The sequence below is a fragment of the Fundulus heteroclitus genome, unplaced genomic scaffold, assembly GCF_011125445.2.
Source record: "Fundulus heteroclitus isolate FHET01 unplaced genomic scaffold, MU-UCD_Fhet_4.1 scaffold_2.2, whole genome shotgun sequence".
NCBI lineage: Eukaryota > Metazoa > Chordata > Actinopteri > Cyprinodontiformes > Fundulidae > Fundulus > Fundulus heteroclitus.
In genome coordinates, this window is record NW_023396611.1 from 1 (window position 1) to 72089 (window position 72089).

At 41.6% G+C, this 72089-nt stretch overlaps 1 protein-coding gene across 1 annotated transcript; it reads left to right on the forward strand.

Moving 5' to 3' along the window:
- The first annotated feature begins 10196 nt into the window (after positions 1-10196).
- Positions 10197-57854, forward strand: ntn2 (netrin 2). Its single transcript, XM_036129675.1, has 6 exons — positions 10197-11432; positions 34225-34413; positions 42552-42701; positions 46657-46710; positions 52829-52903; positions 55424-57854. Exons 1-6 carry the CDS (start codon positions 10382-10384, stop codon positions 55807-55809), a joined length of 1905 nt encoding a protein of 634 aa, XP_035985568.1. The 5' UTR covers positions 10197-10381; the 3' UTR covers positions 55810-57854.
- Positions 57855-72089: the final 14235 nt, after the last annotated feature.

The window sequence follows — 72089 nt, forward strand, 5'->3', positions numbered from 1 at the left end:
TCTCGTGTTCGGTTCTGGATCAGGTTCTGTTGATCCAATAAGCTGCTGTCAGATTCAGGGCCAGCCGTTGGGTTTGGGCTTGGCCACGGAGGCCGGAGCATTCCTCAGCTGGGCGTTCAGTCTCTCCTCTTGTAGTGTCTCTGTTAGGTGGAAATGTAGAGATTATTTCACTTGGATGCATCGTGATTCCCTTTGGATCTGCTTGCTTTGACTCCGAACACGCAGGGTCTTTCCAGGTGGGTGATATATTCTTGGAAGCAGAGTTCAGGTATATTGCGGTGGGACTGAAACGTCGGGGAGCAGTCTGGGATCAGATTTTAGCCACGGTTAGGGTTAGCGCCAGGGCACCTTTCTCTACAAACCTCACACACCAACACTCACACACAGACACACACAGAACCTCTGAGCTGGCTTTAAAAATTTGTCAGTGATCCCCCGGCTAATGACGCCCTCAGCTGTGAGAGTTGACCCCCTCCTGCCCTCCAGCCTCCCTGCTCCCCCCCCCCCCACCTTCCCTCCTTCCCTAATGAATGCCAACTGAAGAGCTTAGAGTTTCCTAAACCTCCGAGTCCACCATCTTCTCCCTCCCCCCCCCCCCCCCCCCCGGTGGAGACAGACGTCTTAAGGTGGAATCTTTGCTGTTAAAACTAACTCCTTTATTCATGATACTTCAGGTCAGCAGCATGTTTTCCTGAGTGTAAGACTGAAGCAGTGGCTTCTTGTTTAACAGCAGGTTCCTAGTTTTAAGTCTTGCTCTGCATCACATATGGGCTTAAGACCGGACATTAAAAGAAGAATATACATTGATCTAGATTAATTTGATGTTGGTCCTTGTCTCTGGTTTTTGCCATCCTGTAATAGATTCAACAGGAACTGTTGGCTTTAAGGGCACATTAATGGACTCTGTACCACATCTGCACATATGCTTCAGAATGCTGGACTGCTGAAGCCACTAAATGGACACTGCACCACATTTGCATATTGCACATGTGCACATATGCCATCCGATTGTTGAAATGCTGAAGCCACAGATTGACTCTGTACCACGTATATTACACAGTTCTAATAATACTCTCCTGGATACCGTGAATAGCACACTGTCCATTTCCCCTACATTGTCTACATTAATACATTGTTTTACATTGTTTACATTTCAATTGTTTACATAATTCGCTGCTGCATCTTTATCCTGTAATTTACTGCAATTTACTGTGATTTTTCAAGCTGTATGCAAACAAAATTTTATTCTGTACGCACTTTGTGCATACAAAATGACAAATAAAGCTGTCTCAGTCTAAGTCACCAGTCTGGTCCCACATTTCGGTCATCCGAGCCAACCAGTCCAATATCTCGCAGTCCCAGACGCCATGCTCTTCCCTACTTCTTCCGTCGACCTGTGTTGAATCTCTGCGCTGTCGTGAGTGGAGGATTTGAGGTTTCACCGCGAGTGCGAGGTCTCTATCAGAGTCCTAAAGTTGGCTGCTGCAGTACGCGTTGCAAATTTACGGAGTCATGTACTGGAAGCGTACTCAGGGAAGACGCGACAAACTCAACACGGAAACATTTGGTTCGCTAACTTCGCTCACTCTGGTTGGCTGGATCCCTTCAGTGAAAGATTCGGAGGAATCTGAATCCCATGGTTCTGAGCAGGCACCCACATCTCCATCTTTTTAAGCATTGAGCGTGTTGGACGTGCCAAAGAGGAAGAGCAGCAGGGTAGAGTCTGAGAACTTGGTCATTTCTTTCAAGGAAATATGAGGATTGGATATAAACAGAGGGCATGCCTATAGCAAAATGTTACAAACACTTTACACTGCAAAAACGGATCTAAAAATAAGTAAAATGTTCTTAAAATTTGTGTTTTTGTCCTAGATTTGAGCAGGAAAATAAGATTATCTGCCAATGGAATGAGTATTTTGGCCCCTAAAATAAGATAATTAGACATCCTGCACTTGAAATAAGATGATGGAGATGAATTGTTCCTATTTTTTGTGGAAAGATCTTATTCTATTGGCAGATCATCTTATTTATCTGCTCAAATCAAGGAAAAATACACAAATTTTAAGAATATATTACTTATTTTTTGTTCTGTTTTTGCAGTGTAGCTGTGTTAGGAGGTGTTAGGAATGCACTTCTACCTCTGCTATCAATTGTTAATCAGAGAAAGATTTAAAATCCGTTGACATTTGTTGTTTAATATGAGTACTTTGCTTCAAGGAAAGGTAAAAACTACCCAGGTAAGCTGTTGGCTGGAGACATTTGTGGGGTGAAGGTATACCTTAAAACTGGGCGGTTTGGTCTTTGGCTCAGCTGCTTCAGCTCCTCTACACCACCCAAAGCTAAATAAAACCTCTCAGCGACTTCTGTTTTCCTAATCTGTGAACTCTGACAGAGACACCCTCGCTTGAAAGAAAGACATCTCAACATGAGATGATCTCCTGGTGACAGGGAGAAGCTGAAATAACGTTCCCTGGAATGTCTGCGTTGAGACCACCGGACCACCCTGCCATCTCCCAGCTTCCTTCACTCCGTCGCCCCGTCTTCATCTCACCGGGTCGCGTCGTAAACTCACCACACACTTCTAAGTCGGTCCCCATCCTTCGGCCTTTTGCCCACCTTTACTAATTGTTGAATTGAATCCTTTAATTCTGTTCCAAATAGTCCTCAATGGCGAAATGCCATATTATTATTTACCCCCCCCCCCCCTCCAAATACCAGTGAGCATTTTATTTGTCCCTTCATCAACATGGCCACTTGGGGGGTTTGCATGTTAGCGCAACATTTCCATTGCCATTAATCAACAGAGGAATGTTGTAGTGACAGAGAGGCGAATTGGTTTGTGTGTCACTGCACTCCCAGCAGGCATAGCATGTGGTAATGGTTTAAGTGCTGCAGCAGCTAGCTAGTTAGTAACCTGGGAGTTGTGGTCACTTCTGACTTTTACCTAAAACGGTTTGTGGGAATGGGGGGGGGGGGACCAGAGGTCACTGTTGTTTTCATTTCCCTATCCAGATCATATGACCTTTTTTTTCCTCTTTGGTTTTCCCTGCAACGGTTGTGTGGTGACTAACTGGTTCACAATTCAAACCGCAGTTTCCTCAATAAAGTTTCAAATGTTGAACAGCTGGTAAACGCGCCATTGTTTCTTTTACCGATGAGTCTGTTCAACTCATGCATCCTCTATTTATGGATTATGGATCCTCTGAAGGTTCCTTCTCAGTCGTGTCCAACCATGACAAAGTGATGAAAATCCAAACAACTGACACAGGCAAGTTAGATATAATTAATGAAAAATAAAACTAAGATAATAAGATAATACATAAGACAGTGGAGTGCAATTTGAATATTCAAGGCAAACCTGAGTTCAGTTGTTCTTGGTTCTGTTGGCACTGTGGTTCTGTGTGGTTCCGGATCCACAGCGCCTTTCAAAAGGATTCACACTCCTTGAAATTTACCACATTCTGCGATGTTAGAACCTCACATTTAATTCATGTGATTGGGAAGTGGAGGGAAAAGGAAAATAATCGTTCCTGTAAAAATCAGTGCGATATGGATTTGTATTCAGCTACTTTTACTCAGACAACCCTAAATTAGAGCCAATGCAACCAATTCCTTTCAAAAGCAGAGGCCTCTCTTCAGCAGGGCCAGTCAGAGCTGCTGGAAAGGTTGACTGAATGAACACAGGACAAATCCTAGAAAGAAATCTGTTAAAGGTTCCAGAGACTGGGGTGGAGCTTCACCTTCCAGTAAACCAACAACCCTAAACATGCAGACAGAGCTACAAGGAGATGGATTAGGTCACAGCAGATTCACGTGCTGAACGGCCAAGTCAAAGTTCAGACCTGGGCCCAGTTGATAGACGCTCTTCATGTCAAAATGTCGAAAACGGAATCCGTGTTTGTCTTGTGGAGACACACTGTGCGGTGAAATCCTCAATTGAAAGGCTATAATAATTCAATTTAGTGTTTTTCTCTTGGGCCATGTGAGGGCCAAGGACTCAACCTTACACCGGTGCTACAACCAGGTCATAAATCTTTAATTTATTTATGCCCATCCAACAGGTCTGCAGGGATTCTGGAGGTCTTTCAGAAAATAACAGCAGCTTGTTCATCTCGGCTACAGCAACCCTTGTTCCCCTGTAATAACATCATTAGGACGGTCTTTTCATTAAATAAAGAAGTTGGAAAAATCCAAAGCCAGGCCTGAAAACGCTTAACACAACATATAAACAGGACGAAATAACGTATGGAAGGTAGACCTGTGGCCATCACCTCACGGTGGTTTAAATAATGGGAACGATGTGTTGATGTGATTTATTAAAGAAAAACATACCACTGAAAATGGACAGGTACAACAGCTAAATGTGAGAGATAAAGCAGCCAATGTCCAAAAACAAAGACTGTTTGAGGCTACTTTAAAAGTTATCCAGGAAGTTTGTCTCACTGAGGCAAAAAAACAAAGGAGGGACATTTTGGAGAGTACTGTGAATCCATATCACTTACTTTATGATCCTGTAAAATCAGAACACACGACTGGAGAGTCTGACTAATTATTGTGGCACGTACCAGTTGATGTACTTCCCAAAATATCAAACTGTTGCTTTGCCATCAGCCAATAAATGTAGCGATCAATGTAGCTTTGGCTGCTTCAGCGTCACATAGTAGGAGACGGCTTCTTCCCGTCTCTTTCAGCGAAGCACAAAGAGATTCTTTGCATTTTAAAGCTCAGTTACACATCTCTGTTGACAACGATGCAGACTGTACAGACCTGTAAAGACTTCTGCCTCACGTTTAGCAGATTCTGCGGCTCTGAGGAGTAAGATCTAAGCTGGTAATACAGAACAGACTTGTTTTTGTGCTCGGATCATGTCAGAGTGCTCAGTTAATGGTGCTAGGCTCGTGTGTTGGAGGGAAGACTGATGGGTTTAAATAGACGTTCTCTCTCTGTTTAATCTACTGGCTGATCTGCTAGATGCATCCCATAGCACCAGACCCTGGAAGAGTCCTCCTATTAAAGCCAGAAGCACGTGGACTGCTCCATATTTAGGGATTCTAAGCTCCAACACTGACCAACGGCGTCCAGCTAAATCAATCCCTCTGCTGCTTCTCCATGCGTTGCTCAGTTTTTCTTTGTTTTATGTCCCTCCATATACCCCTATGTCACTTTCACTGTCATTTATCTGAATCTTTGCTCAGCTAATTCCTCCCGCAACCCCGTCATGCGATTCAATTTCTCCCACCTCTTTTCTATCCTCTTGTCTGCTATCATTTAAACTCTTCTCTTCACACGATGGGTTGGAAAAAATCAGTTTTGTCTCCGTGAACTTTCCAGTGGATCTCGAGTCCTTTTGACTTTACCGCCGTCAGTCTTTTTTATGGTGTGCTTTGACTGATAAACTCTCGCCTGCTTGACCACTTTAACCTCCTCATCCTCAAGCACCTCTCTTTGAGTAGCAGCGTTATCTGAGCGGAGAAGAGTTTTTGCTCTGGTCGTTTACAAGCAGGCGGTCCATTGTCAGTGTGGACCTGCGTGCTCGTGACTTTAAATGCTCTCAACAGTTGCCTCGTCTCTTGGAATGGATGAGGGATCCTGTTTGAAGAATGTGTATATAATATATAAACCAGCTCTGAGGCTCGAGTGTGTGCCGTAAGTGATGTAGTGATTGCAGGAAAAGCTGCACAAATATCATTTCTGGCCATAAACATGCAATGGATGGTTTTCGCTGAAGTGCAAATCCAGACAGATCCCTGGACTTAAGCCAAGGGTAGTAGTTAAGCTTTTTTGTTTTAAATTAGCAGAAAAGGCAAATAAAGGTTCAGCTTTTATGGTTTTCTATCCTGGTACAAAAAAAATATGTTTTACTTCTTATCTTTTCTCTTTCTCTATTGTATGTGTCATTTTAAATCTGTAAATACTTAATTTGCATTTGCTTGATTTGCTTCTAATAATCTCTATTGGCTGTTTTTGTTATAAAATTTCTTTCTGAGCACATTGGGTTCAGTATAGTGGTACGAAATGTGCTTTGTAAATAATGCTGGCTTGATTTACAATCCTCTTTAAGTTTGCTTTAACAGCTATTTGAGTGATTTAATGCTGAAAGAGTTCAGGTGAGAAGATTAGGCCCAAAAAAATAAAATAAGTATAACAGCTTCTGACATGGAAGCAGCTCGCCGTTCCCCTCCATCACCCGATCTGAGCCTGAGAACGGGCCAAATGGCTCTGCTTGTGTACTTGAGCACTGAAGAGTGGACCCATTTACCAGGCCACTTGCTTCTTTATTGGGGGTTGCTGGCTTTAGACCCCTTGCACAAGAAAAGACCCTCTGTTTTTCTTTTTCTATTTTGGACTTAAATCCCTTAAAGCCTTGCCTGAAGTTGATACAGAAGCAGCCTTTTGTTGTACCGTGATGAAAAGGGATGCTGTAGTAAAGGAGAAAGCGAGGGTACGAAGAGGTCGCTGGGATTTATTGTAATTTAATAAACACCTTCCAAAGCGCATTGGAGGACCTTCTCAACTCCTCAGCTGATTTTAGTGAAATGGGCTTCTTCCAGGGACAAAAAAAAGAGGGATTAGGGAAGGAAAAGCTTCAGGCGATACATACGTCTCTTTCTTTGCTCCAAGCCTTTTTCTGCACCGACCAGATCTGGCCTCTCTCCCAGCAGTGAGCTTTTCAATCCAGGTATCTATCTGGAGCCAGAGCCTTTAAGGCCTGAATGGAGAGTCAGCCTTAATTCCCCTAATATGAAGAATGGCCTTCAATAAATATCCGTTTTGAGGAATTTTCTGGTTCAGCGAATGAAGTTAATGCTCCTTAGGGGGGTAATCTGCTCAAAAACCGTGTTGCAAATGATGATTCCTGGTGAAATTAGATTTAGGAACTGAGTTTTTTTTTTTTTTTTTTTTTTTTTTATTTCTACATAGTATAAGTATATTCATTAGAAAAACAGCTGTTTCATTTTAACACTATAAACAGAATCTGAGTTTAATGTAGCAGGTGTTATTCTTTGGGCTGTAGCAAAGAGATAAAAATAAAGTGGACCAAAGGCTAAATAAAACAATCTGTGTTACATCGTACACTGCATCTTTATACAATAAATGTTTGAAAATAATAAATGTTTGAAATGGGTCTTAACTTAATGAATATAATGAAAAATTTAATCAATAACCCAAATAAATAAATGAAACGCCCTAAATGAAATGTAGGTACATCACTTCTTTTTAATGAGCATTGTGTCTCATTCCTTTTTTTTTACCCAGTTTTAACCAGACAACCTAAAAATTACTAAATAATGAATTTATTCCCCCAAAATAGATATTTATTGGAACATAAAAATAGAAAGCTATGTACATATTGTATATACATATATCAAATGTAAATGATTCTCATAGATCTCACACAACAACAAATTACAGCCAAGCAAGAAATTGCAAAATAACTATAAGACAGTATAGTTTTTGGGAGGTGGATGTCGTCGGTTTGCTGTTAGAGGAGACTTCAGAAACACTCTAAGGACACAGACTTAAGGGACCAGAGGAGGGTTTTATTTCAAATCAAGCCCTTGTCACAAAGTACAGATCTTGACCACAAAACCTGGAGGAATCTAAGCCGATCAGGAGGATTCTCAACTAACAATGCCCCTCTCATAGCTACGTTCACGCTGCAAGTCTAATGCTCAATTCTGATTTTTTTTTTTTGCTGAAATCAGTTTTTTTTTAGATGGCCGTTCTTCTGTCTGAACGGTCCTTGACTGCAAAGCGACTCGCATGCGCAGATACCAGAGAGAAAAGTCACAGAGCAGCGCACTGTTTACAGAAGTAACGGTGAATTGTTTCTAGAAGTGTTCAGCAAAGTTTTGTTTAAAAAAAAAACCTGTAAAGAAAAGAAAAAAATGCAGATGAGCAATGGGAGCCGACAATATAAAGACCACAATATAGCAAGAAGACGTAAGGTAAGAAGAAAGCAGTATAGCTATTAATAACGGGCTTTTATGGAGCGCTAACCACTTCTACTGTGACTGGACGTGTAGTGAGAGACAAAAAAGTGACTCTTTCTGCAAACCATGGATCTGGTCAGCTGGTCGCTCAATGCAATTAATCAAAATTTTCTCAACAAGATGACTGGTCAGAGGAGAACCCCAGGTGTCCAGAAGAGGCACATACAGCTGGACAGACTCTGGACTCCTGGGGCACATGAGCACAAGATTGTGTGTCTGTCTATTTTCTTCATCGACGATGTAGAAGATGCATACATAATTAGATTTATGATAAAAGGATTTCTGCTTATTGGAGATGGTGGTTACATGGTATATCAACAAATTCAGAAGATCTCGGTGGCTGTTCTGGCCATGGTGAGGTTGCTGGGAATGTGTGAAGGATTCAATAGAGATGTGAACACTCAGACTCAGATGCTTTGTTAGCAAAACCGCAAGCTGAATGCCATCCTGGCACAGCATCGCATGCCAGCTGTGGTATGAACTCAATGATGAAACGGAGTAGACCACGGGGAAGTTCTAAGCTCGATGTATGGCAGAAAGTCCACAAAATTCCTATGTTTGGGACTTGCCACTGAGACGCACCAGTAAAGACTTTGAAAGCAGATGGAAATTTATAGTCAGACTGACACAAAACAACTTCTTCCTGTCTGAATTGGTTGCCCGATGCTGGCCTTGGAGGCTGGTATCTCAAACTTTCCTGGATGTTATGTAAACAAGACACTCTGCATTTTCATACTGTCACCGCAAGGAGACATGGGGTGAACCGGTGACCTGTTATGGGGAATAAAAACATACCAATTCATCATTTCTGCAGGATGCAAACACCACAACAGTTCACACCCATTCACTATTTTTGATAAAAGAGAACCAAATCAACCCTACATGTTCTCTGTTGAAGCAGAATTGAACATGGTGCTGCAGACGTTCTATGCATTTGTGTACAAATCTTTGTAAAAACAGATATAAAAATATACAAACTTACTGGCCTTAAGTTTGATCATTTCTGTGTACTCAAGTCTGCAGGAACCCCTTACATGGTGGCGTATGCGCTTCCTGAGACGCCGTAAATAAGGAACTGGACACGGATTGGCTCAATGCTTTGATGGACATCCCACTCTACCAATTAAATACAAAGAAATGGAAAGACAGATTCTCAGGCTTGTGAAACCACCTGTGGAGGAGCTGGTGCAGAAAACCAAAAGACCTTCAGTTTTTAAACATTGGGTTCCGTGTTTTTCTATAACGTGTAATTACTACGATACATCCAGAAGAGTGAAGGAAAGGACATCCAAGTGTGAGTGTGTGTTGGGTGCATCCGGACAGAGCACAAATTAGATGAGTCACACTTCTATTTTAGTGATTTCTTGACTTATGAGGATGAATGCAACTTTGTCTTAGCTGAATGGCATTGTCCCTTGGGTTTTGAAGAGTGGCTTCTGCGTCATGTCAATATTGTACTCCACAGAAAGTTCCTAAACACTTTGGTTATCTTAAAACAGTCAAATACAAATTGCAAAAATAATTCAGTTTCATTTGTTTCATGAAAATTGCTTGGAGCTCAACTATGCGTGACTTGGGTAATTCCATTGAAAATCATTATTTCGCAGCAAGGGATATTTTCCCCCTTTGTGTAGACGCACTAAAATTAAAGGGAGGCCTTTTATGAAAATTCTTCAGTGTGAAATTATCACTATTCGTAGCTGTGGCAAGCACTCTTCTTCTCTTTTGTCGAGACTTTCCTTTTCAGCCGACATTTGAAGAGAGTCACACGCAGTTCACAGCTTTGCCGACCCACATGGGGATTATGGGGGTGACTTCTGCCGTGCTTTTCAAGCTTGACCAGAAGGTGGGGGCCGTTTTGACCTGAATAGCTGAACTGAATGAGCAAACGGCATTGAAATTCAAGATGCAGTCACTTGCAGCCTCTAATGTCTCTCTTTAAATGGTCACTTCCTTTCACTTGGGGCACTCATTTAACTGTCTGATCCTTTGACATGCTTGTGGTCAATGAAAACATTCACTTGGCATTGTCTGGTACTAAATATTCTGTATAGGTCTCTTTATAAGGGCAAGTTTAATTTGGTTTCGGGGACATAGCTTTGTTTTATGCTGTGGATCAGTGTCACTTTCTGTCTCATGTCCTGTTATGGTAAAATATGCCTGTGACACTGACCTTCCTGCCTGTTTCTCTCCCCTACAGGAAGGACTGGAGTGAAGGGTCACTGAGCTCAGACACGCTCCTTTCACAGACTGACAGTAGCACACACAAGGGAAGACACTTAGACACATCCCTCCAGCGCTGCACAAAAGATCAGCATTCCTCACAGTGTTGTGGACACACATCAAGCCCCAACTCTGCAGAAATCAACATAGGCCCTTCAAGCAGGATGAGGGGACCTCTGAGGTGCCTGCTAGGGCTGTTCCTCCTCCTAAGTTCAGCCTCCACCCACAGTGCCACAAATCCATTCGCAGGGCAGCAGAGCTCTTTGGACCCTTGCTATGACGAGACAGGAGCTGCCCGACGCTGTATCCCTGAATTCATAAACGCTGCCTTTGGCAAAGAGGTGACTGTGTCCAGTGTCTGTGGCCGGCCTCCGTCCCGCTCCTGCAGCGTTGTGGAGCGCAGCGACGAGCGGCCCTCTGTACGAGCGTGCCAGATTTGCGACGCGTCAGAGCCCCGGCGTGCCCACCCTGCCTCCTACCTTACCGACCTCAACTCGGCCCACAACCTCACCTGCTGGCAGTCCGAGAATCTCAACAAATCTCCACACAACGTGACCCTTACCCTCTCTTTGGGCAAAAAGTTTGAGATCACTTATGTCAGTCTGCAGTTCTGCTCTCCACGACCCGAGTCCCTGGTCATATACAAGAGCATGGACTATGGCAAGACCTGGATGCCCTATCAGTTTTACTCCTCGCAGTGCAGACGTATGTACAACAGGCCCAACAAAGCAACTATTACCAAACAGAACGAGCAGGAGGCCCTATGCACAGATGGCCACACTGAGATGTACCCCCTTTCTGGAGGACTTATTGCGTTCAGCACTCTGGATGGACGACCCTCTGGAAAAGACTTTGACAACAGCCCTGTCCTTCAGGACTGGGTCACCGTCACTGATATTCGTGTGGTGTTCAGCCGGCCACAGCTTCCCAGGGAGCTTGCACTGGGCTCTGGAAGCAACGTTGGAGTACGGGACGATGACCCAATGGCAGTAGCTGCAATTTTACCCACATATTTCTATGCAGTGGGGGACTTCCAGGTGGGAGGAAGATGTAAATGCAATGGCCATGCCTCGCGATGTCTAAAAGACAAGGAAGGGAAGCTGGTGTGTGACTGCAAACACAACACAGAAGGGCCTGAATGTGACCGATGCAAGCCCTTTCACTACGACCGGCCGTGGCAGAGGGCCAACGCTCGAGAGGCCAATGAGTGTCTGCGTGAGTCCCTCTCTTTTTCCACCGTTCCTATAGAAGTAGAGAATGTTTTCTGTGCTGCAGCCAGTAAATCATCTTGAATCTTACACTGTATGGAGAAACTACAATTTTTACAATTTTTGTTGCACATTTGTTTTCAATCTTTGATACCAACAATGTAGAACCAGGTTGACTGATGTAAAACAAATTTCATTGAGAAGGAAAACGGTTGCAGAGAATGTAGTTTTACAAGGAAAACTGTGTTTTAATGTAATGTGGGTATTTAATGGGGTCACAGGAGTATAACAGACCAGCTTGTGTTTAAAACTTGCATTTGGTAACAAAAATATTTGCTTTTTATGCAGTTTTTTTTTACTCAGTCTGGTAGAATATTGAAAAATATAACATTTTATTTAAATATTTCCTGGTCTGGACAAGTATGGAAAAAAGAAACAGGATTTAGAAAAATGTTGTGTTTACAGACACACAACATTTTCCTTTCCAATCGAATCCACCCATCCATCTTGCCCTCCGACGTTTGGCAGTTCATAGTCAACGCTGAATATAGAATCTTAACTTAAAACATGTAATAATCTTTTTCCATAGCTTGACGTGTTTCTTTCACAGTACATTTTTTAAGGGTTTATAACCTTACTAATTTGTTTTCTGGGGAGTGAAAAAGTCTTTACCGCAAGCAAGTCTAAACATCGGATGACAAGCTCGTGAGTCACTGACGCTGTGCAACAACTAGGCCATCCAAGAATGTTATTTGGCTTCCCTCTCTGCCAGTCTTTCTACAAAAGTTGACCAATTAAAACTCCCCGTAATCTGAGCAGAAAAGCCTGTCAGCTGATTATATTGCATTTGATTGGAGATGAAGCTATAGCGGGGTCAAATCAATGTTCTGGCTGTGCAAACCTTTTGGATGCGTTTCAGTCTCGTGTTTTATTCTGTTAGCATAAATAGACATAGATTGAGCTTAAAACCAGGCCAGTTTTGCTTTTTAAGAAATTTGTAGCCATAGGAAAGTAAAACCATATTAGAAACCACTGTCCCCGTTTTAACCTTTGCTCACTGAAATGAAATTACACCCAGAGAGAGGAAAAGAAACAGTGTATATTTTTCTAACATGTTGTAATTACCCAGTGAGCTGGCCTGAGGTCATATTTAGCACTGAACAGTGCCAGATTTGTTTAAGGGGACCAAGAGTGACACAGCCACAGAGGTAAGGCCATTTCAGACTTACAACAGCCAACAAATCCATCCTTTCCTCACCAGCTACTCTGAAATCTCCCATGCCAACCGTGCTTTGGCTTCAGATGTGTCTTTGAAACCCTCATTTACTCAGATGCAGATGGATGCAAACACACACGCACACCACAGCCCCTTCTTCAACAATATCCTGTCAATCCCTCTGTGAGCTCTCTCTCATACTTTTCCACACACCCTCTTTCAAATGTCCCATAGCTGTTTCTGAAGTGTTATACCTGCTTCCCGTAAATCTCTTTGCCGTGGGATTGATATGTTACTTCGATCCAGAAACTCTGGACAAAACAACCAGACTTTGCTGGCCAACTTCGATGACCTAATCCTTTTTGCTCAGGCAGGGCGGTTAAAGCCCGTTTGCTGGTTGCACGCTATACCTGCTCATGCATTCATACGTGCCAAAGAGCTATTCCCACTTGGCTGAGATTTTCAGTTCAGTGCAAAATTTCATTGGAGCTGTGCTGAGAACGTCCCTAAAGTAGCAGGTTGTCCTAAACATCACCTGTCTTTCTTTTTCAACTTTATGCTTTCCCGACACAGGAGGCTGGAAGTGTTGGCCCAGAAGTCTCACACTGTGCCACAGAGCTGTTAGCATCTAGACTGGAGATCTGTTGTAAAGCAGTAAATTACAGAAGTTAAGAGTTCCCTCCTGCCTTTTGGAGGAAGTTGGGCTGGATGTGGTGACAACCTTAAACTCACTAGTTTCTCCCTCATCACTGCATCAATCACTTGTTTTGAAAATTATGTGCTTGAAACATTTTCCAATTGCTTGTTCCCAGCTAGCTCCTGGTTGCTAAAACCTGCTTAAAGAGTAACTAAGCGCTAAATCGACCTCTTTTGTTGATAAACTGTATAAGCCGGGCCTTAACGATACTATCTTTATGTTACTGTGCAAATCTTGACATATTTGTGTGAACTTTAAAACGGCACAACCAGGCACGTGTCAACTTAGACAAACTTTATTGTCATTTTGTACACACAGAGTGCATACAAAACGAAATTTTGTTGTAATCAGATTGCAATTGAAATAAAATAACATTACATTATAAAATGCAGGAGTGATAAGAATGTAACAGTGCAGGAGAAAAACTGTTTGTTTTTTAAGCATGCAGAAGAATGTTCCACAATATTTATAGTGCAAAGATAATGGTGCAAAAAAAAAAGGCATTAGTTTGAAAAGTTCAATGTTGGCAGTGCAAAATAATTAATGGTACAAAATGCAGTAAGCGTCACAGCCCTGCGCTCGAGTATAAAACCCTCTCAGTCAGACATGCCCCCAAGTCAGGAGCTGGAATTTTGAGAATTGAGAGCGTTACCATTTGTTACAGATTTTAACGTTAGCCCGTGTTAGCAATGATGCTGCGAACATCACTTAAAACCGCTCAGAAACTGGACCCGTTCTTAGGCTCAGCGCCCCTAGCCAGCAGCTCGAACTGATAAATAAGGCTCAGGACCGCTGGGCTCCACAGCATCCCTCAACCCCTGGAGTTTTTCAACCTTTGTCATGCTTTTACATCGGGGTTAGTAACACTTTAAGAGTGTAACTGACAAGCTGTAAAATACACAACTTTCTGATGTGATCAACTTTATGCGCACAAAAAAAACACCTATAGTTGCGTCAGTGGTCTGGCTGTTGACTCCCTGCTTGGTCCGGCTGTTGCCTCCCTGGCCCATAAACAGGGTTGTGTCCTCTTCATTGGGGTTTCTGTTGTTTCTTCCCCTAAATCTTAGATTCCGGTTGTAAGCTATTCCTGGCACAAAAGAGGTTTCCAATGGAAAGACTGTTGTTGCCTCACTACTGTGTCCTGTGTAGACAATCTCCGTGGCTAAAATGCTCACTGCATGTTGTTTCTGTGCTTCCAAGAAGCAAGCACAAGTCCATTCAACATATGGGGCAAATGATAGCTCGCTCAAACAATCTGTTATTCTTGGGATTGCAATCCGTCTTTTGTTTACAGCCATTAGGAGAGATGAGCTTCAAGAAGGTGCCATTACAGATGGCATCATTATCCATGTATCAAACTGTTTTCTGTATTAGAAAGTGTGAATAAAAAAGCTCCCGTTGTATCAGACAACAATATAAAGCCTGATTGTTGTTTATTTAACTGTCCCACATTCAGAATTTTTAGGTTTTCAGGCTCTGCAATTTGATGATAATTACCTTTTAAGCTCACTAGTAGATGTAAGTAAAACAAGTTTGGAAAGACACCTGCTTTTTGCAAGTCCTCTCCTACATTTTTACTCACAAGAAAATAGCCGCTGACTGGCTTGTTAATCCACAGTTTTCCGAGATGTTTGACGTGTCCCGTGCCAGGACAACTGCTTGCTGTCCTGGCCGGCTTGCGTACTGTCTCCAGAAACAAGCCATGCGCGCACACGCCTATCTGCCGCCCACCTCGCCATGAGTCGTCCCTTAAGACACAGGTTTACAAATCCCTGCTGAAGCAGTCGAAGACGGCAGCCTCATAAATGACTGTGCGTGTTTGCATTGAGGGAGACGTGGTGGAAAAAGCTGTGATTTATCTCCCTGGAGCTTGGGCCGTGGGACGGAATGAGGAAACAGATGGATACGAGCAATTTAGCTGTGATGGAGCACTCTGTTGGAGTGGTTGAAGTTATAGTGTAAATACCTTGTGTTGATTTAAAAATTCGAAACACTATATCATGCCTTAATAGATTCTGCCAGCATTGCTATATAAGATGAAAAGGCCTCTTATGGAGTCAAGGACAATGTGAAATCGTGAACAGATGATCATTTATGGCGAAGCAGTAGCTGTATGCTGTGGACTGTGTCTGCACCTATCTTGACCCTTCTTGGCTGCGGCGCCAAGCTGTTCTGTTCTGCAGAGCTTCCTCTGCCTCATTTCTTACTCAAACCACAGGAAGTCCAGAAAACCGCTCTGGGATTCTACAAGCTCAAGGCCAGGCACCATCCATCCCTAATTGACCAGCTAAGCCAGGTCTGCTTGCAGAGCTGCACCAGACACACTGGTATGCATTCATGGCATAAAATAAAAAGGTAATGCAAAGGCTGTTAAATTCCCTTTTCAGCTGATGTGCCAGAAATGCAGGTGAGCCATGGCTGGCAGCAGAGCCGAGGCTTAGTGTGCCGCAGTGTTTGGGTGTGGTGCTGAATATCTTTAATAGAAAACTTGACATCTTAACTTAATTAGATGGTTTTCTGGTTTGCACATTCATTGCAGTTTCCTCAGAAATTAAATCAATCAATTAAATAACATACTGAATGTAATTCTACAGTGGAGAAAATCACTATTGAGCATGTCATTGTTTTTTTAATACATTTCTGATGCTTCTTAATCAGGCTAGATGTTAGGAAAAACTCAAATAACACAATAAGGCCAAATGTTATGCAGAATAATCTGGATTGGAGCAGGGAATAGCAATTAAAAATGATGACTGAAAAATATTTAATCTTTAGTAGAAAAGTTATTTTTGGTACGGCCCGATGCTCTGTTGCGATCTTAGTGCTCACATTGTTCAGAACTATTATTTAGTAGTTATCTAGTAGTCGCCATCTGGCTTTGTGATAGTTCTGCAGTGCTGCCTGTAGATGGCGCCACGTCTGTTTATATCTGCTCATCGTGCCCGTTGCTGGTTTCTATTTAGGCTCAAAAAGGGCCATGAAAACACCACCGGCATAGACGGTTGGTGTTCATAATCTTACAAACGGTTTTTGGTTATTTTTAATAATAAAATAAATATTGCTGGACTGAGCCTGACTCTCTGCAATCGCTCGCGGTAAAGCGGCAGCTTGCCGTGATCAAAGACCAACCGTTATTAATGAAATAAACCAATCTACAGCAACTTTAAGAACCTCATATCAGAAGATCGAAGAGTAAATTCCAGTTTGTAAACAGAAACAGGGACACCACATCAAGATAAGAACTAACCAATCAATCAGTCAATCGATTTAAAATGTTGTTTGTACTTAAGACTCTAAAGGCTAAAAATCACTATTATCACAGTATTAATAAAAACATTTACTCACGTCGGTCAACTCTGCATCACATCTGAGCCTCGGCAGGTTTAGCGTCCGGTATTCCCAGCGACATTACAGTTCAGCTCCGCCCATGTTTCTTCAGCAAGCACCACTTCTAAATACATCTCTTAGTACATTTGAAACAACAAGGTTGTGAAAGTGTTTCTCTTTGGGGTTTTTTTCTTATAATGACATGCTTGTGTGACACCTTGGTTGTAGGAAATCATTTTAAAGACCGCAAGTCAGGACTAAACCAGCTGATATTAACTTTCCCTGATGGGGAGAAGACAGATTGACATCTTTCCACTAGTTTCTTGGCTTTTTATACAGTTTTGTACCTCAATACATATTCCATGTGCCATTCCACTTCATGAATTGTAGAAAAAATATATATATTTTTGTTTTTGTGGATTACGTGAGTTGTTAGTGATATCCAATGTGAATTTCCTTTTAGTAGCCCGATTAGAAATATTTTATTAATAAACCCAGGGGTGCCTAATGTGTGACCTGGGGGCAATTTGCGGCTCTTGAAACGATTGTGTCAAGAAGTGTATAAATTTGGCCACCAAAATACAAAACAGCAGGCCGCTCCGAACTATTTCTTTCTCATAATAAAGCAAAAATGTGAGGCTCTGTTTTGTGTTTTGGAGCCATTATCATTTACTAAACCCTTCTTTGCAAAAAATTAGACTACTTTGTTTGGTCATGAAACATTTTTGTTAATTGTTGAGCAACTAAAAACATCATGAGAAAATATTTTTTGTGCTTTCAATTTCGTGAAAAAAAAAAAAAATAATAATAATAATTGTGACCCGAGTACTTTAAACTTGCGGATTTTGTCCCGCTTAACGAAAAATAGAGCACCAAAGTAAACAGGTGACACATTAGATTATTTTTCTCCAAGTCAACACCTGCAGGAAACAGCACACATTATTTCTAAGAATGATTTCCTGGTATATCGCAGATTTTGTGAGATCATGTCTGCAACACAAATAAAACAGTTATGTTTTAAACCAGAATAAGTACAAATGTATTACAAGTGTGCTTAAGCTTTTTTAGTTATTTTTTTTTTTTGTTGCTTTTGTGGGCTAAGGCCCTGTTTTCGATAGTATTATATAAAAGTAGAAATAGTGTGAGAGGGAAAATATTTTGATCCAGCAGCTGCACATGTGTATGTCACAAGAAAAAAGCCAGCCAGGAGCAGTCGCTCAGGAACACGGCTCAGATGAAGCCCCCTGATCTACATGACAGAGCTGGAAACAGAGAAAGAAACCACAAAAGTACAAACTCCCCTCTTTTTTTTTGTAAATCTCTCTTCAATAACCTCACTGACAGGCAGCAGATGGTTATTCCATGCTGATTAGACTTTCAAAATAGCCTTCCCCCACACCATCTCAAGGGCAAGCAGGGGTCAGGCCCACGTTCCCGTCAAACTGCAGATTAGCCTGCATGCCTTTTTACACCTGGAGATTCTTAAATTCCTGTTGTTTGGGTAATTTAAACATATCTGTTTAATTTGAATCATTGCATGAAGAGGAGCAGGATTTGGATGTCTTTGTCCCTTGGAGTAAAACAAAAGTAATCTCATACAGACTGGAAGCACCAGGACGATTTGGTTGTTTGGCAAACAGCATCAATATGTCTTATCTGGAAAGCATTGTGGCAGAAGGAGAAGCTTTAAAAAAGCCAGATGGGCTGTGTTTTTAAAACAATCTTTATTTTGGTGACTTAAAGGGATGGTTCTGTTTTTAATGAAGTGAGGATATGGTGAAAGATTACTTGCGGTAGGTCAATTTATTCATTTAATCCACATTGGTCTTGGAAGAGAAAGCTACTGGTTATCCTGGGAGCCAAAGATGGGGACTTGACTCTGTCACTCAGACTCGAGTTGCAAAATCCTTCCAACTTGACTAAAAATCTTTCTTCCAAGTTCATCTGTTTTGATCCAGTGCTTCTGCTGACTAAGCGTTTACAGTAAGCTGCAGCTTCAACGGAAATGTACATATTCTCCTGTACACTTATTTAGCAGAGAAGATGCGTTCAATCACTATTAGTGGTTCATAACAACCTGGTACAAGTTGTTTGAGCTCTTTTAATTTAAACTCATCTTCTCTCACTGTTAAAATAGCATCATTACAAAGCTTTCAGTTCTTCGAAATAACAGCTTTTCTCATCACCTTTAATCAGAAAATCACCTTTATTTTGTAATCTTTTACATACTTTGGAGCTTGTTGACTGTTAGGACTCAACTTAAAATGATGAAGTGGTGTAAGAACATAAATGCAGCTGTTCTTAATAATACTGTGATTATAGTGATAGCAATGTGCTTCTTAGCCTCTAAAGTCTTAAGTACAAACAACATTATATATCGATTGATTGGTTGGTTCTTATCTTGATGCTGTGTTCCTGTTTCTGTTTACGAATGGCTTTTCTTTCTCTTTGATCTTCTGATGTGAGGCTCTTAAAGTTGTTGAAGATTAGTTTATTTAATTAACGGTTGGTCTTCAATCACGTTGCAGAGGGTCAGGCTCAGTCCAGCATTATTTAGTAGTCGCCATCTGGCTTTCTGATAGTTCTGCAGTGCTGCCTGTAGATGGCGCCACGCCTATTTATATCTGCTCATCGCACCCATTGCTGGTTTCTGTTTAGGCTCAAAAAGGGCCATCAAAACACTATCGGGATGGACGCTTTGTGTATATAACCTTATTTTATCGTGATCAAATGGGTTTTTTTGGGGGTTTTTTAACCTATAATATAGCTCTGTACCTTTAAATAGGCTTATTAAATTAGCGATTAGCTGAATACAGCAAAAACAGGGGGAAAAACTAAAGGAAAATTCTAATAGTATCCTCCAGGACCTGGCTGCTGACTCTTGCCACATGAGACTGGGCGTTATCACACATCAGGAGGAACCCCGGACCCCATGCAACAGCAAAGGATCTAACGATGGCTTTTTATCCCCATACCTAATGGCAGTCAGGGTGCCGCCGTTTATCCTCTACAGGTCTTTGTGTGCTTCACTTCAACAACCCTGAACTATCCCTTTTAAGAGTGTTGCTCGTCGTCTCACAGAGTAAGATCTGTTACTCCAAGCAGGACTCAAATGATCCCTATGGAGAGGCTTTTGTGGACAAACATTGAACGGGGTTCCCGGGCAAAAAGCGGTGAGATCTTTTGTTTTCAAATCATTACAAAAACCACAGGATGATGTTTTAAGAATGCTTGTGCGGCAAATTAAGTTAGCATGGGGCAAAAAACACAACAACTCGATGAGGTCGGCAAACTCAGAAGGTGCATTAGCTTCGGTTTTAGTTGGAGGTTTGTCTGTGAAGAAGACTTCGATGTGATTGGTTTGTACAACGGCTTCGCTGCTCAGCTTTATTCTCTCTGTCAGGGTTTCAGGTTTGGTCCTTTGCCAACTCAAAGGGGATTCATGCAATTCTCTTTTGGAGAAACCACCCAGAAAGCTTTTGTCGCAGAAAAAAAGAAATGGAACACGGAGAAACGATTGTTAAAGACAGCAAAGTGTCAAATAACAGAATTAATGTGGTGTGTGTGTGTGTGTGTGTGTGTGAGCCACATGTAATCTGGTTGTGCCTTGCAGTGTTTCATTCTGATGCCAAAGCAAACTGGGGAAGCTGCAGACTGTGCCCACCCTGCATTCTCAGACCCACACTGGTTCTCGCTCACAGATGGTAATAATCACCTCCTGAGGTGCCCGTCACTGTTGGGGTTCTCCTCTTTTCCGTCCATGCGGGACCAACTGACTTTTGTCAAAGAGTAACTCTTTGATCAGATATGTTTCTCCTGGACTGCTACTTTTTTTTGTAACCTATTTTGCCTCTTTTCGTATTGCGTATTGAGTTCTTGGTGTTTTTGTAACATCGTTTATGTGCTGTTGTAACCCCCTCTGCTCTATTGCAGGAGAAAATGTGTTTTTTGGCTGCCTGGGAGTTTTTCTGGTTGCAGCCAGAATCGGAGACTATTAGGATAAAATACAGCATCTTTTAAAAGTATCCATAAACCGTGAACCTTTTTCACATTATGTCAAGTTACAGCCACACACTTTACCACATTTTTTCTGGAATATTATGTGATAGTACGACTGTACACAAAGTAGTGCATAGTTGTGAACTGGAAGACTTATTGCCCACAAAATCTGAAAAGTGATGCATTATATTCAATGTAATCAGCAGAAATGTATATTTCCTCGTCCATTTTGACCAATTTCTGGCCAGAAAAAAAGAATACGCTACTGCAGTCACAGGACGCCACCATTTCTGGTCATTGATTGTAAAAATGGCGGCGCCCTATGCCAACAGTAGGGTGCTTCTCACCAGAAATGGTGCTACAATACCACCATAGAGGAAGAATTCATAAGGGACGAGTTTCTGACATTTGTTTCCCTTAATAATTTTTCAAAGATATTATCACCTGAGCGGTGGCTCTCTGCAGCTCCTCCAGTGTTTCAATTGTCCTCCATCTGCTTGTCTGATTAATGCTTCCACCGCCATGTTTCATCATAAGGATGGTGTGTTCAGGGGGATCTGAAGTGTCGGTTTTTCATCACATGTTTTGCTTGTTGGCCAAAAGTTTGATTTTGGTCTCATGGAATCAAAGCTTCTTCTATATGGTGTGTTGAAACTGGAAATAGGACTTCTCATTACCATCTTCTTGGCATCTTTTCCATACGGCCCATATTTATGGAATGCATGGCCAATAGTGGTCATATTAACGATTTTCCCACCTGAGCTGTGGGTCTCTGCAGCTCCTCCAGAGCCACCATGGTCCTCCTGCTTCTCTGATCAATGCTCTCCTGGTCCAGCCTGTCAGTCCAGGTGGACGTCCATGTCCTGGTAGGTCTGCAGGAGGTCCATCCTCTCTCCAGGTCCAGATGATGGTCAGAGCTCTGAGAGGTTCTGTAGAACCTGATCCTGCTGTAAACTGGACCAGAACGTCCTCCCTGACCCGTCTGCTGGGTTCTTTGTCTCCATGATGCTGTTTGTCCAAAGAACCTGAGGCCAGAAACAGAACCGCTGCATTTAGATGTTAAATGAGAAAAATATGGACTCTGATTGCTAATTGTTCTTGCCTTTGGCTGACAGTCACTGCTGTGTCTGAAGCAGCTTCTCCCCTAATCTGTAAAATCAGATCTCAGAAGGGACAACAGGGTTTTCCTTCACTGCCAACTGCAGGTTACCTATATTTCAATTTATTTGCAATATTCAGAGATTTTTCCAGACTACCATTATAGGAAATACCGCTAAAGCAAATGTTCTGCCACCACTCTCTTGGTGAAGATGTGTTCACATTTTACCTAAACCAAACTAACCAGTTTTCTTTTGGTAATCGAAATTAAAGAAATGTGTCATTATCTTCTAAAAACCATAATGCCACTCACTGTTTCACTTGATGACAATTCAGACCCTATACATTGTTTACCTCTTCCGTGTTTCTCTCTATCAAACGAGTACTTAAGAGCTAGTTCTCCCCCATTTCTGTTATCTCTGAACAGATTTACACAGTATATTCCATCTGTACATCTTGTATATGTCACTCCTAAAGTCAGACAGAGAACTGCTCCAGTTTATTATCTCAGCTTACACTGATAGACTGTGAGAATTAGACTGTCCAAAACTCAGTTTCCTCTGCAGACTCCAGGACATAGCCATAGTGGAAAAAACTGGTAAGAAAGGCTGAAAATCAGGGCGGAGATAACAATGTTTAGATGTGAGGAAGCAAACTGCACCAGTGAAAGAGAACAGAGCTAAGGATACAACTCTCCACCGACACCAGACCCCCCCCCCCCCCCCCACCCAACCTGGCAACCCTCCAGACTAATCTTGTCATTCTTGTCCTGTTTGATGCCTCGCAAAAATAGAAGAAAACCAAGAAAAAGAAGTAGACAAAACCGTGGATGGTTAGTTGTAGGACAGTGCAATGAAATCTGGTGTCACGTGATAATAAAATGCAGGTATATTTCCATGTGTTTAACCTAATGGGTATTATTGTTTTTTTTCCCAACAATATTTAAAAAATTTCTTTCATGCCTCATCCTTCCTGTTGAGATCAGCGTTTTGGTAACCTGGCCATCCAGACTGACAACGTGGAGCGCTCTAGTTCTGCACATTATCAATCTGGGACTGCTCCTGTCGAATCCGTTTGGGGAAAGGAGCAGAACTCTCCAAGCTGATTGGGTAAAGCGATACACCTAGTGCCCACCTACCAATGGTTAGTTTTAGCCAATCACCGTATCAAATTAAAACGTAAGCAGCACCGTCATAATAAACCACAGGAAGCTAAACTAGTCAAGGCGCTTCTTGCTGTTCTTCTTTCAAAGATGAAGCCGGAGCGGTACAAGATGGATTCTCGTTTGTTTGTGAAACGCACAAATAGAATTCGTTTTGCAGGCATGGTTCTACTAGCTAAAGTGGTGCCACTTGTGTCTATTTCTGCCTCCGCGACTCGTTCAGACACCGTGGCAGTGATGCTATCTCAGCGCCAAGTTTTAGCAGGACAGGAGGAAGAAGTTGCCTCCATCATGAACGCTAACCTCCGGGGTTGCACTGAACGAGGAAGCGTTGATCTGGTTAATCTGCCTTGATCAAAATAAAACCACTGAAGTTTACCATCAGTAAAATGTTGTATTAGCACTGGAATAAATTCACATTATTTTAATTTTTCATCTGTCCGTTTTGATTTCAATTCAATCTAAATTTGTTAATATGGTGCCACTTCACAACACGTAATCTCAAAGTACTTTACAAAGTCAGTTCAGTTGAATCGTACAGAAATTTCCATCCAGTCATAGACTGGGTATGGGTATATATGCATCTATATGTAGGTTAATGCACAGCAGAGATGCAGATTTCCTCAATTTCAGCCTAAAACTTTGTATTTAAATCTGCTCATAAAAGTAGTGTAATTGTTTTAATAGTAGCAGTTTGAAGCACTGTGTGTAATCTTGTTAGCAGCACTTTAGGTCGGCACTGTAGCGACCATTATGCACATCGGCAAATTAGGCTAGTAATACCAGGGTATCTGCTTAAAACAATTCTGTTATAAGTCTGCACAGGTCTCCAGTCCATCACAGGGCAGAGAGAGACAAATAGGCCCAACAACCATGCACACTCTCACATATAGGGGCAATTTAGAGAGAATTAACAGTCGTGTTTTTGCGCTGTGGGATGAAGCCGGAGTACCCTGAGAGAACCCATGCATGCACAGGGAAGACGTGCAAACTCCACGCAGAAAGACTCCAGGGCCAGTGATCTGAATGCAGAATTTTCCCAACTGTGGACCAAACCAGTTCTTTTAAAAAGCCAGTTAAGAAATGCATTTAGAACCAGGCCTGGCACAGCTGGACCGGGTTTGGCAAAAAAATACATAAGTCATTTTCTTTTTTTCTTTCTTCTTTTTTAGAAACGCGGCAATTTGAGGTTCATGATCAAGTCTCCTGAAGTCCTCCACTATCTTTAGTTAAGCTCCAGGTGGTTCAGTCCACACCAGAGGACATTTTAAACTGGCTTTAGCATCTTGGTCCAAAATCAAGTACCCCAGACAGGTGAAAACCCTTAGAAATAAAAGAGAGCACATTTGATGTGCTCCGTTCGATCCTTTTATCGGCTGAAAGTTTTGCTCTCGCTCACTCTCTCACAGCCCGAATGAACAGCAAACATGTGAACACATTGTCTAAAATGACACGTGCTCCTTTTGACTTCATTCGAAACGTCTCAATGATACTAGAAAAGTCTTCTTCACTCCGTAACGTTGTTCTGGGCCTGATTGTGCTTTGTATGGTGTGTTCACTGTTTGGAAAAATATACGCTTTTTGAGTTTGACTGACTTTACCAGTCAAGGCTGATAAAGTTTAAAAAGGGCTTATTACGGGCAATTTCTCTGTTCATCTCTACAGTGTTTGACATGAGTGGAAAGAAGGAGGAGGAGGAGAGGAGAAGAGGAGGAAAGGGCTTTTGGGAGGAATGGAAGGGGAATTAGAGGGGCTAACCACAAAAAACTAGTAGAGAGAGCTGGGGGCTGAAAAGTGGTGTTAAAACTAGAAGTCAAAGACAGATTTAAGGGGAGGAGAGAGTGGATCCAGAGTGGTCTTGTTACAGAGGCAGGAGTTCTCGCGTAGACCAATCAGCAGGCCTGCACAGTTGTAGTTTCTTGTTGTCTGCAGCTAATTAGAGCTTGAAGCTCCGACATAGTTTCAGTTCATCCTTTCTGTGACTTCAATCACTTTGGTCCTGTCATTTCTGTGTGGTTACAACAACTCCCCCAATGTGTGCCTGAACGTGTCTGTGTGTCCATGAGTGTGTGTTAGCCTGCACCCGGGTCTGGCTTGGCTATAATGAGGAGCTAATTAACCGGGTGTTCCCCTCGGTGCTCCGAGCAGGTGGCTGGAGCAGCCAGGTGGAACCCGGCCCAAACGCGCACACAAAGGCACGCACCGCATGGCGGGAGCTCACATACTGTAGCGGAGTGTGTTTTGCCAGGCAGAGAGAGCACCCGAGGGGGGGGGGGGGGGGGGAGGGAGCCCGTCTGGACCGTTGCCCAGGCCAAGAGGGGAAAGGTGGCGGTATGAGCCCTCCAATTTTCAAGGACCAATTTTAGCCATGGGATTTGGGTTTTGCACAGGCATCCAAAATCAATTGGCTGTGCTTACCGGCTTGGCTTTGGCGCTCAAGCTGGACGAAAAACGAGTTTGGATTTATCCCTGACATATGGAGAGGGGAAAGAGAAGTGGCGCGCTCCGCAAATACACTTGCTGTTATTTGTCTAGAGCGGGCTTCAAGGGCCACTTGGTCATAACACGGGAGTCAGATGAGAGAGGGAGTTTTTTAGCTGTAAAAAAGGTGCATTTCTGTCCCTCTTTCTTGAAACAAAACATCCAGCAACAGATAAACTGGTGGAATGTCTGCAAAGACTAAATGGGGAGACGTTTTTCAAAAAAATGACACAGCAGGAAGTTTTCCCCGTTACAAGATTTGCATTTGGCAATGTCAGTTTAATGACAAGGTGGAGAAGCAGTATTCTTTAATATTTTCCAAAGGGCTTCTTCCTCCTCGATGCTCATCCCGTCCTTTAGTTTTGTCTCAGCATCCCCCCGTTTGCCAAAGCTGTAGCTTGTGTTTGTTGTTTGATTTCCACGACAACGTGAGAAATGAGCTTTGAGCTGGAGCTGGAGCCCTGAACCAGCTTCATTCCCTGAAAGATCAGAGCATTTCTGCGACATTTCCAGCAGCCACACATTTCCTCTACATCTTTAAGGGCGTGTTTGTCTCCTACAAACTGGAAATGTTGCACAATAACAAAACTAGATATTGTTTTGAGGTTATAAAGAGTGTAAATAATTCCACGTTGGTTCAGAGAGCTTGAAAAGGGATAGCAAACTATAGGATTATACTTTTACCTGTTCAGTTTTAAACATGGAAGAAGGAAATGTGAACATGTGACTTGTTAATATTGTCAGCATGTTTTAAATAAACTTAAATTAATATTAGAGATGCATTGATTAGAGATTTTGTCCAGCCTAGGACAATTTTAACTGAATTATAAAGAAATATTAAGTATAACAAAATGTTTTTTATAGTTTCTGCACAATTTTTTTTACTAGTCTTAAAAATATTGTGAAACAAAACAAAATAATAGCCAAAACTTACAGATCTTAACTCTTTTACAAATCCAGTAAAATCTTCAAGGTGTCATGTCGCAAAATTATTGTTTTTTTACAGTATTCCTTAAAGTTAATTATCCAACATAAAGCAGTCCATGTTTATATTTGTATAATCTGACCCAATCTGTATAATCTGATTGAATTTGACTGTGTAAAGTGCCTTGAGATGACATGTTTTATGAATTGGCGCTATATAAGTAGAATTTAATTGAATTGAAATTGAACTTACATTTACATGTTAAATTTGTTTAGGAATTAATTCATTTATTATAATTATTATAATTAATTTGACATAGGTGGCTGTGCACCCACTAGGAGGCGTCTATGTATGTATGTGTGTGTGTGTGGGGGGGGGGGGGGGGGGGGCATATTGGGGAATTGGAAGCCTATTGACCAGGTAACGTTGGCTTATGATGGGGAAAACCCTGAGTTGACGTTGTAACCCTGTCTTTTGCATCTTATATCAGCACTTCTGGCAATTCTTGCCGTTAGTGTTCTGTGTGAATACCTGTGTGAGTTTACCGTTTCCTCCAAACACCAGTCATCCATGGACAAGTGCTTCTGATTAGTTCAGTTTGACTAGTGCTGGTTTAAAATTAGCCTAAAATGACATGTTGAAAAGCTGTTTTGATATAATTTTCCATGAGTAACAACTTCCACACCGAAGGGCGTTATTGTTAGTTCAACATTTTAGCATTTAACCTCTTAATCCCTCATCCTCTGGAAGATTCAGAAGACTTCTTCAACCAAGAAGTTCGATTCTCAGAAATGAGGCAGGAATCTGTCCAAAGATAATACAAAAGTTTTAAAACAATAATTTATTTTGACCCTTGTAAAGTATTGAATGTAAAATATTTGTTGTTATTAGAATAATCAGGGCCTTCACAAAATTGCTAAGCAGCAATTTCTTTTTTCATGTTTGTACAGATACTTTTGTGACTTATATTTGGTAATTAGCTCCAAGTCTTTGAGGTTGGAGGGTCTCCTTGCCATTACCCTAATCTTTAACTCGCTCTATCAGATTTAAGTTGGTACTCTTGCTGAGCTACTTCAAGTCAGAAAAAAGGTTGCTAACATCAAAAGATGACTTTAAACCTGAATTTGACAGCAGTGTGAATACATTTGACCTAAGAAACCAAAGAATCAAAATTAATAGTTGCATTTAAAATGACAATAAAAGCTGGAATGCTGAGGGAATATGACAGTTATGCTTGATTCATGTCAAATGTTATTTTTTAAGTGTATACAGAAAATAAATCAGTTTTGGAGGACAGTTATCTCACTTCTTTACCTTTGTTTTGTTATTTCGATGCTTATTGCTGTTGATGGTTTTGTAATTTAAGTTATTTTCAAATGTATAGCTTTAGGTAAAGGAGGCAATTAACATGAGATTATTGTTCTTTCTGAGCCCTTTCAATCAGGAGCTTAGAATGTTTGCTTTTATGTTTAATTGTTTTTTTTGTTTTCACCTTAACTGTAGACATGGTGCTTTCAGTGGTCAGATAAATGTCGGCAGATTCAGGTTCCAACGCCGTTTAAGACTTATCCAGCGTAAAATCTGCTGATTCCTCGGGGTTCTCTGTGCATCTCTAATTTAAGGTGTTTCCTGATAATTGGCGAGGGTTTTTCAAACGTTGAGCAGTTGAACTTGTAACACTGTTTGGTTCTTCCTGTTGGATCTAACTTGGTTGAACGGGGCGTGCAGCAGGTTGGGGGGGCACAAACACTTCAACGCAAAGCCAAAAACATCCCAGGATCTTTGGGCAGCTGGAGCTCACATTAGAAGACGATGGAAACCACGCGCACGTTTTTTTCCCAACAACGCTTCTCCTCAGCTAACATAAAGCAATGTGTCCTCTGACCTTCTCTTTTCCTGTCTCGTTTCCAATCACTAAGCTGCTCTTTTATCCCAAACACAAATTCCCTCATTCTCCGTGTCACAGTGGTGTTAAAGCCATCACCGCTACACATGTTAAATCATTTAAAGGTTAATTTCAGAGAGATTTCATTACATTCCCCACTCTCGAACATATCCTCTCTTAGTCCGGGCTTTGTCGGCAGATCTAGTTGCACAGCGGTCCTTCAGCTGGTGGAGAAAAAGCAAACCCGACGCTTTCATGTTCCCCCCACCAGGTGTTAATGGACGCAACTGCTCACAGCTGTGTGTGCGTTTGAGACGCTTGATCGTGACCACAGTTCCCGACCTGCATAGCTTCGGTGATCCATCTGAGCCCGTGTGTTCTTTGTCAACTTTCCCTCAGAGGAAGTGGCGAAGGCCGATGAATGCTTCACAAGCATGCACACATACAGAAGTCTGCAGCGCTGTAACCTCACTCATTTGCAGTATGTTTGGATTTGCCAGTTAAAAAAGGGATCAGCCACAATATTTCAAAAATGCACATATCAGCAGTCAAAGGTTCCGAGCTTATTTTTCAAAGTTTTTCTCACATCCAGCGAGGAATCGCCGTCTTAGATCTGCCCACACATCTACTTTGTGCTTTTCTCCTGGATCAAGGGGTCAGTTCTGGTCACGGGGATCGTCAGTTCATCAAAGCGTAGCAACGAGACCAAAAGTGATGTCTCCACACAAACAGTGCCGCTTTGATATCAATTTATACATAAAACAGGGCTTCATTAAATAGCAGAATTCCATATAAATTGGGCCATGTAATAACCAGATGGAGTAGGGAAAACAGTCTGGGAATGTGCCCCTTACCCCGCACTTTTTCCCCCCTTTCCAGAGTCTGGATTTTGGGAAAAGTGGGCCTCTTTCAAACGTACCAGGGGCCCGGCCTTCTCTGACTGGGGATGTGGGTGCATATTGTTCAGCGCTTTCATTAGGCCTTAAAGCAAGACTTTGTTACTTTTTTATGTATTTCTTATTCAAAGGGGCCTTTTAAACTTGGCCCTAATTCCTGAAGGTAGTATAAAGAAAAGTACAGAAACCAACACTTTACAGAACAAAAAAACAACAAACAAGTAAGAGAGAGAAGAAGAAATGAAATCATCAAATTAAAACATTTGCCAAATGTTTTCAGTCCTTATTTGATTGAAAGATGCAACAACAATGTTCCGTTTTCGGTTTACTGGCACACGGCACCAAATAATTTGATGTTTATTTGGTATTTCTAAAGATTTTTCCAAAGTTATTCTTTTTAACAAGGCTCCCGGGATATTAGGAAGAGAAACAGGCCCACAGCATCACAGATCCTCCACCACACTTAACAGTGAGCTTGAGGTCGTTTTCCTCTTTTTGTTTCACACCAGACCCAGCTGTTACCGAAAGGCATAATCTTATTCTCATCTGAGCATCTTATATTAGTATACAGTCATATTTAATAACTTTGAACATTATTGAAAGGTTCATTTATTTCAGTAACTTAATTCACTTAGTTTTACACAGACTGAGGATGTTTTAAAGCCCATATTTCTGTTTTTTCACCTCCAGCTAATAAAAACACAGCATCCATTATTATAAAATTGCATCAGACTGACAAATAAAGCAAAATTTTTATTTAAAATTGGGGGCTTAAAGGAGCATCGGGTAAATTCTAGGATCTTTGCACATGTCTGCCCCCTCTGGCGACAAGTTGAAATTACACCAGTTTTGTGCTCGTGCATGGAAGAGGAAAAACGTCTGCCACTGCGACTGCACAGGTCTTTTGTTTAGGGGTGTAATGTCTTTTGAGGTAAGAAGGCTATTAATATTGAAGTTAACCCGTGTTCCCTTGCTAACTCATCGATTACAGAGGATTCAGCCTGAATCACTCTCTCATGAACTAACTAATCCAGCCTATAGAGGCAACTGCGGTAAATAAATGATAACTCATTTTAGACATCGGGCAATTTTAAGGTCATGTATGGGAGAGAAAATAAATAATTTTTCATTTCAAAACTTTCACTATGCACCTTTAATGAAAAGTACGCTGGATATCTGCTTAAAGATTGTTTTATCAAAAGGTACTGTTAATCTGATAAACAATTAGAAATCCATATTCTAATTTATTGAACATGACTGTATATATATTCTTGTTATATATGTTGCTCTATTTGAAGTATTAATTTTAAAAAGTGCGCTAGCCACATTTATTATAGAGGCATTGTTAGGACTGCTGTTAATTACATACATATGATTCAGTCAAAAACATCTTGTTCTTAAAATGGTATTTTCCACCTTCTCAAAACATTTACTAATAGACTGGATTTAAAAAAAAAGAAATTATGTTGTTACAATGGATCTGAATTTATTGGCAGTTTTTTTTCCACACCCTTACCAGGGATCCCAAATTTTGCACATAGCCATGATGTTTTACACTGATTGCTGCTTTACCCCAGATGATATCGCTGTGTTTTATGACTGATCTACGTTTTCACTGCTCAGAGGGTCCAGCTCCAAAATCTTCCATAGACAAGGAAATATATGACTCTGTGATGAGCATTTTATATGGTATAATTCTTATGCAGGATTTTTGTTGATTCCCTTGTGAATTAAAAGCTACTAAATTACTATAAAATGCACAAATATCAGAAAACTGCACAGGTGACCTTGGCTGCTGTAGACAAACTACACAGTTTGTCAAGTTTTAGCATGATGATGAGGGACAGGAAAAGCAACATTGAGCATTTTGGCACAGTTAAATGTTCCGATGGCAAAAACCAGTGTTTTGCGATTCACATAGATGGCATGTTAACAACCGTTTGGCAGCAGCACTCCCCCTTGGTATCACCTCCCCCCAGTAGGACAGTAGTGTGGAACTGCTTAGGAAGGGCTCAAAGAACATGACAAAGAGTTTGAGGTCTAAAGAGGTCTTAAGGGATCTCTGGGCAGCAAGCTTGATCCACAGAAACCCCTCTCTTAAGTTCACAGCACCCAAAGGCTCTATTGTTAGCGTCCCTGTACTGTAGAGGACACACTGGGACACATTCAGGGGTTCTTTGTTCCTGCCTGGATGGCCAGAGCTAAGACGGCAGCATGAGGAGGATCCGTGTGGGTACAATGTTTTGGCTGTTAGGTGTACAGTCAAATGGGAGCGTTATAATGTACAACATTTAGATTTGCTCTGCAAAACCTGCGCAGGTGATAAGCTTACAGTAAAGGAAATGACCTAAAAAGCTAATGTGTTGAGAATATTGAATATTAGTATCAAAATTATTATTGTATTATTTACATCCCAATTACACAAGTGCACATTGTCCTTGTTTCAGGGGTATGACGCAAACAAAGCTACTGCATCACATCTTTGTAAGAACGAGGATCCTGTAGCAAATCTAACTTGATCACCAGCTAAGCCAGAAATGTCCAAAAAAATTACACAAAGGTTGTATATAAATGTGACAGCGATGGGTCAAAGACAGCATTTTTTAACCTAAAGATATGCTATGCAGACACTCTGTATGCACTAATGAAGTTTCGCTCACTGCTTAGTTTTTTTATGTTTATTTTATGTCTCTGATTTTCTCCATTGTTTATCTTCTCTTAATGCAGCCATTTTAGTTAAGAGATTTATAAGGCTCAGACGCGTGTTTATTTTGTATTAGTATCTATTTGATTCCTTCAGTTTCTTTCTGTTCAGATCCTGCTCATGATTCTCCTCCCCTCAGTTCATCTGCCATCTTAGCATCAGCTGTTCCTCATCTCCACCTGATTGCTCTCACCTATTCCTGCCATACCTTTCTCCATGCTTCTCCTTGTACATAAGCTCCCTGGTTTTCACTTCTCATCGTTGCTTTCTCCCATTGTTGTGTTTCGTGGCTTGTATCCCTGGTCGGTTCCTCTTTTGAGCTAGCCTTGTAAGCTGTTTTGATTCCTTTATTAAAAAATCCTGCATTTATCAGTCTGTCTGCTTCTGCTTGCTTCACAAATGATCACACTCACCTCTGTATGAAATATGCTTGAAATAGCTCCAACTAGCATTAGACCAACCTACTTTCTGATTGATTAAGCCAAATATTATTTGGACTCTTGAGGAGAGCATTGAACTTCCATCCTTAAATATGTAAATGATAAATAAATGAAGCCGTAACTTCATTAACGTAACGTAACAAAAGTAACAGATGCCATCCAAACACAGTTCAACATGGAACATTTCACCTTTTATTACCAACACACACCCACTAAACATGAAAAGATGTGCATCAAAAGCAACACATGCAGTTTGAAGGCATAACAGCAATTGATGCGGAGCTTCGTTCCTTTATGTTTAGACCCATGTCTTTTGATTTGACCGCTCCGGTTGCACAAGGAAAGAGTTTAGAAGTAGATTTGGTTGAGTTATTCATGTGTAAAAGAAACATACAACATTTACATCATAAAAGCGAATAAAATGAATAAAAATAATCATATGCAACAGTGTTACTGAATGAATGTACAGCCTGGTGGTTTGTAAAGGGGCTGCTTAGTGGCATTGTGCATGGCTAAAAGGTTAATAGTTCCAATCTTGGGGTTGGTTTATCCAAGTTCAACATATTAAAATTACTTAGGAATAAGATCATGCATGGTAATTTCTCTTATGTGTCTCAGTGCACTCCCAGTATTGTCCCATTAACTGGCCCAAAGTGTACCCTTCTGAAATAGGCTTCAGAAACTGTATTTAATGCCCTGCTGCAGGACATAGGTACTGGTACATATTTGCCACTAAACTATTAGTTTCACTACTAATAATATGTTTCATGCAGAAAAGTTACCGGACTTCAGACATGGATAATTTATGGAATTGGCATGACAGAAATCTCTGGATTGTCTGTGCAGGTTGTTTAATAGAAAAAATCATATGTTTGTATTTATTCACATACATCTCACACTGCTGATGCTGTTTAGACTTTATTTATCTGAATAAGTGAATAAATATTTAATACTGTCTCCCAGCACAATCCGTTTTAGATTCATTCTCTGCCTATGACATGTGTAGTACTTCCTCCAGTCTGCCTTTACTTTTTCCCCTATTGTTGTGTCTTATTGAATTTTAAACATTCATTGTTATTGAAATCTGTTCCCTCCAACAGTCTCCATCCTGACTTAAGTTAACTAATACCAGCTTTATTTGTGATCACCTTGTTATCCTCCACTGCCTCACTGTTGACATTTTTTGTCCAAATGCCCTACCGTTGTTTATCCCTTTCTAATTTATCTGTGGGTAACTCTGAACCAGAGCTTAGCTCCACAAACGCCGACTTTGATGCTTTGGACGGGTTTCAGGTCCGGGGTCTGACTCTGATTTCAAGAGTGGAGAGTCTAAATCAAACTCTTTCACACAAATAGGAACGGTGGGTTTCACAATCGACTGCTCTAATGCAAACCCCACATGTAGAGACTGACAAGAGTTTATCAATAGTGTCACAGCTTGTGAATGCAGAGGAATCTGAGGGAAGAGTTTTAAGCCAAGGTGACATCAAGAAGCCTTTTGTGGGAGAGAATGTGAAGTCCCATTTCCCATTTATTCTGCTCGCTTCATTTAGAGGGCAGTTAGCCGGGAGCCAGCCTCCTTATCTGAACTGCTCCCAGTTTTAATAGATCTTTGAAGTCTTTTCTCATCACAGATTCATGAAATTAATGTCTCTCTTGATATCTAATGGGCTGGAAAAAGCTGAATTCATTAATTATGAAATGGGGAAAATGAGCTCTGCAAATAGAACTTTTGATGGATGAACCCTGGGACAGCAGCCGCACTCGGAGCCACGGCGTAGATTATAAACCACTCAGCATTATGCTGCTTTGCTGGAAAATGTCTCCCTGCTCTCTTGTGATACACATAGCAGTACATGTTTTTTCTTTTTTCAGGACCGCACATGTGGAAAAGTGTCACATGTAGTGGAAACTTTTATATTTCGCTTGCTCATCTGCGTGATTAAAATCTATCCTCCTGTCTTTGCAGCGTGCAACTGCAACCTCCATGCCCGCCGCTGCCGATTCAACATGGAGCTGTACAAGCTGTCGGGCAGGAAGAGCGGCGGTGTCTGCATGAACTGCCGTCACAACACAGCTGGACGCCACTGCCACTACTGCAAGGAGGGGTTTTACCGAGACATGGCTCGACCAATCACTCACAGACGAGCCTGCAAAGGTAACAGCACACAGAAAATACGCCTTTTATGTATTTTATTTGCAGACACACCTTTTATACTTTTTAGTAGCTTTAGTTGTAGTAACTTTGTAGTAATATTTTGTTGAGCTTCTGTTAAAAGTATATGATGCAAACACAGTACAGCTCATAAGTATTAAGGTGCCCCAAGACTTCTTAAAGGGACCACTGCGCTCCACACGACACATCATTAGTCCCCCAACTGTTTTTGACAGCTTATCAATGACATTTGAGTCCATTTATTTTAAGGCTTTTGGCACCGTCGCTATGCCCATGGTGCCTCAACATTGCTCCGGTTGAAACGAAATGGCATCAGACCAGCAACTAAGTTAAACATTCACCCCTTACATAAAAAAAAAGCAGAACTGCACCAACCTCAGGCTGTTTAAACGCAGACGTTGATAATGTCTGCAACACACACCTCCAAGTTGTGCACGTCCGCTGGGAAATAAGGTTAAGTATTTCGTTTTTTTCTGGTTGCAGTTTAACTGGAATATAATAAAGGAGGAGGAGGTGCAAGGAACAATGTGAGCAGAGCCTTGCTGTCAGTTCAGAGGGATCAGGAAAAACTACATATATTATATCGATTGCATGATTCCACCTGAATGCACTTGCCAAGACGAGAGCAGAGATCAATGCACCACGTATTTGTGGTCAACAGTGTGCAAAAGCCTCCTCATCTAAATTCTTTCTCTGGTGGCGTGAGCTAATCCACAGCAAGACTACGATGCGTATTGGAGATGCAGAACGATAAGAACAGCACCGAATGTGAGTGGTAATATAGTGTGAAGGGAGATGTTGAGAAACTGTCACCGTGTGTTTTATCCGTCGCCATTAAAGCAGTTATTTTGTTGTTGTGGCTCCCTGAAAAAGTTGCCTTCAAGCTCAGTTCGATATTTTGATGTGAGTGAAGTGGTGAAACAAAAATAGCCAAATGAGATGTCCTAACCCTGTTAATACTCGTAATAATCGTGTCGGCTCTGAGGAACTTTAAGAGGAGCAAGATGCTAAAGTGTAATGGAAAACACATGCAGCCATGGCAACTTTCAATAAAAAAATAACAGCATGTCTGATTTGGCATGCTGTTGCACTTAGAATTAAATTGATACTATGCCTAAAGCTTCCCTGGCTTTCCCATCAAATGTTCCCGCATACCCCACACACCACATAATAGTATCTTTTCACCGCTGCATCTCTCATGGAAAAAATGCATTTTACTAGTTCACTTTTGCAATGAATATATTTTTCAGCCAGATATTAGGCTGGAGACCATGCAAGAATAACACCAGTTTCCTGTACTTGTTGCTTCGGGAAAAAGTTTGAATAAATAGCAGAGACGACGTGTTTTTCACCCTGCTGGTCCTGCTGAACGTGAAGAAACTCTCCCAGAACAAAAGAAGACATCGTTAGCTGGAGCTGGCAACTATCATGAGTTCTAAATGTCTCAAAGTCTTACTGTGTCACCAACACACGCTGCAACCCAGCACTCAGAGGTTAAATGTAAAGATGTATGAGTTAAGACCAGTGAGATTTGGAGCTATAAAAGCTCTGGTGGCTAAGAGTTAGCAGCGACTTAGTGAAACACTGACATGTCATATGTGCCGTATTGAGTCTGTGAACCATGTAGAAATGTAGAGAAGTAACTGCCGTCATTTGTCTGCATGCACCATCCATAAAAAAGCACTGTGACCTGGTGGCAAATGATTAATCTTTTAAATGAAACTTTCTCATCGTGGCTTCAGATGTGAGAGAAATGTAAGTTATAACACCGGCGGCTCCCAGACTTCTGGCTCTTTTTTTTTTTTTTTTAGCCCTGACTCTCCGCTAACCGTTCACACCTTTTGTCTTCTCTCTCTCTCTGGATCCCTCCTTTCATTCGCTCACTCTCCCTCTTGTCCGTGCTTTGTGTCATGATTAAAGTTGGAGGCATGGCTGAAGTGTCAGACCTGGAAGAGGACAATAAAATGCAGGTGTTTCCTAAGGAAAAGAAAGGAGTGGCTTTGTGCTTCTGTTTCTGATTACAGAGAACTGAGAGGAGAGCACAACTTTCTTTCACTGCTGCGTTATCTGACACAAATAGTAATGATTATCCATTCAGTTTATTCAAAGATTCTGTATTTAAATAAATAAAAAATTGTATGCAAAAAAAAAAACACTCCCAGCCCCTCATCCACTTTAAAATGTTTTTAGCATAATGGTACCTTACCTTTAGCATAATGCTGCGCTGCCCAACCATCACAATCCAAGCTCAGCTAGTCGGGCTGAGAAAACCTTCACTGACTGAAAAGAAACTTGATTTTCCTGTTGCAAGAAAGGCTGCCATCAGTGTGCATGCAGTCGATCTCTAAGTTACAGCAATGCTGGTCAGTAAGATACGATGTGAAAATAACTGGCATGAATTTCCATTCAACCAATGATGATTAAGATGATTTGGAGTCCTAGCTTTGGTGCAGCCCATTGAAATAAATTAATGATAGACATGATAGTCTTTGAACACGAGTTTCCTTACAGATGAGTAAAGATACATATTTTGAATAAATGAAAGGTAAAACCTATCCACTTTTTGCCATTTTACTCTCTTTATGCAGCCAACTTACCAAAATTTAACAACCTTTCAGCATATTAGCTGTCTTCTTAAAGAAAGAAAGTTCTGGGTGCAAGGAGGACCGGGTTGGACAACGGGTGCACTCTGGATGCCTCACTGAATGTGTGTTGAGACCGTGCATCTCAGTGCACTGCAGTTAATTAGCTTTAAAGTGGACATATCCTGCTTTTCAAAGCCTTTTTTCACGTTTAAATCATTCAGTTTTGGTCTATATAAAGTGGAACAGCAGCGCTTTGGTCTGAATTCCTCGTTATTGTTGCCCCTCGTTTCCCGTGTTCTGAGGTGCGTCTGAGAGCAACTGGTTTTGGTGCCGTCTCTTTAAATCTAAAGGAGGCACTTCACACATACACCCCCCCCCCCCCTCCAGATGGCAGAGCTTTCCATCACTCTCCACCACTGTTTACCTGGTGGATAAACAGTGGTGGAGAGTGAGTGTTGAACCGAACGCACCATTAGTTCATGCTAACAAGAACAGTCTCTGCACATTTGGCATTCCCGTTGGGTAGGTGTCTGCTCGGCCGACCTCTGTTTAAACACCAGAAATGCAACGTTATCGGTTTGCTGCTCCAGCAAGTCTTTATGAGAGAAAGAGTGTTCTGTTCAGCAGGTTGAACAGAACTGAACGTTCCTTAAGCCCTTTATAAAAGTATTTCAATCTGAAAAACTCACAGAGAAAGAAATGGCAATTAGAAGGATTTCATTGACACAATATTTTAAGTCTTTGGCGCTCAGACCTCGGCAGGAACATTAATGCTGAATTATACTTTAATATGCATAAGTAGATGTATGAGAACAGGGATGTTCCCCCCCAGGTCTGAAACTGGTGGTGGAGTGGAGATAGAAGAAGTTTGTTCAGTCCATATGATGATCTGTTTAAGATAGATGTCCAACTTGATAAACACAGGTTTGCATGAACTGTCCATGATGAGCAAGCTTGAAGCGACTGTGGAGAGGAAAAACTCCCCTTTAGGAAGAAACCTCTGGCAGAACCGGGCCCAACATGGTGGTCTTCTGCCGGACCAATAACGAGGTGATAGGGAGAAAACCCTCTGATGGGTTGAGGATGGAGGAACGTCTTGGAAGCTAGATGAACTCAGCTACGATGGTGGAGAAGGGGTTGGGGGTGGGTGGAATCGGACATCTGATTTGAAATCCGACATGCAATCTGTTTGCGCTTGCTGGTTAGCAGGCTGAGACGTGGATTTGAAGTTGCTTTTAAGATGAGCGTGGGATGCTGATTGGCTTCATGGAGGTGCGGTTCGTAGCTGATTGGCTCACATCAGAGGCGGATCGGATTCTGATTGGAGGCAGGCGATGAGTTTCTTCAACTGAACTTGCGCTTCAGCTTCATTTTATTTGCATAAATGTTTGCTCTGATGTTCTATTTTTTCATGGTGCTTCACCTTTTAGGTTTGTTTTTTTCTCTTTTGACTGTCACTAACAATGAAACTTGTTAAAAATTCTTATCAAGCAAATTTTTCTGAGTTATGTTGCCTTAGGGAACCTTGAAATCACCAGAGGCGTATTGTTTGATCCACGTTAGCCAAAACCCACCGTTCACCACCAATAAATGCAGACAAAGAGCCACAAACAGCTCGAGCACAGAGGCCTGCACCAGGGGTAATCTGCTGAACTGCACAAAGGCCAGCCAGAGGACTTCCAAACCTAAGCCGGTGACTCTTGTCACATCTGTGGTCACACAGGCTTGAAAAGTCATCAACATCTGAGGTTGTTTTTAAAGCTCCTTAACTGGCTCTAGGCCAGGCACATAAAAAAGTCCAGGAAAAAAAAAAAAAAAGCTGGGTCTGGAGCATGACACCACCAGCCATCCCCACCCCCATCCAGCATGTGCGGCAGTGGCAATGTGGACATCGACAGTAAGCTATGAAGTCTCAGCACCAGCGCCCACTCAGAGCGGGGGTGACATAACTCACATGGTGTTTATGCTGACCTGCTTGATACCCCTGTGCTGCTCGGTGATCGGCGTGGAAACAATGGCCTGTCAGTGCCTCGCCGCATGTCTCAGCAGGCTGAGGAGCGTCTCACAGCTCAAATAACCCGGGTTTATACCCTCTGCGTTCTGGACTCATAATTTCATGGGCAGAGTAAACATCAAGTCAGGTCGGTTTCATTGTTTTTGATTAGATTTCTTAAATATCAAGTCATCAACTTCAAATCGATCAAATCTTCGCTGTTTGCTCGTAACGGTTTTTAGCTCCAGAGGCATTAATTGTAGGAGTGACAAACTGGTTTCTGGGTTGTGTGGCTTTAAAAGATCACTGACAGCCACTTGATGTCTGCACTGCAAAAAGGGATCTAGAAATAAGTAAAATGTTCTTAAAGTTAGTGTATCTATCATTGATTTGAGCAGGTAAATAAGATTATCTGCCAATAAAATGAGTATTTTGACCCCTAAAATAAGATAATTAGACATCCTGCACTTGAAATGATTGAGATGAATTGTTCTTATTTGAAGTGCAAAAATCTTGTTCCATCTTATTTACCTGCTCAAATCAAGGACAAATACACTAATTTTAAGAACATTTTACTTATTTCTAGTTCTGTTTTTGCAGTGGCGGATGGATGACGGGTGATGTCTGGTCACTACAGACCCAGAACCAGACCCTTCATTTGTTGTTTCCCCATTTCACAACATGCAGCTATGTTCCTTTTCCGACTGGGAACACGTTTTATCAATTGTTGTCAACGGTTAGATCTTCTGAATGGCTCTGAAAGAGGGAGGGGGGGGGGTTGCATTGGTTCTGAGGCTGTGGATTTATAGCTTGAAATAGACCACAATCACTTCGACACCTGTGCACCGATTAGCCCTGCAGGAAAAGGCAAAAGTGTTCCTGAAGACCTGGGCTGCAGTTAATCTTTCCCCCGTCGCCAGATGCACACAATCACTCGCGGGTCAGATTCAGTCATTTAAACCCCCCACCGGCCCCCCCCCCGTCAACAGATGGTGCAGTCCTCTGCTTTTGTTGCAGCGGCTAGAAAGCAGTAAGACAGTCATAGTTGTGTTAGGTGGTGAGAAGAAGCTCTGGCGTGTCAGCAGACGCCTTTCTCTGCAAAGACACATCGGTCACTGTTTGATTACAGGGTTTTTCCCCAAAAATGTAATATCAGACAGTCTGGCGAGGGTTTCTTCTTTTTTTCTTCTTTTTTTTGATAAACTGCAACAATTCCAAATTTTGCATGAGTGTACATTTCAAAAAGTCCCTGAAAATAAGAGGAAAGCAGTTCAGACTCTCTTTCTTGTAGTGAATGTGTTAAAATGTTCAATGTGAAATTAACTCATGTAAAAATCCTAAATATACATGTACATAAACTTGATTTATACCTCCTTAAAATGTGCTCACATGTCAAGTAATACAAACATACATTTAAATGTAAGTTATTGGGATTTTATTTGATAAGCGATCTAAATTGTTTTCAGTCTACTCTGGTGCTTCCAAGTCCAGCGCCATCGCCTTCAGGAGTCCCCTAATTAGTAAATTGGCTCCATGTGTGTGTGATTGCTTTTCAGCATAAATGCTGCAGTTCTGTGTAGTTCCCAGGGCGTTCTCACACCCTTGGTGAAACATGGTGGTTGGGGCATCATGCTGCGGGGTTGATTTTTTTTTTTTTTTTTTGTAAGGCAAGGCAAGGCAAGGCAAATTTATTTGTATAGCACATTTCAGTACAGAGACAAAAAATGATTAAAATATAGGGGGAAAAACAGAATAAAAGCAAGTAGGAATAAAATGTAGAAACGAAATAGAACATGGAAAAATAGAAACTAAAAGCAAACATTAAAATCAGTTGGACAAATAACCTAAACTAATGATGTTTCAGTGAAACAGTTTAACTAGAACAGTCAAAGATAATCCTAAACAAATGAATTTTTAATCTTGATTTAAAGGAACTCAGGCTTTCAGCACTTTTACAGTTTTCTGGAAGTTTTTTTCCAGATCAGTGGAGCATAGGAACTAAATGCTGCTTCTCCATGTCTGGTTCTGGTTCTGGTTCTGGTTCTGGTTCTGGTTCTGCAGAGCAGGCTGGAGCCAGAAGACCTGAGTGGTCTGGAGGGTTGATGCCCTGATAACAAGTCTGTGATGGATTTAGGTGCTAATTCAGGGATTTATAGACTAACAGAAGGATTTTAAAGTCTATTCTCTGAGATCCAGGGAGCCATGGAAGGACTTCAGAACCGGGTCCATGTTCTCTACGTTCTTAGTCTTAGTGGAAGGACTTCAGAACCGGGTCCATGTTCTCTACGTTCTTAGTCTTAGTGAGGACTACAGAACCGGGTCCATGTTCTTTACGTTCTTAGTCTTAGTGGAAGGACTTCAGAACCGGGTCCATGTTCTCTACGTTCTTAGTCTTAGTCTAAGTAATCCTTTGAGCATACGCGTAGATGTCACGTGCTGCACGCCCTCCTTCACCTGGCTGCTTTGTTGATTCTCCGCTGTATTCGATGCATTAGCAACACGGGCTGAATTCAACATTTCTAACTTTTATACCGCAGAAGACATTACGCCTCTAAAGCAAACCCCTCTGCAGTGGCAGATGTTTTTCCTCTTCTCTCAACCATGTGCACAACGCTGGCGTCATTTCTACTTGTCGCCACAGGGGGCAGACGTGTGCCAAAATCCTGGAACTTACGCTATGCTGCTCTAATCAAGGAATTTGAATAAGAAAGCACACCACACTTTTCAGATTTTATTTGTTAAAGAATATATGCCTTATTTGGTGACGTTTGAGGCACTACAATATAGTTGGATTCTTTTTTTTGTTTATTCTGCTGAGAGTCTGTGTTTTGGCAATGCAGAGGCAAAATGTTTCTCATGTTTCCCTCACGTCCTCTCCTTCATTTCTCACTCTGATGAGTGGTTCTCTCCCTCTTCCTGTCATCCTCTCTGCTTTCTTGTAAATATCTGTCAAAGTGCTTCTGACCAACACCCTGGATCGTGTATCTAACAACTTTTTGGGGCCAAGAAAAGCCTCCTTTTGCATAGAGTAGCTTAAATAAATCATCGAGAACCAGCAAAAAAAAAAAACCTAAGAGAGGTTTCGCCAAAGCGAGGTGAGTGGAGCACAGCTGGCTGCCGTTGGCATTTGCTGGGCATGGACTGAACTTTCGGGAAGTGATGAAATAACACATCATGTGTCACCAGACAGTGTTTAAGCGTGAGGAAATAAGCAGAAAGGAGAGATGAGGGTGCATCATCGAGTTTGGGTTTCCCATCACTAATCTGCTGAGCGTACCGCTTCTCTTTCACACAAAGATAAACATGCACCATCTTTCACAATCATCAGGGAGAGAAAAGCAAGACTGCATGGCTGCCCCGTTAAATATGGAATTACAAAATACATTAAAACTCAGCCGCCTTGAGTTCTTTAGTGTTCAAAAGCATTAAATTACTCCAGTGTAAAATAAGTGTTTTCAGCAGCAAATGTTCTTGTATCTCCTCTTTCTGCTATTAACACTGTCCCTCCCCCTTCACACCTGTCCCCAACACCCGCCCTCCAGCCTGTGACTGCCATCCTGTGGGCGCCGCAGGCAAGACGTGCAACCAAACCACCGGCCAGTGTCCCTGCAAGGACGGCGTCACCGGCATCACCTGCAACCGCTGCGCCAAGGGCTACCAGCAGAGCCGCTCGCCCGTGGCCCCCTGCATCAGTGAGTGATCGCTGCACGTTTTAAGGATTTACCTTCATTTTGTGACAGTGACTTCACCAGATTCCCAGTGACTCTTTGGACAAAACTGATAGAGACTGTGAGAAGATGCAAAATGTGGAGGTTGTCTCTGTGGTGGAGCAGGTTTCTACAAATACAGTTGGTTTAAACAGGAAAAAAATGTAAAGAAATAAAGAAACGCGCGGTTGATTTAGTAGCATGAGTCACTGGAAAGCTCGTGTGCAGATCCATAACCGGCGTCACAGTTGTTCCACTCTGATGTAGTGTGTGTGAGCATACTCTATGTGCTGTGGATCTGGGTGTTTAATTTCCTGTTACAAACGTATGTGCGTGGCTCCGTGCGGGTTACGCTTTTCACCGGTGGCCTGGCACATGCAGGCGTCCGTAAGTGAGGGCAACTCCCCACCACACTGAGCGCCACATTGCACACGCTCAGACCGGAGTCCCATCCTGCCAGGGCTCCCAGCAGCAGAGCTGGTACCGCTGCACGGTGCCACATGCTGCCATGCTGCTTCTCTCACATACGGCCCTGGAGCAGATGGCAGAGGGGTATAAAGGGAAAGACAACCGAGGACACGGATGGCCGACTTCACATGGGTCTGAGTGACACCGCTTGTAAGAAAAAGGAAAAAAAGTAGGGACATTCTAAAACGCTTAACGTGAAAAAGCTTAACGTGGCTTAAGGTAGGAAAACAACGAGGAATCATCACCAAATTTCGCATGGCCATATCTTGTCATGAAGACTTAAGCCTGTCAAAAAAAAATAAACCGAAATCCAACGATTATAGAAGATATCTCACATTAACGTTTTCTTCTTCATTGGCGCCTATGGCGAGAAAAAGGCTTAACATGGTTTAATGTACCTAATCAACGATCAATGATCACCAAATTTCTCTTTCATATTGCTCCTAATAAGCACATAAAACTGTCAAAAAATCTAAACCAAAGTCCAGTTATTATGGACGTTATCTGACATTAAGCGTTGCTGCTTCATTGAGGCCTATATTAAAAGAAAAAAGCTTAACGTGGGTTCGATATTTTTTATAGTTTTACGTGGACATGATGAGACATATGAGAGAGACATTTGGTAATCACTGAGTTTAGGTAGGCTACATTGAACCACGTTAAGCTTTTTTCTTTTAATATAGGCCTCAATGAAGCAGCAACGCTTAATGTCAGATAACGTCCATAATAATTGGACTTTGGTTTAGATTTTTTGACAGTTTTATGTGCTTATTAGGAGCAATATGAAAGAGAAATTTGGTGATCACTGAGCGTTGTTTAGGTACATTGAATTGCGTTAAGCTTTTTTCTCGCCATAGGCGCTAATGAAGAAGAAAACGTTAATGTGAGATATCTTCTATAATCGTTGGATTTCGGTTTATTTCTTTTTGACAGGCTTAAGTCTTCATGACAAGATATGGCCATGCGAAATTTGGTGATGATTCCTCGTTGTTTTCCTACCTTAAGCCACGTTAAGCTTTTTCGCGTTAAGCGTTTTAGAACGTCCCAAAAAGTAGGTGTTTTCAAATTCAGTTTTTTTTATTATTATTAAAATACAATTTAGAATCTTTTGCATATAAAGTACCTTGCAAAGATGTTCACACCCCCTGGACTGTTTGGCATTTTGCAAACACTTCCGTGTATTTTAATAATATTTTATGTCATAAACTTGCACAAATATAAGCGTGAAACAAAAGGAAAAGAAATTCCGCCTTAGTTTCACAAATGAAGATCTGTAAAGCGTGTTGCACTGAGTCCCACTGAGTAACTGCTTTGTAGAACCACCTGTAAAGCTGCTATAATTCCAGCTGCAAATGTTTGGGGGTATATCTCCCCCAGCTTTGCACATTTAAAAACAATTTAACAAAAAAAAAAGAAAAGAAAAAGCTCAGTCAGATTAAATGGAGAGTCTCTGTGTACAGATTTAGATTAGATTTAGCTCTGGACTTTGACCGGGCCAGTTAAAACACGGATATTTGATCCAGTCCGTCCTGTTGGATCTCTGGCTGTATTTTCAGGGTTAGTAGAGCTCCACCCCAGTATCAGCTTCTGCTGCAGCCTCTAACAGGTTATCTTCTTAAACTGTCCTGTTTTTAGCTCCATCCATCTTCCCATCAACTGACCAGCTTCCCTGACCCTGCTGAGGAAAACAATCCTTCCATGTAGTCCAAAGGTTCACCTCTAGGGGAACCAAAACCCCTCTGCTGCAGGACTTCTTTTTCTTCCATGCTCCTCCATTAAGGGTCGACTTGTGGAGTGCATAACTAAGAGAGTGAGCTCGTTGACCAATTCTCTCTCTGCAGCTCCTTCACAATTATCAGACAGACACACATAATTAAAATGGACTTAAAGACAAACAATGTAAAGACAGATCAGCAACCGCCTCTGCAGCTCATAAGAGCCTGCTCCGTCCTCCTGCTTCTCTGATCAACGCTCTCCTGGTCCAGCCTGTATTCATGATGCTGGTTGAGGTTAATTTACGCACAGATAGTCTCTCTTTATTACGAAGGTTAATTCTGGATTTATTAGAGAAAAGGGCAACCATGCATTCTTTTCCTTCCACTTCACAATGATGACCTAGTTTGTGTTTGTTTATCACAAAAAAAAGGTTCAGCACATTGCAGTTTGGAATTTAAATGCAGTGAAATCATAAAAATGTTGTGAACGGATGTTTTTGTAAGGAAGTGAGCTCATTATGCATCCCGCCATGCATATCCCTTCGCTTTAAAAGGCCTCATCGTGGTCATTTTTACCTCGGGAGGCTTCTGTTCCACGAGACAGAAGACAAGCCCATTAAGCAGCCAATTAGTATGATGGCAGCAGCCCATATCCAAATGATCCTTTCATCATCTGTCCGTCTTCACAAGATGAGGCCATGAGGGCCCGGGGACTCCGAGTGGCTTCTAGCAGCTGCGCCTGCCGACACAAAGCCTCCGTGCGCCCTTGTTTGTTTTTGTTGGCAGGGTGTCCATAATTTTAGAGAGACAACTGCTGCGTTTGCCACAAAACTGGCTTTCCAAGAGAACCCCCCCCCCCCCCAAACCAACCTCCAACACACTCCCGCTCCCTCAGCTGAAAACCCTCAAACTGCAGATCTAATCAAAAGCAGATCCTCTGGGTGGACGCAAAGCCGGCGTTCCGGTAATTCTCTTTTACGGTAAAAGCAGAGGACCCGTTGTTAGCATTAGCATTTGTATTGGAAAGTTGCATACGATTAGAGCTGAGGTCCACCAGGAATTTCACAAGCCACTTTCAACGCGCAGCCAGCGGGCACATCAAGCTAGGGGGGCTGCATCTGTCTCCAGACGATCCAAGCAAAACTGCACCCCTTGCCATCTGTCCCATACGTGCTTCATGTGGATATTACACAGGAGTGTTAACCCAGCATCTGCTGGGGGGGGGCAATAATCTGGCACACCTTTCCGTTTCTATCAGTGTGCCACAAAGAATCTCACTTCAATAAGTGTTTTTGAAGGCATTTTCCTCCCCTCGCTGGATTGCAACGTGGTTTTGAGTTGCTGTTGATTTAATTTGACTCGTAAAATCCGGACCCCTTTTAATGTTTTCCCTTCTCGATGTTTGAACCACACCCCATCTGTCTGTGCCAGGTTTAGGTCTCCATCTCCCCGCCAATAAGTATCCCTGTCCGCCTGTCAGAATCAGCCTGAGAAAGCTGACATATACTTATCACAATCTAAACCTTGTGTCTCAGATCGGCTTCGTCTTCCTCTGTTAAACCTCTCAGTTTTTGGTTTTCTTGTGTTTATATGGATGGTCTCGTCTAATGACTTTATATGTATTGTGTTTCTCCAGCTATACGTGCTCCCTTAGGCTCAAAACCAGATCCTTTAACGCTTCTTTGGAAGCTATGGATTTCCATTTAACCACTGAACTTAATTTGCATCACTTGTGTGTGTGTGTGTGTGTGTTTCAGAAATCCCTGTGGTCAACCCCACAGCTGCGGTGAGCAGCACGGAGGAGCCAGCAGGTTAGTCTCTCTGCACCTCACACATAAGCGCCGCTGCTTTACGAGGGGAAGCAAAACATATTTCTCAACGTTTCTAGACAGCAGTTTTAAGGTGTGGAATAAATATTAATGCAGGGTGGGTCTGAGCGTTTGAAGTTACGAGCGGAGAGAGCGAGTGCACTGGGGACGGCAGGGTTTTTCCATTGTCTTAAAAACTCCGTCTCCTCGGCTCCGTTTCCACCACCGCTGGCCCTCAAGTCAGCGGAGGCTTGCTCTGCAGCCAGCGGACCGGCTGCGGAGGCCATTAGTTACAGTATCGCCGAGAAATAAGATGTAAGTTGGAGTTCTGAGGTGTGAAATGAGAGTTGGCAAACGGCTGAGGGGAAATATGTTCAGTCACTCCCTTTGACTCTCCAACTTAGGCTTCGGTCAATTACGCTGTCCCTATTTTTCATGCAGCGGCTGTTTGCTTTGAATGGTGGCGGCAAATTGGAAACCTTGATTCATTAGTTGATTTATAGCATATATCATCACTCAAAGCTGCAGATTGTGCCCCCCACTTTGTCACCGCTGCTCGACACCGGAGCATTTTAAAAAGCGTAGCAGGTATTGTTTTTACACCTTTGCTTCTAAAACACGATACATATTTTTGAATCCCTAACTGTCAGGTTTTACTTTTCAGCGGGGTTCGGCTTTTAATTTGTGCTTTCTTACATTTCTAAAGCAACATTCAGAAAGTTCAAGATATTTTTAATGACTAGATACCTTGGCTGAAGTTAAAGGCTAACCTTGGAAACACAAATATTTGACCACAGATGAGTCTTCTATTGGTTCTAAATGCATAAAATACAGAAAAATGTTTCATATTACAGAGGATATGTATATAAGGCACCATAAGGCATGGTTTAATATTTGAGTCCTCCTGTTCATCTGAAGAGAGGCCAGTTTTGATTGCTGTAAACACTTATGAAAGAAATCCCAGTGAGACAGCAGAGGGCTCTAGACGGTTTACAACTTTTCATTTTAACAATCGAGCAAAAATAATATTTTAAGATCGCTTTGTGTTCCTTTGCTGCAACCGACCTTGGGCTGAAAACCATGCTTATACTGCTTGATGTGATTTCAGCATTTGATCCAATCTCTGATGACATTCTCCTACAAAGATTAAACCCAGTTGGTACCTCTGGCTCTGCACATGCCTGCACAGTCAGAACATTTTAATTCACGTATTTCTCGAGCTTTCAGTGGTGACCCCCAGGGCTGAGTTTTAGGCCCACTTCTGTTTATTATTTATCTTCTGCCTCTTGGTAAAAAAATTTCAGGTAACATGAAATACTTTTGGATTTTTTATTTGCCGATGATACCCAGCTTTATTGATCTACAATGCCTAATTCCACTCTCTGTTAACTTAATTTAATTAAAACATGCGTGCAATTCTCCTTTTTCTCTTTTCTTTCTCTTTATTTAGATCCTAAGAGTAATTGTTGATAGATCCTTGAGATATTAAAAGCAGATCAACAACATTACCCAGTGTCCCCACTTGTGTTAAAGTGACATTAGTGGTTCTCTTACAGTTGACATCTGCCATGTTTTCGTATTCACACGTCCATTTATACATGGGGCTACTGGTTAGACCGCTCCATGTTGCAGATTTCACATATTTAATTAAAAAGAAATTGCCAGCCATAGAATATATTACACACTTTTCCAGAGGTTGCTTAGGAACCCTATATTTGGTTGTTCTGGACGAGTTTAAAAAAAAAAGGGGGCAGCTTTGCCCTGTTTACTTCTTCCTTGGGAAAATGTTAAGAGGCCTAAGTCACTGATTTTCAATTCAGTCCAGCTTCCATGAACAAAAAAAAAAAAAAATTCCTGCATCCTTCCTCCTAAACTACCGGACAAGAAGCCTCACCATCAGGAACGTAAAGCGCCTCTAAATCTTTTTGTGGAAGGGGGCGGTGGATGCAATTTGTCCTTGTCACGGCCCAGTCAAAGGGGGATCTCTGGAGCCAAGTTGGGGGGGCCTTCTGGGTCACTGGGTGCTTCACCATGAGCTTTACCAGGTGAAGAGCCAGCATTAAAACACTCGTCATGGGAAAACCTTGTCCAGAGATCACTGTTATAACCTCATTTCCACCATTATATGGTAGAAAACGCGTGCTTGTCACAGGCGGCACAGATTTGGGTGTAAAAACCTTATTCCGATCTTTAATAAGCCGTTATTTAACATAATTTACTCCGACTATAGAATAATCTGAGCAGATAAGTATCAAATAGGTCTTTTTAACCTCTATTTAATCATGTGAAAACCTCATTGAGAATAAAATCTCTTTTTCAAGAGTGACCTGGCAAGTTAGCGGCTCTGCGTTGCAGTGTTGTAGTCAAGTCACTATGCCTCGAGTCCGAGTCCTGGTTCGAGTCTCCATTGTTCAAGTCCGAGTCAAGTCCAGGTCATTAAAAAAAATCAGAGTCCGAGTCAAGTCAGTATTGATCCAAGTCGAGTCCTTATTGATCAAGTCGAGTCCAAGTTCCGCACTAAAGTAAGCATAGCCTACATGTTTTTAAATAAAAAAAAAAAAATCCACATAGCTGTGGTGTCGCAGCTCATAGGCACATCCTAATGGCGCCTGCTTTGGAGTTTTATATATTTTATATATATATATATATATATATATATATATATATATATATATATATATATATATTCTGAACTCACTCTAGCGGTGCTCATCATGACTACACTCCTGTCCTCTTAACTCACAGAAATGCAAAACTTAAATGTGCTTTATTTGAACTGCACATAACCGCCTGTCATAAATAGCCTATGTAGTACATAGACATATTAAAATTATAGCCTAATGATATAAAAAAAGTCAAGTCTTTTTCTCAATTTCTGAGTCAGAATGATCTGAATGTAGGAGTCCGAGTCCAAGTTCGTGTCATCAGTGCTCAAGTCCAAGTCAAGTCACGAGTCTCTAAATTTAGCTAATGACTCGGACTCAAGTCCTACAACACTGCTGCGTTGTGATTAAAACAGGTGCACGCAGACAGTGAGTACATCTGCGTCTGCACTTCCACTTTCCTCGACCCTGCAGTCGGCCCAGTCCACCTTTTCTCTCCTTTTCTCTCCTTTTCTCTGGCTAATAAAAAAATCTCCAGCGTTGTGATGTATAGCCCAGTCTGCTTGGAAATTTTACCGGCTCGTTGGTCCTCTGTTTCTTTCTCCTACTTAGTCATTTCCTCCAGAAAATGGTCAGACCAACTCCCTCGCATTTAAGCATCACAAAAAAAAAAAACCTTTAATATCTGCGACTTGGAGATATGCTTTCTTTCTTTTTCTTATTTAAAAAATATTTTGTTTTGAGCGTTTTCATTTAAAAGCTAAGCAGCACTAGTTCAATGCTGGAGTGTTAATCTTCCCATTAATCAGCTCAGTCTCTTGCTACATGTTGAAGCCTCTCTGGGCAAAGATGGATAAGATTAAAGAGCAATATCTTACCTGCAACAGGTAACTCTGCTATAGTCTTCACTTTGGTAAAACAGGCATTAGTTTTCCAGGGAGAGAGCAGAGGTCTGCCATGTGAAAAAAAAACAACCTCGTTTTTCTCTTGCAGAAGCCACTTGATCTGATTTTAAATGTCCTGATTTTTAAAAGAGCTCATTTGGGTCTTTGGAAGAGAACAGAGGGCCTGAGGGGCTTTCCATTTATTCATCACAAGTGGGGACACTGGGTAATGTTTGTTTGACTTATTTAAAGTGCTTTTCTTTTGTTTGTCTGTTGTTGTTTTTTTGCCAAATGTCCGTATATATGACCAAACCACATAATTCTGGTTAAATTCTCAGTTAGTATTCAGCAAATTCCTCACATTTACATTTGCAATGGTACGACAGAAAAGTTTTTTTCCTTCCTGGGATGCAAATTAAATAAATTAAATTAAATGTAAAAAGCCCCTCCCAGGTAAAAAAAAAAAGTAGTACACTTTAGTGTATTAGAAATATGAATGAAGTACATGAAGTATGAAACAAGTATGCTTCTACTTGTTGTGCTTTATTTAAAGAGTACTTAATATGTACTTTTTAAAAGTATACTTCAAAAAAGATGTAATTAAGTTCAACTTACGAGTCCAGAAAGTAAGTATACTAATTTACCAGTAATCAAATTATTTTTTGAAAGTGTACTTTGTTGTTAATGTATTTTAAATTGTATAGACGTGTATTAAATGTGACATACTTAGAGTGGCAATTCAGTGTACTTATGGAAAGTATATTTTTTGGAAATTAATTGTTAGTATACTGTTTTAAAGTGTACTATGATCTCACTTCATTAGAAGTGTGACTTCTGTACACTTTATTCAGTACACTCTAAAATAAGTTTATTTTTAGTGGCATATTAGCTAATGGTTGTTATAAAGACGGAGTGACCCCAAGATTTCTTTTTTTACCTCTTATCCTCCAGCTCACTGGTCCTAGTAGTAGTATATTTTGTGGAAACCATTTGCTGGTTTATGAAGGTAAAGAAAACACATGAACGGTGTGCTCTCCTGTTTTTCCCATCTTGAAGAGTAGCTAAAAGAAATGGGGTCCCGTGTCTTGTCATATTAAGTTCCTGCAGAGACATGACTGGTTGCTAATTAAAGGTCTGTGTGCAATTTGGTGTACATAAAAAAAGAAACTGCGAAAATAGATTAGTTATATTTATTTGCTAAGAATTGCACAGGTTCCCCAAATATGTGTTTATTCTTAATGTGGGTTTTTCCCCGACTGAACTCAATATAATTTTTGTCTATGTTTAGCAGTGTGCTATTATGTTACTGCAACAAAACACAAATTACATTTTTTTAAACATCTTTTAGTACTAAGAAGCTTTGTTGAGATGACTAAAACAGGGCAGAAAAATATTTTTTAAATTATATTTTGGATCCAATATTTTGAAAGATTTAGTGATTTACATGGTTTAGCTGAGATAAATGAAGCCAAATTTCTATTATTTAGAAAATCCTCTGGCATCGTGTGATGTACGAAGCTTACAAAATAATCAGCAACATCTCTCACTATCTTGTCACATCCCCTCTATTTATAATTCGTACTGAACCCACAGCAACATGATCACAGTCATCTGTTTTTACAGTTTTATCGTCTTTGTTTCTGCCGTTTCCTCCGCTCTTCCTGTGTTGATAGAAAACGTCTTTTGCAATCATACAGAGAATCGGAGCTTATGTCGTCGAGAGGACAAAATAAATACTGCAGGATATCCAGAGAACAAACCTTGGGAAATAATTACATGCATGTGCTCTGGAGCCTTTGAATGGATTTAAATCAGAATGAACTCAAATTTCTTCATCCGTGAGGAATGGCGTACACATTGCTGACAGTCATCAGTGTCAGCAATCAACTACATTTAATAACTTTATCATTTAACCGTTTCAAGCACTGTGCTGCTCCCACAGATTAATAAAATCTGGGGCAAAATGGCTTCAAGCGAATAAGATGTACAGTTGAACAAACAACAAGAAACTTGAAATCAACCAAATAATTTACTTCAACTGTCACGATGTTAGCTGTAACGCCTCTTCATCGGCAAGCCGAGCTAAAAATGGTCCGAGGAGGTCATCCGCCCAATGTGTGGCCTCAGTCGTCACCCTGTCAGCCAAAAACTTTTCCCATTCATCCAACCATGACACGCTTCTACAAAACTCTGTCTTTCCTCGAGACACTAGAAAACATGTCAAACCGGACAGGCTCGCCACTCGGGTGAGTCTCACAGTGATTCGTGAGCCGATATGTTTTCTCACACGAAGTCAAACTTTCTTTATGGTGACGCTTTTGTTTGATCGCTTCGTCCCTGCCAATGTCTTCAAGCTCACTCTTAACACCAGGCTTCCATGCGTGTTAAAATGTACCAACATTGTTTGAATTCGTGCATTTGTGCCTGTCTGCAGAGAGAAGCATCGGTTGTCACACGGTGGCATTGTTGGCAGCGGTTTTACAGAATTAGAGGAAAAGATTTTAAATGTAGTTTTGTCCCTACAATCCCTAGAGAGAACCTGTGTCTTAAACAGGCATAAACAAGTGAGTGTGGGGAGGATCTTAAGAGTTAAACTTTTATTAACGTAAAGATTTCTTGACCTTGTCTTTGCAGATTGTGAGTCTTACTGTAAACCAGTGAAGGGCAACCTTAAGATCAACATGAAGAAGTATTGCAAAAAGGACTACGGTAAGAATGTCACACTTAATGCATGATGTTTAAATGCACTCATCATTGACATTAACGCCATAATTCCTTGTTCGGCATTTAATGAACCTTTTTTTTTATTGGGTGGAACGATGATGATGACATTGTCAAACGTGAGTGATTTTGAAAAAGGAACAGTAGGTGTAGAAACCAAACAGGGTCAAAATAATGCAATAGGACTCAAATATGTACATACACCTCCCTTTTTGTTTAAATTAATGTCCCTCCTTCCTTCAATCAATCCGTTGTCTACACCCACTTGTCCAGGCAGGGTTGCAGGGCAGCTGGTGCCTATCTCTAGTGGTCATTGGGTGAGAAGTAGAGTCCACCCTGGACAGGTGGCCAGTCCATCACCAGAAACCACAGAGAGACAAAGGACAGACAGTCATACACAGCCTTTAAATTTATTTGGAGGAACCAAATAACCTAAAGGTCAGGTTTTTGGACTGTGTGAGGAAGCCGGAGTACCCGGAGACAACCCATGCATGCACAGGGAGAACATGCAAACTCCATGCCGCATGGCAACTATGCAACAACTACTCTCTGTGCAGCCCAGTTTAAATTAATGTCCCCTGAAGAGAAAGCACGCGCTTTTTGTAGCTTCTAGCATGATTCCAACTGGAATCTTTGACCGCTGTTCTTATCCAAGGTGGATTTAGATTCAATACGTTCCTGATATGAACCAAATGTTTAGGCGTAATTCATTCAATTCCAATTGTGTTGATATCTTGTCTATCAGGGAACGTCATTGCAGAACAATGAAGATGGTTTGATTTATCCGTTCTGAAGGCTTTGGTGTAATTTTCCTGTCGGAGCACCTGACAGCTTCCAAGTTTCAACTACCTTACCCAAACTGTGGCCAACATATCAGAGGAAAAATAGTCAGGATGTTCACGAACAACTCAGGAAACACTCTGGCTTCCCATGAACGTCAAACTGCTTGGTCACCAGCATCTAGAGCTAAGTTTGCTGAGGGTCTGTTTTACTGCCAGGCGTAGCGGTCCATTGCACCAAGCGGGTGGAATAGTAAAAAGAAATGTCAACAAACGGGTCAACAAACGGGTCTTCTAACAGGACGGTGGTCCAACAACACAATGAAAGTGGTTTTGAAATGGAAAAAGCTGTGTGACATTAGGAGTTACCCTTGCAAAGCCCCAAATTGGTGGATTATGCTCAAAAGTTAAGTTCTTGACCCGGAAACAGGCAATTTTAATGAGCTCTACCGTTTCTGATAAGAGGAGAGGTGAAGCATCCAGCCGGGTGTGTGCCAGATTCTTGTTGGTGGCCAGGACAGTGTGGTTTCTCTGCAGGTTGCTCCGTAACCAAAAATCTGTGGGTTAAATGTCTGTATCAGTTGGCCGCACTGTTGCCATGAAGCATGAAGGTCCTGGGTTTGAATCCTGATCTGGGTTCTTTCTGTACAGAGTTTGCACGTTCTCTCCGTGCATGCAGGGGTTCTCTCTGGGTGCTCCAGCTTCTTCCCACCGTTCAGAAACATGATTGTTGCGTTAATTGGTTTCTCTAAATTGACCCGTAGGTGTGAGTGTGTGTGCATGGTTGTTTGTCCTGTGTGTCTCCGGGTTGCCCTGTCATGGACTGGTCTTATCTGCCTTATATATTTAATAATTTTTAATTAGAGTAAGTCTATTATAGGCAAGTTAAAATCTTGCAGTTTAATGTTTAATTGAATGTTCGATACAACACAAAACATTTGTCTTTTAATAAGCACACTTTTTACATTCACTTTAATCTCATAGTAAACAGGGCGACTTTTACTCAAATGCAGAGTTTGTTGCATTATAATCTGATTGGAATTAATTTAATAAAATAGGCTTAATCCAGTTTAATATCTTTTCTTAGAATGATCAGATTTTGTTGGGCAGGGTTAGTATTTTTGGTTATGTTATTTTTTTGACCCTCGAGTGCTTTCGATTTAACAGTTTTGGCCCAATAGCTGAAAAGTTTGGACACCGCTGGTAGAGACAATGGATAAATGTTTATATATCTGAGCCTCCGTAAATCACTGAAGTTGTTTGGTGTATAATCATCCCACCCTGGAGCACAATTTCACAATCTGAGCCCGATTTTGCTGGAGGTTTTTCCTTCCCGCTAATGGGTGGTTTTTCTTTCCACTGTCGCTTCATGCTTGCTCAGTATGAGGGATTGCTGCAAAGCCATGGACAATGCAGACGACTGTCCCTGTGGCTCTACGCTTCCCCAGGAGTGAATGCTGCTTGTCGGGACTTTGATGCAATCAACTGGTTCCCTTATATAGGACATTTTTGATCAATCTGTATAATATGATTGATTTTGACTTTGTAAAGTGCCTCGAGATGACATGTTTCATGAATTGGTGCTATATAAATAAAATTTAATTGAATTGAATTGCTCCCAATGCATTAATAAATCTAAAAGTTTAGTGCGTTTGAATGTAAACTGGAACGGTGCATTTCTGTGTTGGTAATAGTGACCTTACTGAATCTTCTGTGACTGTTTTCCCAGCGGTCCAAGTCAACGTGCTGGACATGGAGACGGTTGGGGACTGGGCCAAGTTCTCGGTCAGCGTCGTGTCCGTGTACAAAAGCCGCGGCGAGCCCTTGAAGCGAGGAGACAACATCCTGTGGGTGCACATGAAGGACCTGGCCTGCAAATGTCCCAAGATCCAGATGAGCAAAAGATTCCTGGTGATGGGCGGCACCGAGGGAGCGACGGGCCCCGTGGCCGGTGCAGGCGTCGGGCCCGGAGGCGGGGTCTCCAGTCCAGGGACAGAGCGAGTGGGCTTGGTGGCTGATAAGAACAGCCTGGTGATCCAGTGGAGGGACGTTTGGACGAGACGTCTGAGGAAGTTTCAGCGCAAAGAGAAGAAGGGAAAATGCAGCAAAGCGTGATCTAAAGGCGCTGCTCTACCTCTCTGTCCAACACAAACCTTCACCAACTCTGACCGTGTCTCTGTCCCTGAGTCTGTCCTCCTCCTTTATCGCGGGGACCCTGCGCATACAGAAACAACGGCGTGTGCAGACCCCCCCGTCTGGAGGACCACATTTTGTGTACATTGTAAAATTATTTTACCTTTCTTTTAAAGACTGTCTCTGCAAATGCCACTTGTCTTGTTGTCCGGTTGGTTTGCCTTAAAAAGGGACCAATAAAAAGGGTTTGAGTTTTAGACAAAAGCAGGCACCATTCACTAATAAACAGCATAAATGTCCAACAGTCAAAGTCGTCTGAACTCTGACCTCACTCTGGTACAAGTGACTGTCTCCTGTCTCTTTGCTTTAGTGCTTTATGGGATGGACTGATTTCAGCTACAGTGGACCCTCCTATTAACTCTCAGCACAGAAAATGGGCCTACTTGCTCCGAGTCTTTTCGTTTCACGTTGTTGGACCGCAACTGAGAAACTTTTTGTCCCACGAGGAACCAAGGGCTCCCTCACCAGCAAACCTCAGTCACACCATCACTGCTGCTGCTGAAACTGTCCTCACGGAAGAAACCGCCCGTACGGGATCTTTTTATCTACGATTATGTGACGCTGTTTGCTCCTGACAGTTTTAATTTCTCACTCGGCTTCCCGGCCCCTGACTTGTGGTTCCTCTGTTTGGGTCGTTCTAGGCAGAATAGACGCTGTTTGTGCATGTGAGTCAGATTCTGCTCTGAGGCTGTGCCTCCTCGCCACTAGTCCCGTGTCACTTCTTTGTGTGTGTTTTATTTTTTGTTGTGTGTTTTTTTTTTTTTTTTTTTTGGACAAAAGATGAAGTAACATGGACAAATGGTTGGAGTTTCAAAACAATGCAACATTTGCAGGGATGTTTTGCTCCGTGGATAATGTCTTCCGCTGGTTGCCGTCTTCCAGATGTTGCTGTTGACCAACATCATTTTCATACCCTTTCAACGTCTTAATGTGTCTGAAGACTGGCAGGCTCCGCTTGCCAAAGTAAGAGACTGAAACGAGAGTTTCTTTTCATGCAGTAAAAAAAAAAAAAAAAAAAAAAGAGAGGCAGATAAACATCGCAGCCATGTTTTTCTCCGTAGTGTACGTTGTCAACATGAATGAGGCTGGAAACTTTTTGGCTCTCACTGATTGTATTATGACATGAGAGGATCATGTTCCATCTTTTTGTGCTTTTTTATATATATTTGCATGCTTGTGGCATCTTGCTAACGGTTAGCAGAGCAGGAGCTGAACCAATATGAGTATGAAGATCCAAAGGAAAACTTCCCAAGTCGGCCTCCACCACTAGCTCACCCCGAGGCATAACGTTGTCATTTCTCTGCCAAATAATTAGATTCAGTTTTTATATTCAATTAGGAGACCAAGAAATGTACGGCTGCTCGCAAGATGTTCGCTATTCCACTTCCTGAAGGAGATTGCTTTGTGTCTAAATTGAGCTTAAGATACAGAAGGCATGGGAGGTGCATGTTAAAGGTACAGTTCATGATTTTAGTGGTTAAAAGTGGAGGGGCAGTTTGTCTTACCCATCTCTTGGCATCTTCGTTTAAATCCAGATTGGTTGGCTCTCTACCCTCCGTATCGCCAACACATCCCCGCGCTTTATGACCTTTGACGTGTTTCCATTGCGCAATTATTTAGAAAGAAAGTTAGGATTATTTACACTGAAAAATAAGGTAGGAGGCGGTGTGAGACATACTGAAAATAGATTTCCTGTCAGAATATGTATGGTAAATGGTAAATGGCTTGTGCTTGTATAGTGCTTTAATTAGTCTTGACGACCTCCAAAGGTGTGAGCACTGCTTCACGCTACAGTTTTAGTCATTCACACACACGCTTTGATATCTGTCTGATATCAAAGTGAAGCTTTCTATAAAACAAATGACTAATTCCTGATTGAAGAACTAATTAATATCACCAATTACCAAGCCGGGTTTGTGGTTTTTGTCACTGTAACAGTAAATTGATATAAACTGAGCTTCTTCTGAGTTTGAACCTTCTGTGAGCTTCAGGAGGAGTCAGGACGGGTGGAAAGTACCATTACGTCAAGTCATCGAGTGCAAACTCAGCAGATTTCCATGTGCGCGTGTCGGGGAGGTCTGTGTTTGGCCCGTTTCTGACGCAGTCGCAGACAGGTAGCGTTATTGGCTCACTGCTCTGTAAAGATCTCTGGTGTTTGCTGGGAGATGGGAGGAGCTTCCTAAAATTTTGCTCGACCATCTGAGGGTTTTTTTTTTTTAAGCAACTTCTAAGTATCATTCTGCTAAAAGAAACCTTACAGGAAATAAGTTATGCAGAGAGATTACTGGTAGCACACCAACTCCTACCTCCGTTTCCAGCTATACTAATCTTTGGCCTCTTTGGTAGGAACTGCCCGATACAAAAACGACGAAAAAAATGGCATTAGCATAAAGCTGTTTGACATTTTTACCGGATTAGTCGGCACCTTCAGCCCCAACGGCCAGGTAATCTGGACCTCACTTCAAAAATCAGAAAGCATCCCTGTAAGGTGATAAGGAATGGTTATAGTCCTCCAGCTCGGTGATTTGTTTGGTTTACAAGTTCTCTAAGAGATGTTCTACTTTGGTCTCGGTGTTTTCGCTTCCAGAACTCCTCAACAGCCATTTGCGTTTAGCGTTTTGTGGATTTTGTGTTTTTAGATAACTGCCCGGCGCCATTTAGCAGAACACTGCGGTTCCTATTTCTCTCCATCTGAGAATCTCAGCTGAACTGCGAACACACAGCCAAGACAGATGTGTGATCTGATTGCGTTTGTGAAATATCGTTCCTGGGGAGTAAGAACACGGCATGACGGATGACGCTCTTATAAAACGATTTCTGGCTCTTCATGAAGACGTTCCTGCTTCACAACAACATTTTTACGAGCAGCGTCAAAAACAGACACACAACCTGGTTCTCACCCCGTGTGGATTCTGGTGGGTGGTGGTGGGTGGTGGTGGGGTGGGGGGTGCAAAATAAGTATTGAGGTTTATGTTAGCGCTGTTCCCAGGCTCAGCTCACACTGAAGGAATTTCACAAAAATGCGGAACCAAACAGTCAATTTTTCATCGGCTGGCTGTCAGACAGGTGCTGTTACAGTAGCAGCTCACAGCCGACTCACTGTGCTATTGGAGTATGGCTCGACACATTTTGATTGACTGTCAAACAATTTGAGGCCCGTCTGGCACAAATCGCTCGGCAGACTTTGTGAAAAACGTTCCTTCCAGGAGAGCTGTGCAGAATTCCTCCTATAGGCTGCGGGTTTCCCTCCTTTCAAGTGCCCCCCTGGAAGGCTGGAAAGTTCGAATCGCTCCGGTTTGGCTGGCTGTTGTGAAAGCTTTTCGGCGAGCCTCACAGGGAGAGCCGTCCCGTTGTTTTACGTTAACAAGCCCGGCAGCTTGGCAGTGGTACTGAGGCCGGGGAGCCGCTTCACTTTGTTTATGCGCTCTGACAGAATTTACAGCGTCCGCAGGCGTATGCGTGTGACTTTGTGCTTAATTAACCCCTGCTGAGCAAACAAGTGAGCCAGCGCTTTGCAAAGTATTCCCACCCATTGACCTTCTTCACGTTTTGTCTCGTTGCAACCACAGACTTTTATGTGTTATATCGGGATTTTTTATGTGACAGACCAGCATAAACTGGCACATGATTGTGAGGTGAGAAAAAAAGAAAGCAGTTCACATCTGCAAGGTGTGGCATGCATTAGTTGTTTGTTAGCCCTCCTGAGGCAAAAACTTTATTGGGCCACCTTCAGCTGCAACTACAGCTCAAACTTAGCAAGATTAGACAGCGAGTGTTTGTGAACAAACAGCTTTCCAGCCTTGCCACAAATGGATTTAGGGCTGGACTTTGACTAGGCCATTCTGGATGTTTGGGATCATTGTCCTGCTGCAAGTTAAACTTTTTCACCCCGATGCGTAGCGTCTAACCGGCTTTATTCCAGGGAATCAGCAGTGGTCTGCAGCTACGCTTCCTGTGGTCCATAAATTCAACGTAAACAACAAAAACACAGATTAAAAACAAAAATAAATTAAGGTCATCCACAAAACCAAAATAAAATGTGCTGTTATTAAGGAATGTTTTTCTTCTACCTGTAAAAACGTTTACAAGAAAATGTACATACTATGATTAAACACATATACATGCAGAATATATATTTTTTTCTATATATTCATGTAATACCCACACAATAAATTGTATATATAAAACATACATAGTACACGGCGTTATAGGATTGATAAAATAATTCAGGATAGTCGTTTTTTTCTTGAACACACCTTCTCAAAACTGTTGAGATTTTATTATTCTAATAAATCCCATAATGTCAGTTTAGATTGACTGCCACGTCTTTATAGGTTCACAACTGATCCAAACTCTTTCCATTTATTCAAAGACGGATTATACGGAGCGCCACCAGACACTTAAAGCTTGGGATATTGTTTTAGTACCTAACTCTACGGTCTCTGATCAAAAAGCCTCACATATGAGATCCTAAAGACCCAAACGGGTACTGGCAAAAATACAGTGCTGTAAAAATCCCATGAATTAATTTACCAAGCTCAAATCTGTAAATCAGCTTCATCTCTAATCAGATCTATAAAGCATGTTTAAATGCGTTTCACATTTTTATGCTATTTCTGTCCTAATAGCACCCCCAGTTTGCTGGAAAACCATAAAGCATTTCTTATGAAGAGCAGAGGGCAACATTTCTAACCTGCCCCTGTTCCAATATTCACTAAACTTTCTCCCTGACCCGTCTGCGGGTTCCTCGGTCTACGTGAATCTGGTTGTTCTCCAACAAACCTCTGAGTGCTCCACTGGACCGATGGATCACATGAAGAAGAAATGAGACTCTGTTGACTTCCTACGGCGATCGATGGCACTGCATATTATTCAGGTGTATATAAGACAGAGTGAGGCTGCATGCAATTAAGGTATTTATTTAAAAGGAACAAAACCATATCTTGCTTTTGCTTCCACTTCACACTTATGCATTGCTGTGCTGGTCTGTCACATACAAGCCAAATGAAATGCATTAAATGTTGTGAAATATGGAGAAGCTCCAGGGGTATGCAGGGCGCTGTGGATGCATGAAGTCAACATGCAGACGTGAGACAACTCTTACTAAAAAGGGTGAACTCTAAGTTGAAAAATGTGTAGAGGAGTCGGAATATTTGTCGAAGAAATCTGTGTTTTGTTTGCGGCGCCACGTTCGGCCCGTTGCACAGACGCCGATACATGCTGCCGTTGTAAATATGGCCGGAACTGCTCCTTGCGCTTGCGTTGTCTTTTGTAAAGCATCATCCGGCCTGGGAAGACTCGCTCATTGCGGATGTTATATGGATGTAGAAGCCAGGAACATACGCTTTTTGTTTTTGTGTTGTTTTTTTTTGCTTATGACTCGAAGACGTGGTTCGGTTATTATGCAGAAGGTTTGCCTTTTCGTTTTACGCCCTTTCCAGACGATGAACGCCCGAATGTAAATTGCTTTCAGGGTAAATGTAACTGATCACAGAGTTATTCGCAGAAGAGTCCCACCATGTTCTGTTACATTAATGTCGAGATGATGGTTCACTCGTATAGAAATGCTCCACATGTTCCTCCTGGAGGAAAACCGGATTGAGTTTTTACCTCTGGTGTACGAATGTCTTCCCTGTTCATTCTTCTCAGAGGCAACGAACCACTGACTTTTTTTTTTTCATCTAAATGCTAAAAAAATAAATTATTAGTTAATGAACTTTGCTTGTGTTTGGTTTTTTTGTTGTTTTTTTGGAGTCTAATAAAATTGATCTGTGTGTTTTTCCCAGTGGAAAGTATGCACACATGCTGTGTTTCCAGACAGGGTTTAAAAGAAGAAAGTTTTGGCAAGTGTAGAGCAGCTTCCCTCCACGTTAAGCCTTGCAAGAGCCAAACTGTAAATAAACGATGACACACTCTCACACAATGTGTACCTCGACAAAGGAGCAAACCCAGATCCCAAAGCAGGATACTCTTCCCTATTTTCCTACTTCCCCCCCCCCCCCGTCCCCCCTTCCCATCTGCAGTGTCCTCTTTCCTCGTCTCCCTGAGCTCCAACCCGACATTCCAGCTCCATCCAGCCCGCTCGCTGTGAATTACAGGAAAGCAACAAGTTATTATAATTTTCCCCAGGTATGGCAATCATAAACACATTGAAATGTATATCTCTGCATAGAGGCGCATCAATCTTAGACATCCTGTCCAACAATTTCTTTTCCAGCCTGCAATTTGATACTTTGAAAGCCCTCTATGAAATTTCTACTGAAATTTCAATGTCTGCTTGAATTATTGCCAATTTATATGTTTTATTTTTAAATAAATAACGTTCTCGTCCATTATAATGGAGCGTGGCACCATTATATCCCTGTAATATTAACTAATATTGCTTGAGTGACGCTATTGTGTTCAGGTAGTCGTTTTTCGCTGTTTATAGGGCAAACTTTAGGTAACTTATTTGCATGTAGAGAGGCAGGACTGCAGATCAAGCCAAATATTTTTCATTCTTGCCACTGACACACATCCACCTCCACACGCACCAAGCAGCAGGCGAAGCGGCTTACCAATCCCGCTTTCATATGTTGCCAAAGCAGCTTCATGCGCTCTAAGTGAAGCCTCATTACCACCGCCCTTCAAAGCTCAGCCACCGCATTTTCCAGCGTGAGATCTCTTTCCTCTTTACATTTATTTTCTAAATCTCGTTTTTTTTGTGCCACATTCTAATCGTGAATTTTATTCTCTTCTTTCACGTATTTTCTCCTGCCGTCGTGTTTTCCCAGAAACAGGCCGAGCTCTGACGCAGGTTTGTCTGTGAACGTGTGCAGGGGTCATCGAATGCTAACCCCCCCCACTCCTGAAAACCATAAAAATGTGGCAAGAAATCTGTGCTGACCCAGATCATAAATATTCAGCAGCACAGTTCTGATCTGAGTCTCTCTCCCGCTGCAGCACGTCTTTTTGTGAGAGTGAAACCAGCTGTCTTACTGGAGAGGCACGTCTCCTTGTGAAACCGACAACATGCGTGACAATGACCACATATCCACACATCTGTCATCATTCAATCCCTTCATTTTTTTTTTTTTTTTGACAGGAAGTTAAAAAAGCCATCCTTCCATGAAAAACTGTTGTTCTTTTTTTAATGCCGTTGTTTGCTTTTCACTTTCAATGCGTTACATTTTTATTAGATGTCAGATGAGCCGCTCGCATCCACGGTGAGGACTGCAAAAACGGATCTAAAAATAGGTAAAATGTTCTTGAAATTTGTGTTTTTGTCCTAGATTTGAGCAGGTAAATAATATTATCTGCCAATGGAATGAGTATTTTGACCCCTAAAATAAGATAATTAGACATCCTGCACTTGAAATAAGATGCTGGAGACGAGATGTTCCCATTTTAAGTGCAAAAATCTTATTCCATTGGCAGATCATCTTATTTACCAGCTCAAATCAAGGACAGATACACTCATTTTAAGAAAATATTACTTATTTTTAGTTCCGTTTTTGCAGTGAGACCGTTTTCCAGACGGTGTCAAAGATCCCACGACGCTGCTGTTTGCACAAACCCTGGATTCCCTGTTCTCCATTTTATTGGAGAAACAAACTTTATTGGGCTACTGAGTGATGGAGAATGACTGAGGAATAGGGAGTAATTCAAAACCAGTGTGGTCCCTGATAGGAGCTTTGTGCAGCACAAGGCTGCTCCTAATCCGCCCTTCAGCCTTGTGTTTGATTGGGTACTGTTGAAAATAGGGATGAATCTGCCTCTTCAAAGCCTGTAACATAAGAGGAATGCGTGTGTGTGTGTGTGTGTGTGTTGGTGTGTGTGTGTGTGTGTGTGTGTGTGTGTGTGTGTGTGTGTGTGTGTGTGTGTGTGTGTGTCAGCATGATCACAGAAAGTGGATTGTGCGCAGGCGGACCAAAAAGAATCCCAACGGTAAATTTTTCCACGGGCCCATCGTAGGTCGACAGACGTGGAACATTCGAAATCGCCATTGATCAATGATTGTACTTTTGGCTTCGGTGAAAAATAATTTCATTATGGTGCAAACAGATATACATCTACTTCTGTGCGGCAAACGCAAGGTTTCCATGTTGTCTTTGGCTCTGGCCGGGGTTGACTGAGTTGGGATTAGGCCTGAGGCGAGCACTTTTTGGAGGATGAAGGGAACGCCTTGTCTTTGGTAGAGTCGGAATAGAAGGCAATGTTGCGTTTGTGTTCTTTAAAATAAAAATATGTTGCCGAAACAGATGAATTTAACAAGGCGAATGCTGAAATTCATATTTAGATGAAATGCGAGTGGGTGGCAAAGTTTCTACCAGGCCTGCAAATGTTGTTGGCTGTAACTCTAATAAGCATTAAACAAGGTCTGGTAACTCTGTAAGTGTTTTACAAATATCTCAGGCAAACACAGCCAAGGTAAAAGTTATGTTAAATATTTGTATCTTGCTCTCCTTATAAAGGGAACAGGCCATATTTGCATAATGCCACGTCCTATCCTGTGTTTTGGTTCAAGTAGGGGAAAAAATCCTTATAAAAATTAATATTTTCAAACCCTGGTTGTTGAGGTAGTAGTTGAGTCTTTACTTATAGAGAGCTGTCCGGCACATAAAGGGACTCTGCCCTGCATATTTTACATATTTCTCAGCTACCACAAACCAGATTTAAACACTATTAAAACAAAAGTTTGACTTTTTCTGTCTTGTTGGTCACATGGAAGAAAAAAAGGTAGGCTTATGCTTAAAGGGCTTAGTCATGCATCTTTACCATAAAAAGAAAACAGAAAAAAACACATATATTAATTTCAGATTAAACAATACATGCCAACCGTTTGTTGTGATAGTTTTTACCTGTCCTTTCTGAGCCTGAACATAATTTTGCACTGGGTTCAATCAACAGACTTAAAAATCTAGATAAATCTAGATAAAAAAGCAAGATGGCGACAACTGATGCAGCCTCTGTAAGAGCCAGTAGACCGTCCTGCAACGCCTCACGGTGAATCGAAAGCTCTCCGTGGTCAAAGACCAACCCGAGCTACAGGGTTAGGCTTAATTTAGCTCTTTATTTGCGCCTCACCTGGATGTAGCTGCCTTGCTCAGCTCCATCACAGACGCACAAACGCATAGTGGCACAGTGGAGCAATCCAGAGGAGATGCCTCATCCATGTGCTGCATAGATTTGTACCGACCCGTTTACAGCACACACCATTCTTACTGGCATTACCTTTACCATATACTTATGATTGCATTTATCCACTATAACGTCATCATAAAGTAATTTTAACGGCATTATAACAATGTAGATATCTCTTGTCTGATCATTGCACGCACGCGCAATATCGTACTTTCTGTAACGTGGTCTTGTTGTGGTTAATAAAAGTTCTTCAACAAAGTGTAAAACACAGAAATAAAATATACAGCCACATGTCGTGATAGTTTAACTGGAAAACTTTTTTTTATGCATAAAGAATGACTGGCGTATGAATACGTAGTCATAATATGTGACTAGGCCACTTTGAGTTAAATTGTCAGAGTACCTGTTTGGAAAAGTAAGCAGGAAAGTCTGCTGAGGTCAGAAGTTTGAGAAGTAAAGAAGATAAATCGTCAACAACATGACTTCAGCGTCCTTAAAACATAGTAACAGCTACAGTGAATTAAATGTTTGCATGTCTGTATTTCATTATTCTCCACACAAATACATACATGTGTAACCTCCTTTTGTGAGGATGTTCATTTATTATTCAGGAGGAGTGAATGCTGCTTGGAGAGACTTGATGCAACCTGCTGGGTTTCCTTAGAGAGGAAACTTTCTCACCAACCTGGAGGATCTGTATTTGTATTTGTATTTTATTTTTATTTAATCAGGACAGTGCACATTAATGAACAATCATACTCTTGTACAGATTGTAAATGAGCCAGATTATAGCATAGATGCTAATTTACATCTGTCGTCCTGAGGCAGGAACAATAAAAAAACAACAACACAAGATAAAATACAATATCAGTCAAAATACTAGACACACGTTCAAACAATGACATTACAAAAAATAAAATTAGTGAGTGCATGACTGAGAACTTTTAAGAAACTGTTTAAGGTGCTTTTTAAATGTGCAGTAAGTGGGACATTCCCTGATGTTTGTTGGGAGGCTGTTCCAGAAGTGACCCCCTCTGACTGATAGAACAGTTTGTCCAAAGGTTGTTCTTCTGTGGGGGATCTCTAGGTCTCCTCTGGAAGAGGCTCTAGTGCAGATACGTCTGCCAGGTCTAATGTAGGTAGAAAGTGGAGGTGGGGCTAATCCATTCAGAACTTTGTAAATTAAAGAACTATTTTTAAAATGGATAACATTTTCAAACTTGAGCATATTATATTTTTCCAAAATGTTACACTGATGAAATGACAGGGGCTTTTGATCAAAGATTTTTAAGGATTTTTTGAATAATATTTCTATTGGTTTTAAAGTTGTACCTCCAGTGAGTGAGTAGGTTGTGATGCAGTAGTCTATGTGTGAAAATATCATCGAGTGTAAGAACATTTTAGCAGAACTGATTGTCATCGATGATCTGATTTGCTTAAAGTTACGTATATTATATTTAATTTTGTTTGCAGTGATTTTGATGTGTTTTTTGAATGAAAGTGTTGTGTCCAGTGTGACCCCGAGGTACTTGAACTCTTCCACAAGCTCAAGTTCCACTCCCCCCAGGAACACATTGGACCGCTCAAGTTTTATGTTTTTTTTTGTGAACATCATAGAAACAGTTTTTTTTTTGTTCAATGACAGACATGATTGAAGGAGCCAGGGCTGTATATTGTCCAGGGCTGATGTGAGGACGGACGATGCGTCCTGTGTGCTTTTAGCAGGTGTAAAAATAACAGCATCATCAGCATACATTTGGAATTGGACATTTTGACAAACATCCGGGAGGTCATTTATATATAGGGAGAACAATACCGGTCCCAAAATAGAACCTTGTGGGACCCCTGCTGGACATTCAAGGTAGGACGACATAGTACCACCAACACTCACAGATTGTTTTCTGTCGGATAAGTAAGATTTAAACCACGCTATGGCATCATCTGCGAAGTTGAAGTGAGTCAGTTTGGACAGAAGTGCTTGATGGTCTACAGTATCAAACGCCTTCTTGAAATCCAAAAAGACTGCACCAACACAGGTGGTTTTATCGAGCAAGGATTTCACTGTTTCTATGAAGACACAGTTTGCTGTCTCTGTGGAGTGGTTCTGGCGAAACCCAAATTGCATGGGGTGCAGGAGAGAGCGGCCTTGGCTAAGATGTTTGTTTAGCAGTTTGGAAATCCACTTTTCTGCAACCTTAGATACAACAGGGAGAATGCTGATGGGGCGATAGTTTGAAATATTTGTTTTGTCTCGTGATTTAAAAATTGGTGAGACTGTGGCCACCTTCCAGTCTGATGGGACAACTGCCAGTCTGATTGATAAATTGATAAGATGTGTTATTGGGCATACCAGTGCAGCTCTATGGATTTTTAAAAATTGTGTGTCAAGGCCATACGCATCTTTGGCCTTTGAGGGCTTCAAGGAGTTAATGATGTTGGCCACTTCTAACTCAGAAATTTGCTCTAATTTAAAATCTGATGGAGTCTGACTTTGGAAAGAGCCTTGAGATGACGTGTATCATGAATTGCCGATATATAAATAAGATTGAGTTGAATTGAAATCAATCTTTTTGGTTTGTTTGGGCCTATTAGCTTTAGCTCAATTCTGTCATATTTAACTTGTAAATAGCTGATATCAGCATTTCCTTTAACTACCGCTGAAGGAAGTCCAGGTGTCACTGGTACCTGGACCACAGTTTGAGAAGCATCTATCCTAAACATGTAGGAAATTCTGGCTAAAAGACCAGCAATGGGAACCATCAATAAAATTCAAATTACTCACAAAAAGGCTTTAAAATTTGCAGTTTACACTGACTTTACCGTAATATTCCTCCATATACTGCCTTCAAATGACATTTGGTCTTATCGTTTTTTTTTTTTGTACATGCGTCTTTCAGGAGAGTGAAGACAAATCATTTTGATTTGCTGGGTTACGATCCCGGGGACTTTCAGTGGGGACTATACATACTTGTTCTGTTCATTTCTGGGTGTTCTCTGGGTCCTCCCACCGTCCAAAAAGATGCATATTTAGTTCACTCAAGATACTAAATTGCCCTCACGAGTTTCCATGTGAATATTTGTCTCATTTGTCTCTGGGTTGCTCTGTTATGAACCTGTCCAGAGGGTTCCTCTCATTGACCCCATAGACGACCAACCCCGCCACATAGAGTCCTTGCAAAGAGTAGTAAATTAGTGGATTTAAACACGGTAATGAACATAACTTCAGAATATAAGGTTTATTTCAGAGGATCAAGAACACAGAGTTAAGTCGTGATATAGCGGGATGTGTACTTTTAAACAAAAAACTATTTTTTTAGGTCTCACTAATTTGCAGAGGTGGTTCTACTAATGAGTTTTTGGAGCCTGGAGAGAGATAGTTGGGCAAAGAAGTCGTCTTTGCTTTGCGGTGCATTACCTTCTCAAAGTTGGCCTGCAACATTTCTCTCTCATAAAAAGCTAGATTTAACAAGAATGCTCCCCTCTCTCCTAAGCTCTTCACCCCGAGGCTGCACTGTAACGTACTGTATGAGGTTGGTCCGATCTACTTTGGGCCCCATCTGTTGGCACTTAGCGCGCGCTTCCCCGCCTCTGCGCTGATCTCCGGTCCATATTAACTGGCCTAATTTGTCTGCCGAAGCCCACTCTGATTGCTACCATGTGATGTGCTGCGAGAGATTTGGGATCTCTCCCTATCTGTCAGGACGGAGACACAGAGCAAGAGGAAACTCAAAGATGGAGAACATTGCAGAAAACATGACAAAAAACTGGTCATAAAACACAGTTTCCCGTCAGAGGCTGTAATGCATCGTTCTGACGTGAGGACGGCCAAGGGGAATGATTCTAGGGTATAACCGAGTCTGTGATGGACAGATGAGACCTGCTCCAGCAGGATTTTGGTTGTCTTGCTCCAACATCCAGTCCAGTGAAATCCTCCAGAGAAACAGAAGTGCTCCAGTTTCAACCATATTCACACTTAGAGCAAAACCAAATGGACTCAAGAAGAGCTTAAGTGAGCAATTCTGGAACAAATCTGGATTAAAAATGACTAGGCTTGTTTCACCATCATGCACATGGAGGTTTCACACAATAATAACTATTATTTTTACTTGGGAGGAAGAGGTAAAGGTAGCATTATCCATACATTCTCAAAAAGGTGGATGTCGGGGCCATTTCAGATGCTTAATGTTAATTTCCTTTATCCAGAACCAAAACCGGTTCCGATGTGTGTTTAGGGTCGTTGTCCTATCGGAAGACCCAACTCTATCCAGGTTTCACCCAAACTCTCATCTTCACACGAAAGGAAATTGATCAGGAGGTTCAAGAACAACTGAGGAACCAACCAGGGTCAAAGTCATCCACAATCTAGGAGATGTTGGAACGGCAAAATTACTTTTTAAAAGAGAAGGAGAAAGAACATATTATTAAAATAATTAAACAACAAGCTATTTGGACAATATCACAAGGAGGAGTCAAGGTGAGGAGTTCCCAACTAAGAATTGTGTATTTACTGTCAAACACGGAGGGGGTAGCATCGTGCTGAGGTTCTGTTTCAGTGCCAGCGGTAGTGGAGCGTTGCACAGATGAATGGATCGAATAGTGAAGAAGGAGCACAGCTTCCTAATTCTTCAACTTTAACTTTGACTTTCTGAAATGACCTTAACGATGTTGAAAACCCCATCATTGCCAAAAACAAGTTTAAATGAGCTCTAAAATAAAATATCTGCCTGGAAGTTTGCTCTAATGTCCAACAAGACTCATGAACTCACTGGTGTCTGCACAAGTTGTTTGGTTTTTCTGCAACTTACTAAGGAACATTAATTCAAACACCTGTAGAGTTGTCTGTGTATACTACAGTCTGCATGCATAACTTTGTCTTTACTGTCTTTAGAGCAAAATCACGATAACTTCAACTTTGTGCATCAATTTATTTTCTTAATTATTTCTGTTTGCTGTTCAATTATTCTAAAAATGAATCTTTAAAAGCACCAAATTAACACGACATATAGAAATATGCATCAGGTCCTCTTGGACTAAAACTCTTATAAATAAAAAGTTGCTAAGTGTTTATTATTTAGAACGGAAACACAAAATGTTAACTTTTTGTAAAGATTTGAGGGAATTAAAATTGGCTTTATATTCTCCAGTCAAGGATAAGAATTGGCCGCAACTGAGGTTAGAGATCTTTTTATTTAAAAAAAAAAAGGTTATAGTATATAAGATCTATGTCAGCTTTTGAATTTGTAAAAGAGTTGCTTCTTCACAGCTGACAGACTTATTTGTAAAAAAAAAAAAAAAAAAAGCTAGCTCATAGCTCGCTGTTCATGGGTCAAATGGGTCCAAAGGTTTGATGGGTTGAAGATGAAAAGTGAACAAGATGAGAAAACCTTCTCTCCAATAGACGACACTTTAAGTAAAATGGAAAAATGAAAAGATGAAGAGATTAAAAGAAGACAGATGTTTGGCTTTGTGGTCATTTTCACAGTTTCAGCTGGGTTCACTCCCCAAAAAAGACATGCTTGAGAGAAAAGGAGAGATCCAATCTGTACTGCTGAATATTCAGTTAAACGAGGGGCTGGCAGCTTTGTCCGCTGAACAGCCATGATGTTATGACAGCACATAAATCCATTCTCAGTTTGACAGAAACCCAGCATTTAGCCCTTCTGTTACTTTAACATGTTTACAGACTAATCACAGCCCTCATAAGGTGTCAGCAATCTCCTAAAGCAGCAATACCTTTCACCACGCCAGCACGGAGCATAATATCACACAATGACACAATTAACTTTTGCTTTTACTCACAGATTGTTTCTGTTTATAGAAGCAACTGTTTTATTTTGGGAGAATATTTCTTTTCTGTCCCTTTAAATGCGTTTTTTATTATGCTAACCTGAGCCGTTACCTCTTGGCACCTCCAGTTGATAGCAAATGTTTGTATACACATTAAATGATTTACACTTTGAAGATTGTGCTTTGGTCAGAGTATGAAAAATGTAACCTTTCAGGCTACATGTAGAACATGGACACTGTACATCAACCAGAATGCACCATCACCACGGTGAACTATGGTTGTGGCAGCATCATGCTGTGGAAATGCTTTTCTTCACCAGGGATAGGGAAGCTGGTCTGATTTGGTGGAAAGATAGATGCAGATACTTCCCTGGGCAACCCTGGAAGACTGGGATGGAGGTCCACTTACCAGCAGATAGCAACCATAACATACAGCCAGAGCTACAGTGGAATGGTTTAGATCAGGGCTGGATAACTCCCGTCCTCTATAGCCAGACTCAAACACACTTTAGCCCCATTTACACTACCCTTGTTAAACCGATCCATGCCGAGCTCAGACCGAGCTTGGATCAGTTAACCGTGCCGAGCATGGTTCTGACGACCAATTACACATCACGCTAGCACGGTTCCTCGCCTCCTAGTGACGATCTGCGGTACTACTGCTCTCTAGGATTGAAGGAGGGAATCACGCAAATCAAAATGGCGGCGCCCGTAACATCCAGGAAGTTATGCTTGGTTATAATTGTGATATCTCGTTGTTTGTGGAGAGTCAGGCGAGGAAGGCAAAACTTGGTGAATTTACTTGACAGAGTCGGCTTTTGGGAAGTGGATAAGACAAACGAATGTCTAATCGGGGCTTACAGACACAGGAAACAACGACAGACGCTGAGGTTCATCACACTGCTAAGCAGAATCATCACTGGAAACCATGTGGCACGGTAGGGAAGCTGTATTTTTATGAATGTCTGAAACCGCAAAATTAGTCAGCTGACTGTAAGGAGATGACGCGGTCTGCTCATGCGCTCTTTGTTATCAGAGAACCGAGCCAGGGAAAAACCGGGCCGAGCCCACCCATCGAACTGGTCTAGATTTAGCGCGGTCCGGTTGTGTCTGGCTCAGTTCAGTTCAGTTTACGATCCATTTACACTCGATAATTAGTTTTCGGCACGGTTAAAAAAGGGTAGTGTAAACGGGGTGTATGATTCAAATAAATGGTTCACTATCAGACTCCTGCAGAACATGATGTGGAGATGATTCAGCCATTTGAGTCATCTGTGATGGAGCAGGAACCT

What these genes read in the sequence shown, in the direction of transcription:
- ntn2 (XM_036129675.1), top strand. Translation starts at nt 10,382, where the DNA reads ATGAGGGGACCTCTGAGGTGCCTGCTAGGGCTGTTCCTCCTCCTAAGT. An exon ending in AGAGGCCAATGAGTGTCTGC is followed by an intron (nt 11,433 to 34,224) that starts GTGAGTCCCTCT and finishes CTGTCTTTGCAG; the next exon opens with CGTGCAACTGCAACCTCCAT. An exon ending in GTATTGCAAAAAGGACTACG is followed by an intron (nt 52,904 to 55,423) that starts GTAAGAATGTCA and finishes CTGTTTTCCCAG; the next exon opens with CGGTCCAAGTCAACGTGCTG.